The 72089-nt window shown below is 43.3% G+C and overlaps 2 protein-coding genes and 3 pseudogenes across 2 annotated transcripts; 2 read left to right on the plus strand and 3 right to left on the minus strand.

The window, feature by feature from the left end:
• Window positions 1–8363: 8363 nt before the first annotated feature.
• On the minus strand, window positions 8364–9452 carry LOC148849001 (protein EXORDIUM-like 4; annotated as a pseudogene).
• A 1803-nt stretch (window positions 9453–11255) lies between these two features.
• On the minus strand, window positions 11256–11556 carry LOC148849002 (auxin-responsive protein SAUR23 pseudogene; annotated as a pseudogene).
• A 616-nt stretch (window positions 11557–12172) lies between these two features.
• On the plus strand, window positions 12173–12988 carry LOC148849003 (auxin-responsive protein SAUR21-like). Its single transcript, XM_088951563.1, has one exon. The coding sequence runs from the start codon at window positions 12308–12310 to the stop codon at window positions 12614–12616; it is 309 nt and encodes a 102-aa protein (XP_088807689.1). The 5' UTR covers window positions 12173–12307; the 3' UTR covers window positions 12617–12988.
• A 6325-nt stretch (window positions 12989–19313) lies between these two features.
• On the plus strand, window positions 19314–20137 carry LOC148849004 (auxin-responsive protein SAUR21 pseudogene; annotated as a pseudogene).
• Window positions 20138–21859: 1722 nt separating this feature from the next.
• LOC148849005 (auxin-induced protein X15-like) lies at window positions 21860–22516 on the minus strand. The gene has a single exon (XM_088951564.1). The coding sequence runs from the start codon at window positions 22345–22347 to the stop codon at window positions 22042–22044; it is 306 nt and encodes a 101-aa protein (XP_088807690.1). The 5' UTR covers window positions 22348–22516; the 3' UTR covers window positions 21860–22041.
• Window positions 22517–72089: the final 49573 nt, after the last annotated feature.

A 72089-nucleotide genomic window follows, 5' to 3' on the forward strand; every position in this document is an offset into this window, starting at 1 on the left:
GACATCCACCTAGCTTCACGCCAGGTGTTTTGCCTAAAATGGAACGTCAGGAAAGGCGACTCCTTGAGCCATGCTAGCATTGGCCATGCCTTGATCACTGACATACTCCCCACTGGTGATCATCAGTAATGGACTCAGGTCTCCTCCTAGGCCGTATGGTGCACATTATTCGATAAGCTAGCTAAGGTAAGGCTGAACCTCCATTGTCTTCACAACATTGCTTCCTTTACTTGGATCTTTTCAACCAATGTGAATTCTTTGCATTTTTGCATACATCTTCTTGCATCATTGGCCTCTATGACATGATGGAGGTGATGATTCAATAGGTTTAGACATCGTAGGAAAAGATCGAGCAGCTGAAGCACCAGCTAGCCAAGGAGTGGGCCAGCCGAGAAGTTGTTGCAGATACAACATGTGGAAGCACGAGCGCCACAAAAAGCCCAAGGACAACAAGGCGGCCAAGAGGGAACTAAAGGGATGAGAGATCCATCATATGGATGGCTGAACCCTGCAGGAAGGTTGGGCAAAATTTTAAAAATTTTTCTCTCTCCCATTTGGGAATCGCATTCCCTATTTTAGAAAACTGCATTTTCAAGGATGAATCTCGAACCAAACCAGACCGGATCTAAAACCAAAAAGGGAAGAGAGGGATATACCAGATACGGAGTAGCAATAACTCCCAATGAAGGTGTTCATGCCCAAGGAGAAAACCATAAACTACTTCCGCTGAAGATGACACAGTGTGAGGTAAAGCAAGATCAGTAAGACTGCTCTTCATCAAGAACCGAATTCTTCAGCAAGAATTGGGTAGAGGGCTGGTGAGCATGACTTCAGATATCTTCTTCATCCAAGAAGCAATATCAAGAAAAATTCTTGATCACTCCCACAAGTGGAGATCAAACTTGGTAAGGGCTGCAAGAACAAGGAAGAAATCTACAGATTGTTGCGTCTTGTCTGGTGTGTTTTGCATGTCTGCCCTGCTCTCTTATTTATAGCCTTAAAGAAACAACCTCCTAATCTGATTAGGAGTTTCCTGATCCAAATCTTTATTTGGATCTAAACTCTTTAAGTGATAAGGATAATCCCTTATCTTATCTGCAGTTTAAGATCATTTTAATCCTAATTGAATTAGGAGTTTCCTGAACCAAATCTTTATTTGGATCTGTACTCTTTAAGTGGATAAGACTTATCCTCTTATCCTTATCTGTTAATCTGAACCCATATTTGCCCCTATTTAATTAATCTAATTAACACAGCTCAAAATTGGGCTTCAAGCCCATTAAGTTTCTATACTCCCTTAACCCCTTAACTTGCTGCCCAGTTAGCTCTCCTTGTATGGCGTGGGACCCAAACATTGATCTACACATCAGCCACATGGGTTCAGCCCAGCCTTTGTCACAAGGCTTGCCTGAATTCACTATAAGAGATAGTGAACCCCTGAGTCCATCACCATGGGCTTTTAATGGGCCCAACATTTACACTAAATGGTCCTTGTGTCCAGCCACCTTATGAAAACCCAAGGACTATGGGCAGATGCAAGATTAGCCCATCAGGTATTACCCTCAATGGTCTTACACTTAACCTCTCAATCCATAATGATCAAACACTACTCGACAAGAAAGGACCTCTCCCTCGGTTGCAAGGAATAGTGCTTCATTCTCTACTCACATGGATCCTGGGAATTAAAACCTTTTGCAAACATTTTGAAACCATAATATATATGTATATATTTATATAAATATATTTTGCAAAAACAAATTTCAACAGTTGAAATCAACTGCTAGCGGTTTGGGTTTCCATCAGAGAGAGTGCATCCTCGATGATTCACTTTTTCTGACAAAGGGGCTAATCTTGTCACTATGATCACCCACTCAGATGAATTCTTGGGTTGTCCCAACATACCTAGGTTTTGACCCCCTCTTGGGATCTCATTGATTGGCATATTAAAGACATCCCAATCCAATAGCTGGTACAGTACCATTATCGAGTCTAGGGGTCAGGTGTAACATTCTAGTTTTTTCCATCTATCTCCAAGGTCCAAGGCAATACTGGAATTTCGGTCCAGTTCAGGGCTTCAAGAAAACCCACACTGCATGAACCTCAGGTCTCACCTTGGCAGCTGAGACAAGCCACCCCAACCAACTTGGTGGTACATCAGTGTCAGCCTTGGTAGGATAAATCTCCCTAGATCTCTCTAACGGCTGTGAAGATTCTAAACTAACACGAGTCTCATAAGTATCCAGTTTAAGGGTATGAAATAGAAACAAACCACAATGACATGAATCAATTATGTACTTTATTAATTTACCATAAATGTTGAAAGGTACTTCAATCTGATTGGAGCTAAGGGCATAACTGTATAATAGGAACAAGTGAGGTGGTTAGTGAAAGAATGGTAGGATCCATCTAATGGACGCCATAAATGTTGCGGAATGGGTGGGCGAATTTCAAAAATTTCCTACCTTCTCCCAACTGGGTATCATATTCCCTAAATTTAGAATACAATATTCAAGGATCCTACTTGAACCATAATCAAACCAGATCTGTACCAAAAGATAAATGGGAGGAATATACCTGATCCGGAGAAGCAGTATCTCCCAAGGTTGGTGTTCACGCCCAAAGAATACTCCAAGATCCATTCCTGCTGAAGATGACACAGCTGTGGATGGAACAGAACTAGCAGGGTGCGTCCTACACACTGGATCCTTCACAAGAATCCTCTGGAAACACTAAACACTGAATCCTTTTAGTCTTTGTTGCAAGACTAATGTCAAGAACAGATTTCTTGACTTTCTTTTTCTGCAAAGATCTAATCTTGCAAAAACAGATGGCGGCGGCAGGAGGAGAACTCTAAAGCGAAAAGGCTGAACTGCCTTTTTTCTTTTCTGGAGTATGAATGAGATCCTATCTCAATTCGCAGGAGATATCCTATCTTCCTTCAAGGAGGTTCGAAATCTGATATTTTTCCTTCTTGGTTAGGGTTTCTCCTCCTTTCTTCTTGATTAAGAATCCTCCTAATTAGGAGTTATCTCAATCCAAATCAGTATTTGGATAGGGGATAATCTTAATCCTATCTGCAGATAAAGTTAGCTTACTCCTGATCTTATCAGGAGGTTACCAGATTCAAATCTAATTTGAATTTGGTCTCCAAGAGTGGATAAGGCTAAAGGCCCAATCCTTTTACTAACATTAATCTCAGATTCGCCCCAAGGATGGGTGATCATATCATCCCACCTCGAAATGGGCTTCTGGCCCATTAAGTGTTCAGTGTCTAATTACTTTCCAATCTGCTGCCCAGTTGGGCTTCTTTGTATGGCGTGGGACCCAAGCATTGATCTACACACCAGCCACATGGGTTCGGCCCAGCCTTTAATACAAGGCCCAGCCGAATTCACTGAAAAACTCAATGAACCCCTTGAGTCCATCATATGGACCCTATGGGCCCAACACTTACATTAAGTGGTCCCTGGGCCAAGCCATCTTATAAAAACCCAGGGACTGTGGGCAGGTGCAAGAATAGCCCATCAGGTATTATCCTCAATGGTCTTACACTTAACCTCTCAGCCCTTAATGATCAAGCACTACCCGACAAGAGAGGACCTCTCCCTCGGCTGCAAGGAACAGTGCCGCACTCTCCTCTCACATGGATCCCGGGAATTAAAATCATTTGCAAACAATTCGAAACCGTACATATATATATATAAATATATTAATTTTGCAAAACAAAATTCCAACGATTGAAATCAACTGCCGGCAGTTTGGTTTCCATCAGAGAGAGTGCATTCCCGATCATTACCCTTTGTCCGACAAAGTGGCTGATTCTGTCACTATGATCACCCACTCAGATGAATTCTCAAACTGCCCCAACATACCCAGGTTTTGATCCCCGCTAAGGATCTCACTGATTGGCATATCAAAGGCAGCCTGATCCAACACCTAGTGAAATGTCATAATCGAGTCTAGGGGTTAGGTGTAGCTTTTCAGTTTTGCCCATCTATCTCCAAGGTCCAGGGCAATACTGGAAATCTGGTCCGGTTCAAGGATTCAAGTAATCCAATACTGCATGTGCCTCGGGTCTTACCCTGATGGCTGAGACAGGCCATCCCAACACTTGGTGGCACACCAGCATCAGCCTTGGCAGGATAAATCTCTCCAGACTTATCCAACGGCTGTGAACTTTTAAAACTAACACGAGTCTCTATAAATGTCCAGTTTTAGGGATTTACACAGAATTAAACCAAACAACATGAATCAAACATGCACTTTATTTATTTCCACTAAATAACAAAAGTACATCAAATCAGATTGAAGCTAAGGGCATACAAAAAACTGTCTAACAGTTAGGGCCTCACTAGATGAGGCAGAGCAGAGGTTATAGAAGGTGCCTGTCCTAGCGGTTGAGGAGTAGAATGCCTCGGAGGTACACATGGATGAGTGGCCGAGTTCGGCGCTGCCTCATATCTAGAGGGAATCAAGGATACCAAAGCCCAAGTACTGGCATTCTTTCTCAACTTTACGTTAACTGGTTGGGTCCTTATCTTCTGAGCTAGTAGGCGGCTGAGGTGGCAGGTACAGCCGAGGGCTGGGATGGCCAAGTAAGACGGAAGGCCTAGCTCGAGGAGTTCGTGGGTCAAAGGAGAGTTTGAGAGATTACTACCTTTGACCGAGTTGCAGACTTTTCATTTAGATTCTTTTATTTAATTATTTTTGTTATTTATTCATTTTTCTACACTTTTCACTTTCAGCATTGTTAGAATCTTATTTAAATGGGTTCTACTTTAATTAATTAAAGTTTTGTGTTTCTGTAATTACCCATCATGTTATTTTGTCTGGATTAAAGTACATAGTGATTTTTCACTCGCTTCCCTATGGATACAACCCCTTTCTCCCCACTAACTGCGTTTGTAGTTAGTTTGAGAATCAGAAAGATTACAAATATTAAAGCTGGTGTTCCGAAGTGGTTAATGACACGCTTCCAGATACACCAAATTTTTGGCATCATTGCTATGGAAGCAACAAAGAAAAATTTTTATTTGCTTTGTTTGGATCTATTTCATTATTTTTTTTCTTTGATTATTTGATCTGTAATCTCATTTTAATTCTTGTTTCTCTTTGATTTTGTAGGACGTAATAGCGAAAGGTGGGGTACCGGAGCATTGCCGGACTACGAAAGAAAAAGAGAAAAGAAGAGAAATTGGATTGCGTTTAAGGTGTAGTCATCCCATTTTATTTTTGTTTATTTTTGTTCTTATTTTTGAATTCTTTTTTTTTTGGTAAAATAGTGATTTTCGAATTTTTAGTTAATTTTTTTATAGATCTAATTTATTTTATTATTTGTTTTAGTATTATTTTTCTTTCATTTTGTTCTTAGATGCATTTTTTATTTTAATTTCTTGAGTGAATTTTTGTTTTATTTGGTTCATTTTTTTTTAATTCACTTCTTCTATTTTATTTTATTTTACTTTTTGCAGCATAATCTTCTTTTTTCATTTTCGGTTTAATCCTTTGAGTAGCAATTTTTTTTTAGAATTTATTTTTGTAGTTGTAAATATTTTTTAGCATAATTAACTCTTTTATTTTCTTTTTGTTATAATTATTTGTTGCTTTATTTAATTACCCTTTAATTAGTTATTTAATTGAATAATTACTTGTTAATAGAATATTATTCAATTTTTTAATTTGAGATTAAATTTCAAAATTTGAATTTAAATTTGAATTTTAATTCGAATTTGAATTTGAATTTAAATTTCAAATTTCAAATTTCAAAAAAAATAAAAGTATATATATATATATACAAATTATAAAAATAGAAAAATAAAAAAATAATTAATATTTTTGCATTTGCATTCCAACATCTAGGGTTTTATATGTTTTAGAGCATGCATCATATAGGATTATTTAATTTTTGAAATTATGTTGTGAGTTGTGAATGTGTTAGGTTTTCTTTTTTATTATTATTTTAATTGCTTCCTTTGGTTAGTTTATTTTATTATTTTATGTTAAATTGCTGAATTGCATATTAGAAATAATTATTCGCCCCTTTAATTAACTAAATAAATAGCCCAGTTCGAAATGGGCTTTAGGCCCATTAAACTTATGTGCTCACTTAACATTCCTAACTGCTGCCCAGTTGGGCTTCCTTGTATGGCGTGGGACCCAAGCATTGATCTACACATCAGCCACATGGGTTCGGCCCAGCCTTTGTTACAAGGCCTGGTCGAATACACTATTAAAGACAGTGCACCCCCTGAAACCCATCAAATGGGCTCTATGGGCCCAACACTTACCCTAAGTGGTCCCTGGGCCAAACCACCTTGTAACACCCAGGGACTGTGGGCAGATGCAAGATTAGCCCATCAGGTATTATCCTCAATGGTCTTACACTTAACCTTTCAGCCCATAATGATCTTACACTGCCCGACAAGAGAGGACCTCTCCCTCGGCTGCAAGGAACAGTGTTGCACTCTCCACTTATATGGATCCCAGGAATTAAAACCTTTTTGCAAACATTTTAGAAACCATAATGTATATACTTTTATATCTCATATAAAATATACTTTGCAAAACAAATTTCAACGGTTGAAATCGGCCGCCGGTAGTCTTGGTTTCCAACAGTGAGAGCGCATCCCCGATCATTACCTTTGTCCGACAAAGGGGCTGATTCTGTCACTATGATCACCCACTCAGATGAATTCTCGGATTGTCCCAACATACCCAGGTTTTGACCCCGCTAAGGATCTCACTGATTGGTACAACAAAGACACCCCGATCCGACACCTAGTGCAGTATCATAATCGAGTCTAGGGTTCGGGTGTAACTTTTCAGTTTTGTCCATCAATCTCCAAGGTCCAGGGCAATACTAGAAATCTGGTCCAGTACAAAGATTCAATTAATCCCACACTGTATGTGCCTAGGGTCTCACCCCGGTAGCTGAGACAAGCCACCCCAACCGACTTGGTGGCACCACAGTGTCAGCCTTGTCATGATAGGTCTCCCCTGACCGACCCACTGGCTGTGAACATTCTAAACTAACACAAGTCTCAATAAGTGTCCAATTTAAGGGTATTACACAGAAACATACCAAGGGAACATGAATCAAATATGCACTTTCATTCATTTACAATAAACTCATAAAGTACATCAATTTTGATTGAAGCTAAGGGCATACAAAACTGTCTAACACCGTAGGCTCATAAGCTCAAAGGGCTATAGCTTTGGATCCAAAAGAATGATTCTTCGCTTAAAGCTAATGGAGGATGGGCCAGCATTAAATCTAAATTCTCCAATTTTGTAGCTTCTGGTGAATAAAAAAGACATTGTAATTGAAGTTGAGGAGGGAATTGAGATTGAAACCAATGTCCCTATTTTTCCAAAGAATATTGTTGAAATTTCAACATTGTAAATTTACATTGTATAGCACCAAGGAGAATTTCTCCCAATGGAAATTGGAAATACCATTCAATAGCAAATCGTCTTTATTTTTCCATCTATTATTAGTTCTAAATCTGTATTTTTTTTAATTATTGGCTTTTTCACCTATGGCTGGATTTGGAACTTCTTAATTATTTGGTAGATTATTTGCTTATGTTTTACTGCATTTTACTATTAAATCAGAACAATCGATGAAACAAATCTATATTAACTTTATCTATAATATCTATAAAACTGTAAACAAGTGTCTTGACTTTGGGAATTTTCATTAGACAAAAAAATATCCCATATGTAAACTTTGAATAGGAAAAACATAAATGGCAAATATGTCTTTCTACATGTTTATTTTACAAAAGAGACAAAAGTACCTTCTATTATCTTTAGTAATTGGAAAAGTACCTAATGTTGAAAATGTCCTTTACATTCTCATTTAATGCTTATTTGGAGAAAGATCAATACCAGATGCGATTATAAAGTATAAATGATTGGTCGAGTACAAATCTACATTCACAACAGTTCTGATGGAGGCCCATCTTATCAGGGAGGTCCATCTCATCATATGGGCGACAATTTATGGAAAGAATTCAAGATAAGCCAAAGAACTCAAAGAATTCAAAATAATTTAGGAATTCAAAATACATTAAAAATTCAAGAGTCCAAGATAATTCAAAAATTCAAGATTATTCCAAGATAATTCAAGAATTCAAGAATTCAAGATCTATCAAGAATTCAAGAATTCAAGATAATCAAGAATCCTAGAGATCAAGATAATCTAAGACTTCCAAGACTCATGGATTAGATCCAAGAAGATCCAACGGTGAAGATCAAGCTCAAGAGTGTTTGATCCTATCAAAATAAAGATCAAGATCAAGAAGAATCCGACCCTAGCAAGATTAGTTGTTTTGATATCAATCTTAGTTTTTCTTTCCTAATTACTTTACAATTTCCAGATGTATTATAAAACTTCATAATCAATTCATACTTCGTATTTTTAAAATCTAAATTTACACCGAGGATTATTACATCGATGGGTTCATGAGAGTGTAAAATTTACAATGAGGATTATTACATCGATGGGTTCATGAGAGTGTAAAATGGGAATCGGATGTTTGTCCGGCTTAACACTCTTTTCTTTTGGTAAATCATTGATGTAAAAGTCCACTGCAATCGAGAGATTGCAGTCCTTGCCTGTCGGCGAAGAAACAGAGCACCACGAGCGGTGGTGAAGACGCGTCTGGTAAAAAACTTTGCTCTGTCCATGGTGTGATTCAATCCCTCAAACCAAACTGAGGTAGAATTGGTGACGAGAATAGCCAGGGCTGCAGCAAAGTTGATGAACATGGCGTCAGCGCCCACATCCTTGTTCGGTGGCTGCATTGGCAGAGGCATTGGATCATTAGCTCGGACTTATAGAACGGCCAAGCACATGCTTAAGGGCATTCTAGCATCGGATTCCCGATCAGCGTGTACAGCTGATCGTCCGGCCCCGTGCCCACCACCCCATGGTCTCAGCATTTGCCACTACATAGATTCTGCACTGAAACATCCTTCGCTGCGAAGATGGCAGTCACCAAATGTGTGGATCCGCCGGTTGCTTCCTTGATAAGACCTGGTATGAAATCTTGGGTTAAGATTTTGCCGATGGAATATGACTTGTCGGTTATTTTCCTGACAACGCGCATAAGGCTTGTTTTGGGGCCTCCGGGGACTGCAATTTGATAGCTCTCCACCATCTTCCACCATGCCAACACATGTGGCTCCACGTCTGTTGTCTTTGTTTAGTGAGCGGATGAATTTGCGGATGGCTGATTCCTGGACGAGGCCGACGGTACCGCCGTTGAGGAAATTTTCAGGTCGCCGTTGAGGACAGGACCGCCGTGGTATTCAAGGACTGGTTTGTGGTTCGCCGCGTCGTGTGAGGAAGCTGGTATAGGAAGGAGAAACAGAACAACAGCCAAAGTTGAAAGGAAGACAAACATGTCGGAAGACGCTATTTTCAAACCACTGCTGTCGCCGCCTCTCTATCCTCATCGATTGTCAACCTTGCCTTCCTGGCTCTAGCTAGTAGTTATGGTTGCGCCATAAAGGGCTAGTCACATCTGAAGAAGAGAAGGAGAAGAGAGAGAAAGAGCGAGCGGTGTAATACATCATAATCTCGATGTATTTATTACATCGACTATCGGTGTATTTAACAGCAAAATGTAATTTTACATTGATTATCAATTATCGATGTATTTTAAATCGATGTAAAATTACATGTTTAACTAATACCTGCAAAATTGAATCGGGTAGCAAACGCAGTCTTAAGAGATTTTAAATCACAAAAAATGGTCTAATCGTAACATATTCATAGGCCAAATATGGGTTGGGTTCAAGCTGGGCTTTGTCTTTGTATTAACAGGCCCAAACATGAAACCAGCTCAATCATTGGGCGTGGTCTTGACCCTGAACAAACCCGAAGCCCACCCAGAAATTTGGTACAAAGGTTTTTTTCTTTTTTTATTCAATAAAAAAACTGTTTCATTTATATTAAAAGACCTTAAAACCCATAATGAATGAAAGATCTTATATGAATTAAAAAAAAAAACAGAAATAAAGAAAAAACATATCATATAAATATATATATATTATTTATTATATATTTTTTATATAATATATTATCCAGTTGTACTCAACCTCGAGGTTAGGCACTTTTAAGAAAGCCCTAATCCAGCCCAAAAAACAGTTGGACCTCTCGTGTTTTTTGACAGTTGCTTAAACCTCTCCTACACGATGATTTCACTCCTTTATAATACTGAGCCCCGTTGGTTCGCGGGAATAAGGGTTTGGAATCGGAATCAAAATGAGCTATTCCGAATCCAATAGCTTGATTGGGTGGAACCAGAATCCCATTCCTATTATTGCTGGAATAGCATTCCCCGTTTGAGGGAATGGCCATTTCCTGCCCCTGGGGAATGAAATTCTATTCCTATTGATTCCAATTCTATTTTCCATTTTGATATAAATCAAACAGACTATGAGAATAGACCATTCCGATTCTAATTCTGATTTTAATTGTGAATCAAACAGACTATAAATATTTATAGTTAATACCTTTAATTTCTGGGTTGTAGCAAATGTCAACAATCCATTGTATGTGTAGGACCATTGATGGCCTTCCATTCATCCATAGTAGGCTCTTTGATAGCTGGCAAGACTATTACAACCATTTAGAAAGTAAGGTAGGTTGGGTTTAACTTGTAACTTTGAAAAATAGAACTTTACAGAATTTCAAGGTTATTATGGCAGAAATGCATAACTGCACAATCGTGTTCAAAATTCAAAATTCCTTGATGACATTAGGTTTTGTTTTTCCATGCAAGTAGGTTTTGAATTTTGTTCAAGTGTACCTTAGTTGAATCTGGCCTTGCATGTGTAGCGATAGTTGTTTTGTTGCTAGTCGCGAATGCCGCTAGCGGCATCTTTTTTTTTTTGTTTTTACCAACTGCCATAAAAACTGCTGTTAGAGCTTCTAGCGATACCTCTTTAATTATTATTTTACCTTGGTAAAACTTTTAATACCAGTTTTGAAGACTTTTAGCGACAGTTTTTCTATAGTATGTGTAATATATTTTACTTTTACAACAATTTCATACTTAATTGTCAAGGGTTAATTCAAGGGGATGTTAAAAATTTGGTACTGAAGATATTTCTTTTTCCTCTTCCATGAATCTCTTCCACAAGAAAGCTATTTACGAAAAAATGGCTATTCCTTTGCTATACAAAATTTTGAACTGGCCGGGGCCAAACAATTTCTTGGTCAGACAAATCTTTGTTGCTAATACTCATAAGCCATTCAACCGAGATGTGAGATTAATGAAGGCATCCTCTTTGCATGGTATGGTGAGAGCACCCATTGGATGATTGAAGCCAAATTCTTCTTCAGCCCGACTTAACAAACGAAGGATGGTTCAAATAAGATATTGGAACAACAAACCGCTTCTTCTGGGTCTCTCCAACATAAACAGCCAAATGGCCTTCTGGGACATCTGTGGCTGCTGCTGATGAAGTTGATTGATTTGTGGTATGAAAAGAGCGTCGAAGTATTATTTTCGCATGAACCAATCTAGGCAAGCTGCTTCCCATGGTTTCTATGCACACATATTGCAAGAATAAGAAAACAAATAACAAGGATTGATACAGAAGCAAGAGAATTCTGAGAACATTGGAGATTATGATTTGTGATTTGTCAATAACTGATGAGAGATTGTGACAATAAGCGTGATTGAAGACTTAAAACAGAGTTACATGGGCCACGATGAGGAGGGACATGGCTCATGGCGTTACATGGTCCCAGTCAATTATCAGAAATTGTGGACTGGTTGTCCCTTTTTTCGGTTTAGAGGTGCAATTTGGTTATCATGAAGACTATTACATGTGTCATCTCACTGTATTTGACTCATAAGCAAGAGGCAACACGCATGGAATGGATATATAGGCGATATACAATCAATCAGTTGTTCACTCTTCATGTCTACTCAAGTGGGTTCAGTGGGGCATGAAACCATGTAATATTGGTACCTTAAGGCCACAGTGTATTCACTCTCAACAAATTTTGGGAAATGGGTTAAAAGGCAAAATCATGTGATTTCACATGTAGGATGTCCCTTACAAGACCTAATATGAATAAATGTGGGCTCTCCTGCTAGCCACTCTTTTGCGAATGCTCTTCTCTCTCTCTCTCTATATATATATATGCACATGCTGAGGGAAAGTGCATCTTTCATTTTCTACTTCCAATAGATCTATCAGTGTTGACGCTCTCTGTGTTTTCTAATACCAACTGCCGAGATCAATATCTTGTGAATCTTTTTTTCGCCAAGTAATCTTGAAAACCATGGGCTTCCGCTTGCCTAGTTTGCTTCACACAAAGGAGATTCTTCGCCGCTCTCTTTCAGGAGGGAGGAACCAATCGCTTTGGTCAACAACAGCCAATGTTCCCAAGGGTCATTTGGCGGTTTATGTAGGAGAAGCAGAAAAGAAGAGGTTTGTTATTCCAGTATCCTATTTGAATCATCCTTCATTCCAAGAATTGTTAGGTCAGGTCGAGGAAGAGTTTGGGTTTGATCATCCAATGGGTGGCCTAATGATTCCTTGCAAAGAAGACACTTTCATTCACCTTTTGAATGGATTGTTAGAGGAGTAACACAAGATCTTCAGAAAAGCCAGTGGTAGAGAAATGAATCAATGCATAGAATTTTCTTCGGTTGTCAATCTATGCCACAAGCTCTGTAGGCTCATAAGCTCAAAGGGCTGCAGCTTTGGATCCAAAAGAATGATTCTTCACTCAAAGCTAATGGAAGATGGGCCAGCATTAAATCCAAACTCTCCAATTTCGTAGCTTCTGGTGAAATGAAAAGACATTGTAATTGAAGTTGAGGAGGGGATTGAGATTGAAACCAATGTCCCTATTTTTCCAAAGTATATTGTTGACATTTCAACATTGTAAATTTACATTCTGTATAGCACCAGGGAGAATTTCTCCCAACGGAAATTGAAAATACCATTCAATAGCAAATCTTCTTTTTCCATCTGTTATTAGATCTAAATCTATATTTTTATTTTAATTATTGGGTTCATAGATAATTGATAATATTGGCTCATAATGGCTATGGGACCAAATGTAGTTTGTACAAAACACCATCACATGGGTTTGCTGCCCTTCAAATTGAGTTGGTGAATAGTTAAGAGGACAAAGTAAAGCTGTTGTATTAATCCGTGATGAGAAATGTCGTTAAACAGGCCCAAAGAGCATATGAACCAACACATTTTGTGAATCATGAAGTTGTTCAAGTGTCATGTGAAGTAGTTTGTCTCTCTTTAATTATATTACTAGCGGTGACGCATGCAATGCACGGGATAATATTTAAAAATGTATTGTTCAACGGAAAAATAGTGAAAAAAAAATAATATTATTTTCTTTCTGTATCCATTGAGCATCGAATTTATTCGTTTTTATACAACTTATATATTAGGAGAAGTACATATATTAACTGCTTAGCATGAGAACCAAGTGATGGTGGCTTAGTGAGCTAGTTATAGTGGAGACTTGGGATCAAACCCTATTGCCACCAAGGTTGTGGTTATGGGTTTGGGGGAATGGCTACTCCCCATTTGTGTAGCCTTATAAAGTCAAAAAGAAAATGTACTTAGCATGAGATCAACTATCAAGTTTAAAAGAAAAAAAGATAACAATTTCAAAATTTAACTAATGAAGATAACTAAAGACACACATTAACTGCTTTCTTACTAAATTTAATTTTGAACCAAAAAATCCATGAAACAAATTTACATTAAATCTATATATATAGTATCTATAAAAGTGAAAATAGGTGTCTTAGCTTTTGGATTTTTCATTAGACATAAAATATCCCATTTGTAAACTTTGAATTGGAAAATCATAAATGACAAATATATCTTTTTACATCTTCATTTAATGTTTATTTGTCAAAAGCCACAAAAGTATTGTAAAAGTTAGGTGTGTAAAAGGATTGAATTCGATTCATTCAAATCCGATTAAAAAATTCAATATCCGAATTCGATTCGATATCCAATCGATATCAAAATTAATATTCAAATTTGAATCTGATTAAATATTCGAATATTTGATTCGATTCAAATTCGACTAATTAATTATTTTAGGTAATTAATAAATATATAAAATAAATATTTTATTTATATAAAGTATATAAATTATTTATATAATTTAATTATTATATATAAATTATATAAAACATTTAAAAATTTTATATATTATATAAGAATTAAATAATCAGTCGAATTTGAATATTTATCCAATTGAATCAGGCCATATCCGAATTCAAATCTGATTAACTATTTGGTATGAATAGGACATCCGAATTCGACAAATTAGATATTCGAATTATCCGAATTCGATTCAATTATGTAGAATCTTGAATTTGAAATCAGATTTTCGAACACCGTTGGCACTTGTAACCCATGGTAAAAAATGTTATTTTACATTCTCTTTTAGTGCTTATTTGGAGAACGACCAATAATTACCTCTTTTACATGATGCAAGTTTAGTTATCAAACGGCTTTTTGCAAACCTGAAGAGGTATGGAGATAAGGTTCTTGCAAAGTTGAGAGAACCGTCCAATCATCTTCTTTTGGTAATTGAAAAAAAAAAAATTGTTATATTGAAATCAAATTCTAATAATCTTTCTCTGGTAACTGAAATAAATTATGTGTATTGATTTTAGTAATTACCATTAGGCCAAACCGTCCAAAAAGGATTGTGCTAAGAGTTACAACAGTTGGCGCTCAAAAGAGAGCAATCCACTTCAATCGACTTCATCTGTAATGTTTCAATAGTTGGGAGAGTTGTCAAAGTTTAATTTATTATGAAAGAATTTAAAAGTTACAGCATTTGGCACTCAAAAGAGAGCAATCCACTTCAATCGACTTCATCTGTAATGTTTCAATAGTTGAGAGAGTTGTTAAAGTTTAATTTATTATGGAAGAATAGTTGGAAAAGGCTTCATTCAAACTTGAGCAGATTTACAATCAAATTTAGCAACGAAGTTCAGACTTACCTAATTCAATGTTTGCTGTTTTGAATGTATTCATTCTTGACCATTTGACTGAAACAGTTTTGGAAGATCTGTCTGTGATTGAAAATACTACTTGTGTAATATCAGATGTGCCTATAAATCTTGGTCAAGTACAAATAAAGCTGTAGATGCTCCTCACACCTGGCGCCTTACAGGCCTCACATGCACATCCTATCATGCATTGGAAACATTTCCCACACTTCTTAGTTATTATTCACGGGAGATATTCCCAATCCATGGTGGATGTGCCTGTGAGGTGCCCATTTATGAGAAACAGATCCCGTCACTTCACAGTTTCCTACTTATAGAATTATACATCTAAGGTAACTTCACTTCATCTTGTGAGGTCAGAGCTCTATAATTTACTCTTGGTAGATGGGTTTTAGTGAAAAGGATACATTGTGGTCACTAGACCTGCTTATGAGTCGGGCTTCGGGCCTTGACTTATACCATATCAGGCTCCGGCTTCATGCTGAGCTCCACTCTAATTTTGACAAAAATCAAACCCAACCCAGCCCATGAGCAGGTCTAGTGTTTTAGGTTTGGTATATATTTTCCCTTTTGGGTTTTGTTGGATGTTCAATTGTAATTTAGGTTTTATAAGATTTGATATATTCAAATCTCTTGTGAAGGTTCTGCAATCTTTGTTGAATTTTTAAGTTGGTTTGTTTTCTAAATTTTTGTTTATCCATAGAAAAGTTATTATCTACATGTCCAGTGTAGCATAACTGTGGATTTTGCTACTATTTTAAATGATAAAACCCCCTCCAAGTTGTTGATGTCATTTAGCACCCCTCCAAGTAGGAGGTGTGGCAGCAAACCGACAAAACGGTTGCCCATGTTATGGCTAGTAGGAATCACGTGCACCCTCCCATCCCCTAATTGGCTTCAAACTTAGTTGAGTGTCTAGCATTTATGGACTAAGACCTACTTAGCCAAGCTTGATTAAAGCCAATGACTTGATTTTAGAGATTGCAAAAAATGGAATGTTAGATTAAATAATAAGCAATTTTTTGTCAAGTGTAGTATTAAAGATTCTTGATATAAACTTAACAAACTTTAATTGGGAGGATGAGTTAAGGTCAAAATATACATAGTTGAGGTTCAATTGGATGGAGCCCCCATTTCTCTTGAGATCTATCCCTTTAAATTTTTATCTTCTCTTAAATCCTGCAATGTTTGTTGACTAAAACTCAAAATTTTGCATTAAGCTTAGCCTACTAACACTTTAGGATCTATTTGGAAGGAGAACAAATACAAATATGTAGAGTGCAAAATCTTGTATTTTGTATGATTATTTACGTATTTATACTATACATATTTGCATTTGCACTCTTTCCAAACTGAACGTTAGCAAAGTTTGTTTTTTTTTTCTTCTAGAGGTTTAAAAGCATTAGCTCTTATGACACTTTGAAGAACTAAATGTGAGCACCTAGTTCTAGTAGGTCTTCATGACACTTCTCTCTTTTAATTTCTAGTGCTAGTAGGTTTTTCATTTTACTTGAGAAATAATTGGTTGCATTGCAAAATGGCTTACAAATTATAGAATTATGCTTTTTTACAGAATAATAACTACAAATTGACAAGGTTTTTTTAGTTAATGTTGCAATTTGTTTGTATTATGAATTGTTTGAGTGGTGAATTCATAAAAGCACTTCATGGAATTCTAATTTCTTTTCTTGTTATATTTTTATAGGTTGAACGGAAGAAGCAACTTTAGATGCTTAGATGGAGACATATTGGATCAGATTTTCAAATGTTAATTGTAGTTTAATCTCTTCAAGCAGATTGAATTTATAATGTATTTTGAACCTATGGATGTGTGCAAATTGTACTTGAGATGTAACTTTTTTACTTTTTATAATTTAATTTTTATTATTAGAAATTTGCATGCAAGTTTTATGTAATATATGAATGGACATGTTTCTACTATATATAAGAAATGATTTAGGTTTTTGTATTTAAAGTTTTGAACAAGTATATAATATTTCTTAAAAGCATAAATCTATAGTAGCAATCATAATTGCCACAATAGATCTCAAAAAAATACCACCATAAGTTTGCAACAATGGTTGGGATATAGTTATAGCAACAGTTTTCAGTTTTATGATCTATACCGCCACCATATCCTAGATTTTGCTACAAATGCGTTCAAAATCCATAGCTAAAGGTTATAACATTTAGCTACGAATACTACAGAAACCGTAGCTCAAGTTTTTTACTTTTACTTCTCTTGTGGTATAGCTACGAACACCTTCAAAATCCATAGCTAAAAGTTATCATTTTATAGAACATCAGCCATGGACAACATAGAAACCGTAGCTATAGGTGGTTTTAGCTACAATTTTTTTCCATAGCTATAGGTGTTAATAATTGTGATCTTGGATTTTAGCTATGGACAATGACCGTAGCTAAAGGAAAGTTTTAGCTAAGGACCTTACCATCTATAGTTAAAACCTATAGCCATGCGAACATCATCTACAGTTTTCTATCCATAGTAAGACTGTAGCTATAGACCTATTGTTGGGGAAGATGGGGTCACTGTAACTTACGAGGAGAAGTTCTGAGGCGCGTCTGAAGACACTGTCTTTAGAACGTTATTTTCCCCTACTCAGTTTTACTGAATTTGCTGTTGGGTTACAGGCAAATTCGTTCCCAGGATACAACAGAGCCTTGGGCGAGAATCTACAACCAGCAAAGTTGAACAGTCTCCAAAGAAACCTTCTGTGAGGCTGTAGCAGACCGGACTGAGAGAGAGAGATAGTGAATTTTGAAATTGTGTGTTTTAGAGTCTGATTCATGCTCCTTAAATAATTTGTGAAGAGGTATAAGGAAAAGGTAGGTGCTGGTTTAGAGAAGACACCTTGAACAGTCACAATTTCAACCATTGTGACTGTTTAAAAAGTTAACTGTTAACTTTGAATTGTGCCTCTTGATCACACCCAATCGAATTGTGACCGTTGATCTCATCAATGGTGATCAACGATCATCAACGTACCAAAACCAGAGCCGCCCATCGCAAGCCACGCAGATGCAAGCAAAATGCACCTCTAAAGCGTCTCATTGCGCCACACACGCGCGCATTGCGCAGTATTGAATCCCCATACTCTCCTCTACTAATTCTAAGGAGTGTAAACCAACTCCTATTGAAATATTGAAAACAAAACTTATGATTTTCCAATGTGGGACAAGTTCAAAACTAGGTTTTTGTAAGTGAAAAACTGATTTTTTCAAACAAGTGTACAGGTGCAATTTCTCATGTAATTGACCAATCATACCCATTAGATTTAATCTCTTATGAGATTAAAATCCAACACCTATAGCTACGGTTTTATAGTATAATTAGATTTTGATGGGCCAATAAACAGCCAAATGGCCTTTTGGGACATCTGTGGCTGCTGCTGATGAAGTTTATTGATTTGTGGTATGAAAAGAACTCGAAGAATAAGAGGTTTAGTGGTATAAAAAAAAAAAAACATATCAAAGAACAAGGATTGATAGAGAAGGAAGAGAATTCTGTGAAATTGTGAGTGAAGACTTAAAACAGAGAGGGACATGGCTCATGGCGTTATGGTTTCACATGGCTTTGCTGTCCCAGTCAATTATCAGAAATTGTAGACTGGTTGTCGTCCTGTGGCATTCTTTCTTAGGGCCCAGACGAGCTATTTGTTGATCAAACTTCAAAGGCAAGGTTTTCTGTGTACGACTATTAGATCTTTCTATTATCACTCGGGATTTCTTACTCACTTTTCCTATCCACTCTACCTGCCGTGAATTAGAGCCACACATCTATTATGAATTGAGGATGTGTGGTTGCAATTCACAACAGATAGAGAATGAGTAGGAAAAATTAGTAGGAAATCTGGCATATGGTCCCCTTTTACAGTTTTGAGGTGCAACTCATGTGAAGGGATTGGAGTGAATGAAACACAAACAAGTTTTTGGCCTCCGCCTTTCTATTGTGTAAAAAACAGTGGGTGTTTTGCTCCCAACTTATAATGATAGATCCGCAATAAACCAGGAAAGAACCATTTTCATTGGGTTGTCACGGATTTTAAATGGAAAGAATTGGTGATATACAATTAGTTGTCCACTCTTCATGTCTGCTCAAGTGGGTTCAATTGGGCATGTACTAAAGGCAGTGTCCCACAGAAGGCCTAATATGAAAAAATGTGGGCTCTCCTGCTAACCACTCTTTTGAGAATGGCCTTCAGACCACACCATTTCCTTGGTCGTCTACCCCTCTCTCTCTATATATATATTCGTGTACACATGCTAAGGGAAAGTGCAACTTTCTTTTCCAACTTCCAATAGATCTATTAGTGTTGATGCTCTCTGTGTTTTCTAATACCAACTTCCGAGATCAATATCTTCTGAATCCTTCTTTTGCCAAGTAACCTTGAAAACCATGGGTTTCCGCTTGCCTAGTTTGCTTCACACAAAGGAGATTCTTCGCCGCTCTCTTTCAGGAGGGAGGAACCAATCGCTTTGGTCAACAACAGCCAATGTTCCCAAGGGTCATTTGGCAGTCTATGTAGGAGAAGCAGAAAAGAGGAGGTTTGTTATTCCAGTATCCTACTTGAGTCATCCTTCATTCCAAGAATTGTTAGGTCAGGCCGAGGAAGAGTTTGGGTTTGATCATCCGATGGGTGGCCTAACGATTCCTTGCAAAGAAGACACTTTCATCCACCTTTTGAATGTATTGTTAGAGGAGTAACACAAGATCATCTTCAGAAAGGCCAGCCGTTGAAAAAGGAATCAATGCATAGAACCTTCTTTGGTTGTCATTCTATATGCCACAAGCCCACGAGCGAGCCCATAGGCTCAAAGGGCTGCTGCAGCTTTGGATCCAAAAGAAAGATTTTTCACACTTCGATCAAAGTTAATGGAGGATGGGCCAGCATTAAATTCAAACTCTCCAATTTTGTAGCTTCTGGTGAAACGAAAGACATTCAATTTGAAGTTGTGGATGGGGGAAACCAATCTCCCTATTTTTCCAAAGTATATTGTTGACATTCAACATTGGAAATTTACAGGGAGAATTTCTCCCAATGGAAATTGAAAATACTATTTCAATTATTGTCTTTTGCTCACCTTTGTCTGGATTTGCAGCTTCTTGTCTTGTAGCTTATAGAACATTAATATTGTTGGACCACAATGAATATGGGCCCATATCAGGTAAAGGCCCATAACCATGGAACCCGACCGGTTAGTTAGTCTGTACACAAACACCACCACATGGGTCTGCTGCCCTTCACAGCACGGCACGGTCAAGAAGATAAAGTAAAGCTGTTGCATTAATACTTGATGAGAAATGTCAGTAAACAGATCCTAAGAGCACATGAACCAACACATTTTGTGATTCATGTAGTTGTGGGTCTCTCCATTCATCCAATTGTCAAGTTCAAGTGACCTCACCACATTTGTCAATCAGTCCAATGTATTAAACAGTTGCATAAACCAATTTAGTATAAATAATTTAAACCTTTAAGTAGAAAATTATATATTGCGTATGTATACATGCAGTCTATGAGAAGATTTTACTGAGGCTGCATTTGACTGTAGAGCAAATCTGAAAATTTTATGATCAGTTTAGTTTTTCATCTCTTGTTCTGTAATTATTATTTACACTTTTACATTATATAAAATTTGTATCTTTTGTTATTAGCAATGTAAATTTTGTCTCATTTCTTTCAAAAACCGTTGCACCAACTTCTTCCTACCTTAATTTTTTCTCATATAAAGTGAGGACCATATTATCTTACTTCTTACTCCACTCCAAAACAAATAACCCTTTATCTTCTTCATTCTCAGGTAGGACACATACCACCATACATCTTACTTTACTTTACACAAACAAATAAAGCAAGGTCAAATCTAGCCAAAATTTACATTTAACCAATTTGCACACTGCAATTAGGGGTAGATATTAACTGAGCTTTTCACTAGCAATTTTGAGCTCAATTTGTGAAAATTATTTCATTTCAGTTCAATTTAATCCATCTTTTAAATTAAGCTCAAACCCAATATACAGATTCATTTGTTAATTGAACCAAGTACGAATTCAATGAAGCATGGCTTATGAAGGTTGAGAGTTTAACCGAACTTACATATATATATATATATATATATATATATATATATATATATATATAAGATCAGGCTGAGCCAATATTTGGCAGCTAAGCTTTTGAGTCAAGCTGAATTCAAACTCATATTTTTAATTCGAATCGAGCTCAAGTCTGAGCTCAAACCTCGCATTCTTCTATCAAATTGAAATCTAATAGGCATTCAGCTTGGCTGGAGTCTACGGCTGTGTGGGGCGCCCCCTTCGTGGGGCACTGATGTGAATTCGTGAGAGTGGAACTCACCCTAATCAAACTATAATAAAAATTTAATAGAAATTAATGATGCTTATCATTCACAACCCCTGTAGAGGATTAACCTGGAATCAACATTTAATAGCATTTAATAGCAATTAAGCAATTAATAGCTTAATTTGGCTGGAGTTACATAACTAGTTAACTACTGAGACTCTCTTCACAACCCCTGTATATCGATGGTAGGTAATATCATTATTTCGCTTCAGAGGATGTTTTCTCCATTTTCCTCTTTTTTTTTATATACATTTTACTTTGTACATCTACTCTTGATGTGATTATTATGAGTGATATAAATCACATTAGTTGGAATTGTGAAGTGGGATCCCGCAAAATCAAATTTAAAAATGTAAAATTGGAATTAATTAAACCAATGAAAAGAAGTAAAGAAGTAAGAGAAATTAGAATTAGATTATTCCTGTAGAATTCAAATCATTGATGAGAAGAAAATTTTGTATTGAAAATTGTTCATATATATAGAGGAAGAAATCTCCTTCTTTTTCTTCCTCAACTCTCTTTTACAAGAAGAAAAATATATATATATATATTTACATGTAATTGGCCATTTCTTGGCCGGACTTCAGTTTTAGCTGTCTTCCTTGATCCTTAAATAGTTCTCAAGAACCATTCAAACAGGATGTGAGACGAATGAAGGCTTCTTCTTGGCAAGGGATTGTCAGAGCACCCATTGGATGATCAAATCCGAACTCTTCTTCAGCGCGAGTAAGCAAGGATTGGAATGAAGGGTGGTTCAAAAAGGATATGGGAACCACGAACCGTTTCTTCTGGGTCGTCTCTCCAATATAAACAGCCAGGTGGCCTTTGGGGACGTCTGTTGCTGCAGAAGTTGATTGAATTGCAGTAAGAAAAGAACGTCGAAGAATCATCTTGGCATGAACAAATCCAGGCAAGCGTATAGCCATGGCTTATATGCACAATTATATTGCAAGAATAAGAAATCAAACAACAAAAGGATTGAGAGAAGGAGAATTCTGAGAATATTGGAGATTGTGATTTGTGTAAATGTGGAATGATGAGATCGATAGATGTTGAGTGTGGCCTCTACATATATATATGGACAATAACTTTGTGAATAAAAGATGATGATAAGTGTGAAGATTGAAAACAGAGTAATTACATTGGGATGGGACACAAGGAGGGACAAGGCTCATGACGTTATGGTTTCACATGGCTTTGCCGCCCCAGTCAATTATCAGCAACCGTGGGCTGGTCGTGCTGTCTTATCTTTGTAGGCCAAACTTCTTTCTATGTACAACTATGAGCTCTTTCTACAATTTATATGGATATATGATCCCTTTTTCTAGTTTTGATCATTTTCCATGATAAATATGAGAGATGTTCCCAATGCACGTTCAGATGTACATGTGGGGCGCCTGCTGTAATATCATCATGAAGACTATATGTCTGTCTATATATTGTATCAGTATCAGTATCAATTCATTGTATTTGAGACTCATAAGCAGGAGCAGCGCATGTGAAGAGATGGGAGTGAATGGAACACAAACAAGCTTTTTGGCCTCCGCCTTTCTATTGTGTGCCAAAAACCGCGGGTGGTTTGCTCTCAATTAATGCAAGAAACCATGAATTCCAGTGTTTTCACTCTCAACAAATCTCTGGAAACGAGTTAAAAAGGCAAAATCATGTGATTTCACATGTAGCATGTCCCTTAGAAAGGCCTAATATGAATAATGTGGGCTCTCCTACTTGCCCACACCATTTCCTTGGTCTACCTTTCTCTCTATATATAAGTATACACAAGCTAAGGGAAAGTGCATCTTTCTTTCCGAGATCAATATCTTGTGAATCCTTCTTTCAACAAGTAACCTTGAAAATCATGGGTTTCCGCTTGCCTGGTTTGTTTCACACAAAGGAGATTCTTCGCCGCTCTCTTTCAGGAGGGAGGAACCAACCGCTTTGGTCAACAGCCAATGTTCCCCAGGATCATTTGGCAGTTTAAGTAGGAGAAGCAGAAAAGAGGAGGTTTGTTATTCCAGTATCCTACCTGAATCATCCCTCATTCCAAGAATTGTTAGGTCAGGCCGAGGAAGAATTCGGGTTTGATCATCCAATGGGTGGGCTAACGATTCCTTGCAAGGAAGACACTTTCATCCATCTTTTGAATGCCTTGTTAGAAGAGTAACACAACATCTTCAGAAAGGTTAGCCATGGAAAAATGAATCAATGCATAGAAGCTCCTTCGGTTGTCATTCTATGCCACAAGCCCACGAGCCACGAGCCTGCCCATAAGATCAAAGGGCTATGCAGCTTCGGATCCAATAGAAAGATTCTTCAATCAAAACTAATGGGGGATGGGCCAGCATTAAATCCAAACTCTCCAATTTTGTAGCTTTTGGTGAAACGAAAGACGTTGCAATTGAAGTTGAGGAGGGGGATTGAGATTAAAATCAGTCTCCCTATTTTTTCAAAGTATATTGTTGACATTCCAACATTGTAAATTTACATTCTGTATATGAGCAAGGAGAATTTCTCCCCACGGAAATTGGAAATACCATTCAATAGCAAATCTTCCATTTCCATTTGTTATTAGATCTAAATCTGTATTTTCTTTTTAATTATTGCCATTGTTCACCTATGGTTGGATTTGCAGCTTCTTATCTTGTAGATTATAGCACATTGATACTGTTGCCCCACAACGACATGGGCCCAAATCTCGTAAAGTCCCATCACCATGGGATCCGGTTGTAGCCAGTCTATACACAAACACCACCACATGGGTCTCCTGCACTTCACAGTAGGGGTGGCAATTGGGTGGGTTGGGTTGGGTTGAGTTTCAATCCAACCCATCTAACCCGTCAACCCATTAGTAACCCAATTATATAAAATTAAATGGGTTGGGTTCAACCCAAACCCGCTTTAACCTAATCCAACCCGCCCAAACCCATTAATCTTATATTTATGGACTTAAAAAACAAACTCTCTCTCTCTTAACAAATAAGTTAGTTGTAGTTTGGTGGTTATTATAGTTACTCTGGAGAGGATTCTCAGGGGGAGTTCTATTCTGAATATCTAGTAGGGATGAGGGAAGAAGTCCAACTAGTAAAGTCTATTTTGTTCCAACTACGCTTTATGGGGAGCACATTGTAGAGTTGTAAAACATTTACCAAATCCCTACTAAATATGATTGTATCTAGCCTGGCCCTCACAAATACCCCTATAGTCATGGCCGATATGCTATCTGTGTCATTAAGGAGGCGCTGGTCGCCGGTCTCCAATTTGCCCTACAAACTTTCATTCTCTTGGTGTTGAGGTATTATGGCATCTCTTTAGGTCAGCTTCACCCTAATGCAGTTCGAACCATGGTAGGGCTGATTTGTTTATGTCACCACCACAATTTCCCTTTAAATCTGGATATCTTCTTTTGTTTGTGTACCATGAAGAAAGTCCCCCACATCCCTTTCTATTTTTATCTCCCCTTTCATGGCGAATACAAGGTGTTAGACAAGTTTCCCAATAAAATTAAAGACTAGAAGAGCAGGTATTTCTTCCTCTCTAAGAGCGGTGGCTGGGGCATGAGCACTGCTTGACATAGTGATTGTCGGGATTTTAGTGAAGGATTCATCGAAGAGATGCATGGTACGGTTCAGGATTTTGTCCACTAGAAGGTTAAAGTAAAAACCATTTTGGCCAAGCCCATGCTTATACAGGCCGGCTTGAGTCACATAGGTAGATCAATCTCCAAGTTTCTTGCTTTTTGTTCTATTGATTTTTAGCTCGACTAACCTTTCTTTCTCCTTTTTTAGATATGGCGAGCATGGAGTCGATTTTGGCGGCTTCCAAGAAGAAGGCTTTGAGGAAGAAGTGAAGGGCTGATCACCGCTCATCATTGGAGGGGACCACGACTAATGCCGAGGTAAGGTCACAGTCATATGCTCCTCTTGTCATCAACCTTGAGGTAGGTGGCGACCCCATGAGTACCTATCAATACTCTATGGGTCCTGTCATCTCTCAACCTCAGGTCGGCTAAAGGGAATGTGAGGCTGGTCCGTACACCTCGGATATTCCTCATTTCATTCCTCGTGTTGACGTCTCTGTGCTTGATCGTGTGACTGATCCCTACATAGCTCTTTGGATGGCGAGGGGCATGTTGCTTCCTGAGGACATGGTATCACCGCAATTTGAACCATTTGATGCCAGAGCTCGGTTGACTCACTGCATTATTCTGGTTTGTTTCCTTCCAAAGTTCCTATCTTTTTCTTTTGTGATTCACTTCTGATCATGCCTTTCTTCCTTTTGGTAAGTGAACACCATAGGGCAGGTCTTGTTGGATCAAGTCACCATGGGCTAGGAGACGGGCGAGCAGCAGGCTAGTATCGACACACTGTAGTCCTAGATGTGTGGGATCTAGCTCAGCATCAAGGAGGACTATCAGTGGTCCTGTGAGCTGAGTGAGAAGATGTAGTGTGAGCTAGATGAGGCCTGAGAGACTATCGCCGCCCAGGAGCTCCAACTGGAAGAGAGGCGGACCAAATATGTCAAGGACATTCATTGAGTTGAGGTGGCAATCGTTAGTCATTTCCGTGAATCTCTTTAGTACGTAAAAGAAAAGGTGGAGATTGCTATCCATTCGATGAAGAAGGGCTTTAAGCTCTGCCACCGCTATTTGAAGATGTTGCACCCCAACTTCAACTTTGGCACCCTCTCTGTGAATGACGTGCCTAATGAACTCGCCGTGCAAGTCGATAGGGAGCCCTTGACTCCCGAGGAGGGTGAAGAGGCAAATGGTGTAGGGTGGCGATGAGAAGTAGGACGACTTGTCTGATGATTTCTCTTCTTCTAGTGTCTTCGGGATCTTGTGTGCTTCTATAAGTTGATTTCTTAGGCCTGGGTGCCCTAAATATTTGAACTCATTGATGCTAAGTTGTTTTCTTTTTACATGTACCTCGGTCGCTGTCTGAGTGAAGCTTCTTTCTGCTTATCCGTTTCTTAGACCGGTCAAATTATCACTAAGTTAGTTAGATGCCTTAGTGCGAAAACCTTCCTTTTAGATTTCCTTTTGGCTGGGTTATCGAGAGGTTGGCCCAAATGCCTTGGATAATTTTCATAAATTTGTAGTTGTAGCTTGGAACTTATCTTTTTTCTTCTCTTGGCCGAGTTGTTGAGAGGTCGGCCTAGATGCCTTAGCAAAATTTCACAAGTTCACGGATGTGGCTTAGAACACTTTTTTTCAAAGGTAGTACCTTTTCAAGTTGTCTATGTTCCACGCACAGGGTACCACCTTCCCCTCCAGTGTTTCAAGTTCATACACATTTCCACCTACCACCTTGGAGACTTTGTAAGGGCCTTCCCAGTTCGACCCTTTCTTTTCCACACCAAACTCAGGTACCATAACTTTTCTGAGTACAAAGTCGCCAATTCTGAATTGGCATTTCTTGACTCAGGCGTTATAGTACTGAGCCACTTGGTGTTGGTATGCCAGGGTCCAAATGTAGGCCAAATCTCTTACATCTTCTACTTGGTCAAGGTTATTTCATAGATCTTTCTCATTAGCTTCGTCGTCGAATGTCTCGGACCTCGAGGTTGGCACTTCTATCTCTATCGGTATCACAGCCTTTGCTCGTACGTCAGGTTGAAAGGTGTTTCACCTGTCATCGTTTTAATGGTTGTTAGGTAGGCTCATAACAAACTGGGCAGCTCGTCCACCCACAAACCTTTAGCTCAGGAAAGTCGAGCTTTAAGGCCACGGAGGATTGCTTTGTTAGCGGCCTCACCATTAGACTGGAGATGGGCGATCGAGGTGAAGTTTTACCTTATGCGCATTTCTATGCACTAGTTGTAAAACTTAATGTCCTTAAATTGTTTTCTATTGTCTGAGATAAAGATCCTAGGTAACCCAAATTTACAAATGATGCTCTTCCAAAAGAAATTTTGCACGTTCTGAGCTATGATCGTCACTACTGGCGCGACCTCAACCCGTTTCGTGAAGTACTTGACTGCTACCACTAAAAATCTCCTTTGTTCGGTTGCTGGCTAAAAGGGTTATAATATGTTGACCCCCCACTGTGCAAATGGACACGGGTTGGTTAAGTATTTCAGGTTGGCTGCTAGTTGGTGTAAAATGTTGGCATGTCGCTAGCAGTTGTCGCACTTCTTTACCAGCTCGATTGCGTTTACCTTCATTGTAGGCCAGTAGTATCCTTGTCATAAAGCCTTTTGATCAAGGGCTCTGCCCCCCAAGTGTCCTCCACAAAGTACTTCATGAATTTCTCATAGTACCTAGTCTGCTTCAACTAAGCACGAGCAGCACAAGTAGGGTAGTGTAAAAGATCTTCTGTAAAGCTACTCGCCCACGATCATTTAGTGAGCTGCCTATCGCTCTATTCCTTGAGCTGCATTGCGCTCCTTTGGCAATATCCCTTGTCGTAGGTAGTCAACGAGCGGGTCTATCCAGCTCGGTTCTACTGTCATCACTCAGATAACCTCTTCCACTACCCTTTCTATGGATGAGCTGGGTAAGTCTTTTATGTAGACCGTCCTCATCGGCGAGTCAATTGCACTAGCTAACCAAGAGAGAGCATTGCCCTTGGTGTTTTTCGATCTCAGAATTTGTTGGAGGTATCAAGACTAGAAGCTGGGTAGGAGTTCCCTTACCTTGGCTAGGTAGGCCGACATGGCGGATTCCTGAGCCTCATACTAGGCCCCCTACTACAGCCGTTACCTGCTAGGGCTGCGTAGGTGGCCGTTGTGATGTACTCCTTACCCGGGCGAGTGACATGTCTCCAAAGTGACAGGCACACCTCCACCTACTGAGAGATGTGAGCGCAGACTGCCGAAAGGACAGAGATTGTGCCATCAGTAGGGGATATGGTGCAGTCTGATTGGTACGGCCTGTTAGATAGAAGCTTCCTGTGGAATGCTCATGCGACCCACTCGCGAGCTACTTTGTAGCGAGCTCGGAATACTTCAAGAATACACTAAGTAAAATTAGTCCTCGGGATGACTTGTCTGCTTGGGAGTTCGGGTGAGCTGGTTTTCTTAGCTTGTGAGCTGAAGTTGCCTCGGAATATCTCTTCGGGGGTAGCTCGGGGAACCCGAAGCTTACGTCATGGTGAGCTGCTTTAGGGACCCATTACTTAGCTATACCGGGCCACAATGCTGAGCTGTCGCTTACGTCAGGTCAATGTCCACGTGTTGCCGTTTCATAGATCGGGTCAAATCACCCTTCATCAATTGCCCCCCACTCCTCGGGCTAAGGGCATCACCTTAGCGCGGGGAGTTTTTGAAGCGCGATGGGCTGATTTGACCGAAATTCAAACTTGATTGACTACCCTCATTAAATGCATTCGCGGGAATCAAGAGATCTTTTATCTTCCCTGACTTTTCAGATTCTGAAAACGTGCTGAGGTGGCCTTTGATTCCGAACGTCATGCGGCTGTGACTACCTCAATCGTGGAAGATGTTCCGCCAATCGCCTTTGGTTTTCAGAAGGCGTGCAGTCTGGAAATCTGTGGACCATTGGATCTGCTTTGATCCGGGCTGTCAGTTTGAAAGGGCGAGGGCTATAAATAGGGGCCCCCCTCAGGCCCTACCTTCTTCCACGCCATCCATTGGATTCTGAAGTCGCATACTTCACCTAGCTTACTCGAGTTCCACAGTCTACTCCGTTCCATCTTACTCTGGTGAGTCCCAATCGCTGTCAGCCATGTCTGGGTACCCACGTCATGCCTATCACAAGGGCGATAGCCAGGACGATGATGCTCCCTTGAGCTCGGGGGGAGACTGGGAGCGTATCCCGAAGGCTCGGGAAGCCTCTGGCGATATGGCATCTACTTCTAGGGGAAGGGAGCCTGATACCTTTGGCCCTTCCTTAATGACAATGGAGAGACTCAGGTCTCTGATTCGCCACTTTCGTCTCCCTGGGGACCTGGTTTATAGCCTCCCTACTAGCAACTTCCCTTGGGAGCATGGTTCCAATGACATAGTAATCTTTCAGGAACAGCTCGAGGCTGGCTTGCGTCTCCCCATGCACTCCTTGATAGTGGAGGCGCTAAATCATTTTAATGTCACCATTGACCAACTTCATCTCAACACCATTCGAAACATGGTTGCGACTATATCTTTGTGTTACGAGTACTGTCTTCCATTAGATCTTGATATTTTTGCTTCTATCCTTTGTATAAAGAATGCTGCTCGTGGGGTTCCCCAGAGAGGCGCTTTTATTACCTTTCCCTCCGTCGTGGCTATAAGTTCTTATACGAGCTGCCGAATAAGATTCCCGCTTGGAAGCAGGACTACTTTGTGGTCTGTAATCCTAAGGGGTGGCCCTTTCCCACTGCTTGCAGGGGCACTATCCAGGACCCCGGGGCCGAGCTGGACCTTGAGACTCAGAAAACGATGCTATCCTGGGCATCGGTAGGCTTCCACTGCTCGGACTACTTAGCCGAGGAGATGCTCGTGCAGGCAGGCTTAAGCTCGGGTAGGTCAGTCTTTTAGGTCGCGTAGCGCCTTGTGACTTGTGTACACATGCATTTTGTTTATTGTTGGACTAATATCTTGTGGTCTTGTGGTAGCCATCATGTCTAGTGCTGATTCGCGCTGCCTTCTCTCGGGTAGCCAGAGACGCCAAGCAAAGATGATGCGCCCCAACCGAACCCCGCCTTCGGGAAGCAATGAGTTCAGGTCTACCGAGTCGGTCCTTCCCTCTCCTTCACTCGAGGTTCCAGTGCCCCCTCCTGAGGGGACTAGTGGGACTAACCCTGGGGGAAGCGAACTCCCCTAGCCAGGGGAGGTATCCTTCAACCCCCTTCAGCCCCGTCCTTACCCCTGATTCCCAGTGGGAAACTGGGAAGGGGTAAATGATTATCTGGTAGCCCACCGGAGGAGCCAGAAGGTAGTTACCAATGATGAAACCGCTCAATGGGGAAACATGGAGCCCGGGGATCTATCCGCATTCGCCTCCGCTTACTGTATGGTGGTAAGTGACCTTTTTCCCTCTTCCTCTCTTGTTTTGCCCTTTTTTGTTGTCTTCTGATCTTTCTTTCTTGCCAATAGGTCAATTCTGCCATTCATGCCATGGCTTTCTAGATGAACATCCATCACGTCGACGCTCTCGACTAGCGTGCTACCCACCAGAAGCTCCAGGTCGAGCTCGACCGGATCCGGGACGAGCTCCATCACACCCACAAGGGGAATGAGTCTCAGGAGCTACTCGTCCATGACCAAGAAGCTCAAATCGCTCGACTTACTAAAGAGAGTGCACGCTACAGAGAGGAATCATCGAGGATGGCGGGGGAGAGGGAGCTCCTCAGGTAGTAGGTGCGGAACTTGGAGTCCACTCTTCTGAACCAGACCTAAAACTTCGATCAGATGGTGGAGGCTCGGCGAGAGAAAGCGGTCTGTGATTTTAAAGACTCCCAGGAATTTCATGACCTCTAGGCGGAGTATGGTTCAGGTTCATTCCGCTTAGGGTTTAAGCTCTGCCGGTGGCTGGTTCGGAAGAAGTTCTCCGGGCTCAACTTTGACGGCATTACCATGAAGGGTCTGCCTCCTGAGACAGCGGACCAAGCGGAAGAAGAGGAGCCCGATTCTCTAGAGGATGAGGAAGCGGATTCTTGAGGTGGCATTTCTCTAGGCTTCTGTGGCTTGCGGGTGCCGTAAACCCGGTCTTTCACAAGTTTTCAGTAGGGCGGTTGTTCCCTATGATGATGGAACCTTTCCCAAGTTGTTTAGCTCGGTTATTGCACTTGTCATTTTCATTTTTTTTTTGAATGAATGTTTCTTCCTTCTTCTAAGTATGATGGACTTCCTTTATTTTTGCTAAAGCAATCTCATCACTTGAGCTGTTAAAGTTACATACTCGAAGTAAGGCTCTTTGTAGGCATTATCCCAATTTGTCACGTTTAAGGCCTATGTGTTATAGCACGGAGTGATTACAACGTATGCCTGAGCTAAGCATTGGTTGGCTATCTCTCAGTTCGACCAACGTATCGGGATGAACTATGCTTTGCGGGGTTTAAACCCGAGCTACTTACGCTTTTAATATTTCATACCTTGCCTTTGCCACTAAAGTGTCTTTTCTTCACGCCGAGGTCTTTGTTTGCTCGGTGTTTTGGCCCTTAGGCTTTGGGGAGGGACCCGTAGTCCGCTCCTAGATTTCTCCCTGGCTGAAGTGGCAACTAGGGTCTTCTTGTGCCGAGGTCATGTTAGGACCTTCCCAGTTGGACCTTCCCAGTTGGACCCGAGCTTGCCAGCACCGGGCTCAGGCACCATAACTTTACGAAGGGCCAGGTCACCAACCTGGAGGTTTTGCCTCTTGACCCTAGCGTTATAGTACCGAGCTACCCTCTGCTAGTAGGCTGCGGTCCTAATGTACGCGAGGTCCCTCACTTCGTCGAGTAGGTCGAGGTTGGTTTGTAGCTCATTAATGAACTTACAATTTATCTATAATTTTTGAGGACTTTAGCATGGATTTTTATGCCGGTTTTATTAATTTTTGCCTTAATTTAGCTTGATTGCAAGAAAGATTTCAGGGGGAGCCAAATCAACAAAAAGAAGGCAAAAGCAAGAAAAGAAAACCCAAAATTTATCAAGTTCAGCCCGGCCCAGTCATGAGAGCAAGAGAATTTCATTCGGCCCAAGAAGAGCAAGTGAAACTCTTTGGAAAATCCAAGGGAAGAAGCCTAGCAAGAAGAAAATTTCGGCCCAGCCCATTTTTAGCCCAAATAACAGCCTAGAGTGTAGCCCACTTGAGCTCAAAAGAAAGCTAATTTGTAGCCCAAATAGCAGCCCAAAGGGAGCTAGGGGCGGCAACTCCTAGATGTTTCTTGAAGAGAAGGAGGGAGCACTCTAGAAGGTTCATAAGGGGTGTAATACACCCCATTCTAGAGGCTTCAAGAAGGGGCAAGAGCCCCCTTGAAAAACTATATAAGGAGGCCTCTAGGAGGGGAGAAAGTTGTTCAATTGCTTGAGAGGAAGGCTCTCCCACTCTTAGAGGTTCGGCCACCTTGAGAGAGAGAAGAGAAGAGAAGAAGGCTAGGCGCAAGGAAGAAGAAGAAGAAGGGCTGAAGGAAGTTCAATACAAGCAAGCTAGAAGAAGAAGGTGAGTTCAAATTGAGGGTATGTGATTCAAAGATCTTTTGTAATAAATCATTTGTAGTTTCATTCTCTTTTGATTTGAATTCAGTTTCTTTGTTATATTTTCTTTATTCTTTCTCCTTGTTTCCATTCTTCCTTGATGTATTTCAGCTTGTAAAATTTCAGTTCAGCAATCTAATTCTTTTTGAATCATTCAAATGGTCATGTATTGTACTTGAAGTTTCTTGAATAAGGGTGTGATTGTAGAGTAATTCGGCCAACTAACCTTCAAAACTCAGATCTGAATTCTCAAATCTGAGATTGCAAGATCTGAATTGCTTGAAAGAGAATTCAGATCTACAATTTTCAGATTGGGCGAATTAATCTACAGCTTGGAATTCCTAGAGTGCTTGAGAGAGACTCTAGGAATTCAGATCTACTATTCAAGAACTGAATTGAGTGCAAGGTTAGAGATAACTTGCACAATTCAGTTGGTGATCAATTCAGATTTGAATTGATGCCTTAGAAGTGTTTGAAGAAATGCATGCATGGGGATTAGATTCTTGCTAGAGATAGAAGAACCGTCACTCATGCATAGGATGAACATGCGCTTGAGAGAGGCTGTTCATGACCTTGGGGTTTCACCAAACCAAGGCTCAATCATGATTCATTCGAATGATCCAAATTGATAGATTGCTGAATTCTGAGATTGACATTTACTGCTTACTCTTCTAACCTGATTTGAAGGCAATTGGACCAATGATTTAGATAGATTTTAATTTAGGATTTCTTAGCTTTCATTAGAGTTTAGATTTATTTGTTGATCAGATAAGAAGTGCTCAATTTAGTATTGGTAATTGTTTCCTAAATCCTCGTGGGAACGATACTTCACTCTCTACTTTATTACTTGAACGGCTAGTGCACTTGCTAGTGTCACAATGAGCAACACATCACTCATCTTCGTTTGTTTGATCGTTGTATGCTTCCAGGCACAACGTAGGTACTTCAATCTCTGTGGGAATCACTACTTCAATGCCATAGGTGTGCTTGAAGGGTGTTTCTCTCATGGCGGTCTTCTCCGTGGTTCGGTAGGCCCATAAGACATTAAGTAGTTCATCTGCCCACAATCCTTTAACTTGGTCAAGCCGTGCCTTTAGTCCGCGGAGGATGGCTCGATTCGTGACTTCTGCCTGACCGTTTGCTTGAGGGTGTGCGACTGAAGTAAAGTTCTGTTGGATCCCCATGTCTCAACACCAATCTTGAAATTTGATGTCCTTGAACTGTTTGCCATTGTCGGAAATCAATACCCGAGGTAGTCCGAAGTGGCATACGATGCTCTTCCAAAATAAGTTTTGGACATTTCGGGCTGTGATCATCACGAGGGGCTCGGCTTCTACCCACTTGGTAAAATAGTCCACTACCACTACTAAGAACTTTCTTCCACCCGTTGCTGGCGGGAATGGCCCGAGTAGATCGATGCCCCATTACGCAAAGGGCCACGAGCTAGTGAGATAGTTGAGGTCAGCAGCGGGTTGGTGGTGAATATTGGCATGTCTCTGACATTTGTCACATTTTCTGACTAGTTCAATGGCGTCTGCCTTCATTGTTGGTCAATAATACCCTTGCCGAAGTGCTTTCTGGGCAAAGGGCCCTGCCCCCCAAGTGTCTGCCGCATAGACCCTCATGAGTGTCGCAGAGTACGAGCTCGGCTTCGGTAGGTCGCAAGCAACGCAGGTAGGGGAGCGTATAGGATCTCCTGTATAACAGCTCATCTATCATAACGTATTTAGCTGCCTGGCGTTGCACCCTTCTGGCTACATTGCGATCTATAGGGAGGGTCCCATGTAGCAAGAAGCTCAAGAGTGGGTCAATGTCCACGTGTTGCCATTTCATAGATTGGGTCAAATCACCCTTCATCAATTGCCCCCCACTCCTCGGGCTAAGGGCATCACCTTAGCGCGGGGAGTTTTTGAAGCGCGATGGGCTGATTTGACCGAAATTCAACGTGATTGACTACCCTCATTAAATGCATTCGCGGGAATCAAGAGATCTTTTGTCTTCCCTGACTTTTCAGATTCTGAAAACGTGCTGAGGTGGCCTTTGATTCCGAACGTCATGCGGCTGCGACTACCTCAATCGTGGAAGATGTGGCAGAAATCGCCGTTGGATCTGCTTTGATTCGGGCTGTCAGTTTGAAAGGGCGGGGGGTATAAATAGGGTACCCTCTCAGGCCCTACCTTCCTCCACGCCATCCATTGGATTCTGAATTCGCATACTTCTCCTAGCTTACTCGAGTTCCTCAGTCTACTTCGTTCCGTCTTACTCTGGTGAGTCCCAATCGCTGTCAGCCATGTCTGGGTACCCATGTCATGCCTATCACAAGGGCGATAGCCAGGACGATGATGCTCCCTTGAGCTCGGAGGGAGCCTGGGAGCATATCCTGAAGGCTCAGGAAGCCTTTGGCGATATGGCATCTACTTCTAGGGGAAGGGAGCCTGATACCTTTGGCCCTTCCTTAATGACAATGGAGAGACTCAGGTCTCTGATTCGCCACTTTCGTCTCCCTGGGAACCTGGTTTATAGCCTCCCTACTAGCAACTTCCCTTGGGAGCATGGTTCCAATGACATAGTAATCTTTCAGGAACAGCTCGAGACTGGCTTGCGTCTCCCCCTGCACCCCTTGATAGTGGAGGTGCTAAATCATTTTAATGTCACCATTGACCAACTTCATCTCAACGCCATTCGAAACATGGTTGGGACTATATCTTTGTGTTATGAGTACTGTCTTCCTTTAGATCTTGATATTTTTGCTTCTATCCTTTGTATAAAGAATACTGCTCCTGGGGTTCCCCAGAGAGACGTTTTTATTACCTTTCCCCCCGTCGTGGCTATAAGTTCTTATACGAGCTGCCGAATAAGATTCCCTCCTGGAAGCATGACTACTTTGTGGTCTGTAATCCCAAGGGGTGGTCCTTTCCCACTGCTTGGAGGGGCACTATCCCGGACCCCGGGGCCGAGCTAGACCTTGAGACTCGAAAAACGATGCTCTCCTGGCCGTCGGAAGGCTTCCGCTGCTCGGACTACTTAGCCGAGGAGATGCTCGTGCAGGTAGGCTTGAGCTCGGGTAGGTCAGTCTTTTAAGTCGCGTAGCGCCTTGTGACTTGTGTACACATGCATTTTGTTTATTGTTAGACTAATATCTTGTGGTCTTGTGGCAGCCATCATGTCTAGTGCTGATTCGCGCCGCCTTCTCTCGGGTAGCCAGAGACGCCAAGCAAAGAGGACGCGCCCCAACCGAACCCCGCCTTCGGGAAGCACTGAGTTCAGGTCTACCGAGTCGACCCTTCCCTCTCCTTCACTCGAGGTTCCGGTGCACCCTCCTTAGGGGACTAGTGGGACTAACCCTGGGGGAAGCGAACTCCCCTAGCTAGGGGAGGTATCCTTCAACCCCCTTCAGCCCCGTCCTTACCCCCGATTCCCAGTGGGAAACTGGGAAGGGGTATATGATTATCTGGTAGCCCGCCGGAGGCGGCAGAAGGCAGTTACCAATGATGAAATCATTCAATGGGGAAACATGGAGCCCGGGGATCTATCCGCATTCGCCTCTGCTCAATGTATGGTGGTAAGTGACCTTTTTTCCTCTTCCTCTCTTGTTTTGCCCTTTTTTGTTGTTTTCTGATCTTTCTTTCTCGCCAATAGGTCAATTCTGCTATTCATGCCATGGCTTTCCAGATGCACATCCATCACGTCGATGCTCTCAACTAGCGTGCTACCCACCAGAAGCTCCAGGTCAAGCTCGACCGGATCCGGGGCAAGCTCCATCACACCCGCAAGGGGAATGAGTCTCAGGAGCTACACTTCCATGACCAGGAAGCTCAAATCGCCCAGCTTACTAAAGAGAGTGCACGCTACAGAGAGAAATCGTCGAGGATGGCGGGGGAGAGGGAGCTCCTCAGGTAGTAGGTGCTAGACTTGGAGTCCACTCTTCTGAACCGGACCCGAAACTTCAATCAGATGGTGGAGGCTGGGCGAGAGAAAGCGTTCTGGGATTTTAAAGACTCCTAGGAATTTCATGACCTCTAGGCGGAGTATGGTTCAAGTTCATACCGCTCAGGGTTTAAGATCTGCCGGTGGCTGGTTCAGAAGAAGTTCTCCGAGCTCAACTTTGACGGCATTACTATGAAGGGTCTGCCTCCTGAGACAGCGGACCAAGCAGAAGAAGAGGAGCCCGATTCTCCAGACGATGAGGAAGCGGATTCTGGAGGTGGCGTTTCTCTGGGCTTCTGTGGCTTGTGGGTGACGTAAACCCGGTCTTTCACAAGTTTTCAGTAGGGCAGTTGTTCCCTATGATGATGGAACCTTTCCCGAGCTATTTAGCTCGGTTATTGCACTTGTCATTTTCATTTTTTTTTTGAATGAATGTTTCTTCCTTCTTCTAAGTATGATGGACTTCCTTTATTTTTGCTAAAGCAATCTCATCACTTGAGCTGTTAAAGTTACATACTTGAAGTAGGGCTCTTTGTAGGCATTATCCCGATGATGAACTTACAATTTATCTATAATTTTTTAGGACTTTAGCATGGATTTTTATGCCGGTTTTATTAATTTTTGCCTTAATTTAGCTTAATGCTAAGAATAGGTTCAGGGATAATCAATCCAAAAAAAGGAAGGAAAAAGGCAAGAAAAGAAGGTTCAAAAAGACCAATTTCAGTCCAGCCCGGTCGTGGAAGAAAGAGAGAGCACTTCGGCCCAAAAAGAGCAAGTGAATTCCTTGAGAAAACCCAAGAAAATAAAGCCTAGCTATGAGGAGAATTCGGCCCAGCAAGGAAGGCCCATTTTTAGCCCAAATAACAGCCTAGAGTGTAGCCCACATGAGCTCAAAAGCAAGCTAAGTTGTAGCCCAAATAGCAGCCCAAAGGGAGCTAGGGGTGGCAACTTCTAGGAGTTTCTTGAAGAGAAGGAGGGAGCACTCTAGATGGTTCATGAGGGGTGTAATACACCCCATTCTAGAGGCTTCAAGAAGGGGCAAGAGCCCCCTTGAAAAACTATATAAGGAGGCCTCTAGGAGGGGAGAAAGTTGTTCAATTGCTTGAGAGGAAGGCTCTCCCACTCTTAGAGGTTCGGCCACCTTGAGAGAAGAAAAGAGAAGATGGCTAGGCGCAAGGAAGAAGAAGAAGAAGGGCTGAAGGAAGTTCAAGACAAACAAGCTCGAAGAAGAAGGTGAGTTCGAATTGAGAGTTTGTGATTCAAATATCTTCTGTAATAAATCATTTGTAGTTTCATTCTCTTTTGATTTGAATTCAGTTTCTTAGTTATATGTTCTTTCTTCTTTCTCCTTGTTTCCATTCTTCCTTGATGTATTTCAGCTTGTAAAATTTCAGTTCAGCAATCTAATTCTTTTTGATTCATTCAAATGGTCATGCATTGTATTTGAAGTTTCTTGAATAAGGGTGTGATTGTAGATTAATTCGGCCAACTAACCTTCAAAACTCAGATCTGAATTCTCAGATCTGAGATTGCAAGATCTAAATTGCTTGAAAGAGAATTCAGATCTGCAATTTTCAGATTGGGCGAATTAATCTACAGCTTGGAATTCCTAGAGTGCTTGAGAGAGACTCTAGGAATTCAGATCTACTATTCAAGAACTGAATTGAGTGCAAGGTTAGAGATAACTTGCACAATTCAGTTGGTGATCAATTCAGATTTGAATTGATGCCTTAGAAGTGTTTGAAGAAATGCATGCATGGGGATTAGATTCTTGCTAGAGATAGAAGAACCGTCACTCATGCATAGGATGAACATGCACTTGAGAGAGGCTGTTCATGACCTTGGGGTTTCACCAAACCAAGGGTCAATCATGATTCATTCGAATGATCCAAATTGATAGATTGCTGAATTCTGAGATTGACATTTACTGCTTACTCTTCTAACCTGAATTGAAGGCAATTGGACCAATGATTTAGATAGATTTTAATTTAGGATTTCTTAGCTTTCATTAGAGTTTTGATTTATTTGTTGATCAGATAAGAATTGCTCAATTTAGTATTGGTAATTGTTTCCTAAATCCTCGTGGGAACGATACTTCACTCACTACTTTATTACTTGAACGGCTAGTGCACTTGCTAGTGTCACAATGAGCCACACATCACCCGATTTGTCACGTTTAAGGCCTATGTGTTATATCACGGAGTGATTATAACTTATGCCTGAGCTAAGCATTGGTTGGCTATCTCTCAGTTCGACCAACGTATCGGGATGAACTATGCTTTGCGGGGTTTAAACCCGAGCTACTTACGCTTTTAATATTTCATACCTTGCCTTTGCCACTAAAGTGTCTTTTCTTCACGCCGAGGTCTTTGTTAGCTCGGTGTTTTGGCCCTTAGGCTTTGGGGAGGGACCCGTAGTCCGCTCCTAGATTTCTCCCAGGCCGAAGTGGCAACTAGGGTCTTCTTGTACTGAGGTCTTGTTAGCTCGGTATTCTGGCCCTTATGCTTTGGAAGGGACGCGTGGTCTGCTTGATTTTTATAGGTAATATTGCCTCGGATTGACAATATTCCATGCTCGAGGTACTTGTTTCCCTTCGAGGGTCTCGAGCTCATATGTTCCTTCCCCAAGCACTTGTTTCTCTCGGTAAGGACCTTCCTAGTTGGACCCGAGCTTGCCAGCACTGAGCTCAGGCACCATAACTTTACGAAGGGCCAGGTCGCCAACCTGGAGGTTTTGCCTCTTGACCCTAGTGCTATAGTACCGAGCTACCCTCTGCTAGTAGGCTGTGGTCCTAATGTACGCAAGGTCCCTCGCTTCGTCGAGTAGTTCGAGGTTGGTTCGCAGCTCATCTTCGTTTGTTTGATCGTTCTATGCTTCTGAAAGAATGGTAGGATCCATCTAATGGACGCCATAAAGGTTACGGAATGGGTGGGCGAATTTCAAAAATTTCCTACCTTCTCCCAACTGGGAATCATATTCCCTAAATTTAGAATACAATATTCAAGTATCCTACTTGAACCATAATCAAACCAGATCTGTACCAAAAGACTAATGGGAGGAATATACCTGATCCGGAGAAGCACTATCTCCCAAAGTTGGTGTTCACGCCCAAAGAATGCTCCAAGATCCGTTCCTGCTGAAGATGACACAGCTGTGGATGGAACAGAACCAGCAGAGTGCGTCCTACACACTGGATCCTTCACAAGAATCCTCTGGAAGTACTAAACACTGAATCTTTTTCAGTCTTTCTTGCAAGACTGATGTCAAGAACAGATTTCTTGACTTTCTTTTTCTGCAAAGATCTAATCTTGCAAAAACAGATGGCAGCGGCAGGAGGAGAACTCCAAAAGCGAAAAACTGAACTGCTTCTTCTTTCTTTTTCTAGAGTATGAGATCTGATCTAAATTCGCAGGAACCTTTCTTGCGATTTCTCTTGATTCGAAATCTGTTGTATTTCTCTCCTTTTTTGGTTAGGGTTTCTCCTCCTTTCTTCTTGATTAAGAAACCTCCTAATTAGGAGTTCTCCTAATCCAAATCAATATTTGGACAGGGGATAATCTTAATCCTATCTGCAGATAAAGTTAGCTTACTCCTGATCTTATCAGAAAGTTACCAGATTCAAATCTAATTTGAATTTGGTCTCCAAGAGTGGATAAGGCTAAAGGCCCAATCCTTTTACTAACATTAATCTCAGATTCGCCCCAAGGATGGGTGATCATATTAGTCCACCTCGAAATGGGCTTCTGGCCCATTAAGTGTTCAGTGTCTAATTACTTTCCATTCTACTGCCCAGTTGGGCTTCTTTGTATGGCGTGGGACACAAGCATTGATCTACACACCAGCCACATGGGTTCGGCCCAGCATTTAATACAAGGCCCAGCCAAATTCACTGAAAAACTCAAGGAACCCCTTGAGTCCATCATATGGACCCTATGGGTCCAACACTTACATTAAGTGGTCCCTGGGCCAAGCCATCTTATAAAAACACAAGGACTGTGGGCATGTGCAAGATTAGCCCATCAGGTATTATCCTCAATTGTCTTACACTTAACCTCTCGGCCCTTAATGATCAAGCACTACCCGACAAGAGAGGACCTCTCCCTCGGCTACAAGGAACAGTGCCGCACTCTCCTCTCACATGGATCCCGGGAATTAAAACCATTTGCAAACAATTTGAAACCGTACATATAAATATATAAATATATTAATTTTGCAAAACAAAATTCCAACGATTGAAATCAACTGCCGGCAGTTTGGTTTCCATCAGAGAGAGTGCATTCCCGATCATTACCCTTTGTCCGACAAAGTGGCTGATTCTGTCACTATGATCACTCACTCAGATGAATTCTCAAACTGCCCCAACATACCCAGGTTTTGATCCCCGCTAAGGATCTCACTGATTGGCATATCAAAGGCAGCCTGATCCAACACCTAGTGAAGTGTCATAATCGAGTCTAGGGGTCAGGTGTAACTTTCCAATTTTGCCCATCTATCTCCAAGGTCCAGGGAAATACTGGAAATCTGGTCCGGTTCAAGGATTCAAGTAATCCCATACTGCATGTGCCTCGGGTCTTACCCTGGTGGCTGAGACAGGCCATCCCAACACTTGGTGGCACACCAGTATCAGCCTTGGCAGGATAAATCTCCCCAGACTTATCCAACGGCTGTGAACATTTAAAACTAACACGAGTCTCTATAAATGTCCAGTTTTAGGGTTTTACACAGAATTAAACCAAACAACATGAATCAAACATGCACTTTATTTATTTCCACTAAATAACAAAAATACATCAAATCAGATTGAAGCTAAGGGCATACAAAATCTGTCTAACAGCTCCCACTTGCACTTAGGTCCAAACTGGTACAAGCCGAAGTCCTATACTTTCCACGTGTTTCTCAAACTGGTACAAGCCGGGTCTGCAACATTATCCGCTGATGCTACCTTCTGAATCAGGACGTCACCTCTACCAACGATCTCTCGCAGTACATGGTACTTTCTCTCGATGTGCTTTCACTTCGAGTGAGCCCAAGGCTCTTTAGCCTGGGCGATCGCTCCATTGTTGTCACACAACAAGGGATGGGAGATGTGCTGGATGGAACCGCTCCAAATTCGTGTATGAACTTCTTCATCCACACGGCTTCCTTGGTAGCTTCACTTGCGGCAATGTACTCGGCCTCGGTTGTGGAGTCTGCAGTGGACCCCTGTTTGCTGCTTTTCCAGCAAACAACACACGATCCTATCATGAAAACATACCCAGATGTAGACTTTCTATCATCTGGATCCGACTGGAAATCGGCATCGGTATACCCTAGAACTTGCAGTGAACTACCATCGAATACCAGACAAAACTCTTTTGTCCTTCGAAGGTATTTGAGTATGTTCTTCACAACAGTCCAATGCTCCTGCCCTGGGTTTGCCTGGAATCTGCTTACCACACTCACCGCCTGAGCAATGTCCGGGCGAGTGCACAGCATGGCATACATGATGCTCCCTACGGCTGAGGCATAGGGAACGTCTCTCATGCTCTCAATCTCCTCAGAAGTCTTGGGAGACATCTTCTTGGAGAGAGTGACTCCGTGCCTGAAAGGAATGTTTCCTTTCTTGGAGTTTCCATGCTGTACCTCTTGACAATTTTGTCAATATAAGCAGCCTGGGATAATCCAATTATCCGCTTCGATCTATCTCTATAGAGTCGAAGACCCAGTATGTATGAAGCTTCTCCAAGATCTTTCATGGAGAACTGCTGTGATAGCCATACCTTGACCGAAGTCAACATTCCTACATCATTCCCAATGAGTAGGATATCGTCCACGTACAACACCAAAAAGGTGATCTTATCCCCATTGGACTTCCTGTAAACACAGGGCTCATCCGGATTCTGCTCAAAGTCAAACATTTTGACTGCAAAATCAAAATGGATGTTCCAACTCCTAGAATCCTGCTTAAGTCCATATATGGATCTATTAAGTTTACATACCATGTGTTCCTGACCAGCAGCAATGAAGCCTTGCGGCTGCTGCATGTAGATATCTTCACTAAGATCTCCATTCAGGAACGCGGTTTTGACATCCATTTGCCAAATCTCGTAGTCATGGTACGCTGCTACAGCTAGCAGGATCCTAATGGATTTAAGCATGGCCACGGGCGAAAAGGTTTCCTCATAGTCGATGCCTTCTTTCTGAGTATACCCTTTTGCCACCAAACGAGCTTTAAAGGTCTCAATCCTGCCATCGGGGCCCTTCTTCCTCTTGTAGATCCATTTGCAACCATATGCTTTTACCCCAGAGGGCGGATCCACTAGAGTCCAGACTCCATTGGTCTCCATTGAGTCCATTTCAGCTCTCATGGCCTCCACCCACTTCTGGGAGTCTATGTCTAACATAGCTTTCGCGTAAGTCACGGGATCCTCTTCACTAGTCAAGGTTTCCACCAGGTAACTATCCTGGTCATAACCATATCGGACTGGTGGTCTGGATGCCCGGGTGGTTCTTCTAGGTTGGTCATTACCTGGAATTTGTGGGACATCTCCCACTGCTCCTGAGCTCTCCTCGTCAAGAACTATTTCCTGACGATGGGTGTCCAGGATGTAATCGGATTCTAAGAATTGGGCGTTTCGACTACAGAACACTTTCTGCTCACTCGGGTCATAGAATAGATAACCCACCGAATCCTTTGGGTAGCCTATAAACAGGCAACGACTGGTTTTAGATTCCAACTTGTCCGCACTTGTTCTTTTAACGTGTGCAGGACAACCCCAAATCTTCAAGTGTCTTACACTTGGCTTCCTTCCGGTCCAAAGTTCATATGGAGTTTTCAGAACTGATTTGGTTGGAACCCGATTCAGCACGTAGATAGCAGTCTCTAATGCGTATCCCCAAAAGGATGTGGGTAATTGTGAGCATACGAGAAGTGACCGGACCATGTCCAACAAGGTCCTATTCCTCCTCTCTGAAACACCGTTGAGTTGAGGTGTAGCAGGAGAAGCCAGTTGTGACACTATCCCACTGTCCCTTAAGTAGTCCCTGAATTCGTCAGAGAGATACTCACCACCTCGATTTGATCGAAGGGCCTTAATTTCTCTCCCTAACTGTTTCTCGACTTCCTGTCTAAACTCTTTGAACTTTTCAAATGATTCAGACTTATGTCTCATTAGGTACACGTAACCATATCGTGAAAAATCATCTGTAAAGGTGATGAAGTACACGTGTTGATTCCGTGTCCTAACACTCAGGGGACCACATACATCAGTATGTATCAGGTCAAATGTGCCTTCAGATCTTTCAGGCTTACCATCAAATGGCCGCTTAGACATCTTACCTTGAAGGCAAGGTTCACAAGTGGGAAGATTTTCTACGGTTAGAAAATCCAAAGGACCATCCTTTACCAGCCTTGTGATTCGGTCAATACCGATATGGCTAAGTCGGTAATGCCAGAGGCGCGTGGGACTCACTGTATCACGATTCCTTTTCTTGGGATTTTTGACCGACGTAGTTTCGGTTAAGTTAGTTTCCAGAGAAGGATGTAGAACATAGAGACCGTTCTCTAGTTCCCCGCATGCGATGAATTTATTATTCCATTTAACAGTAATCATATTACTAAAATAAACAGTATATCCATCAGCACACAGTTTTGAAACAAAAATTAAATTTCTTCTCAAGTTCTGTACATAAAGACAATCTTTAAGTACAAGTATTCCTTCTTCAAAACTAATTCTACGGTTTCTATTGCCACCGCTGCAACACTTGCAGTTGTTCCCAAGAATAGTGTCACTTCACTTTCACTCAACCTTCTGCTAACTTTGAACCCCTGCAGTGAGTTACACGCATGAGTTGAAGCCCCGAAGTCAACACACCAGGACACAGAAGTAACTAACATGTTAGTTTCTATGACACAAGTTTCGATGTTACCTTTCTTAGATTCCAAGTAGGCAGGACAATTCCTCTTCCAGTGGCCGGTCTGCTTGCAGAAGTGACAGACATCAGATGCCTTGTTCTTCTTCTGCTTCTTAGGTTTGGCAGCCTTCTTCTGAGGCTTCTTTGCCTTTTTCTTTTTCTTGCCCAATTTGTTAGCTTCAGCAAGCATAACCACAGGCTCATCCTTCATGAGTAGATCCTTGGCTCTCTGCAACATATTGCTGAGTTCCTGGACGCTGACATTCAGCTTATTCATATTTAGTTCATTGTGAACGCATTGGAGGAAGAGGGCAAAGAATTGAGGATGGCATCCACTTGCATGCCAAGATCTAGCCCGGATCCAAGAGCTTCAAGTTCATCAATGTATCCCATCATCCGAAGACAATGGTCATGAACTTTCTGCCCTTTGGTCATCATCCAAGAGCTTCAAGTTCATCAATGTAGAACGGTTCTGCTCTTCATACATTGTTCTTAGACTGTCCAATATGTCCTTGGCTAGTTCGATCTGATCGAACAGCCTCTGTATTGAGTTGTCTAATGAGGCAATGACAAAGCATCGGGCTAGGGAGTTCTTATCCTCCCACTCTTGGTAGTCCCTCCTACGGGCCTCAGAAGCCCTATCACCCGGACGTTCCGGGGCAGGATTTTTCACCACCTTGTCTAACTTTTCGGAAGTTAGGACCAACATAAGATTTCTGTACCAGTCGGCATAGTTTGGGCCCTTAAGCTTGTTATCGTCTAGAAGCTTTGCAAATTGACCGTTAGCCATTTTCTGATAAAATAGCAAAATCATTAGTCCACAACCTTAGTTTGATTCATGTTACCTACATAGATATGGCTTTTAATCTATGTTCCATTCCCATTTGTTCATCTCTGAGATTTCCCTCCTTTCTCAGTGACAGAGACGACGAAATGTCTCTGGAAATGTGGAAAATCACATGGAGTTCGTGAAGCCAACTGTTTCATCTGCATAACCTCACCACCTTTCTGTGACGGATCATATCCACTCATCAAATGAGTTTCCCTTTGGCCTCTGTCAGACAAGGTTCAGAGCCGTTTTTAGGTAAACCTTTCTGTCCAGTGAGTGCTTACCCATCATATTCTGGTTATGCCAAGGTACCATGAGAGAGTTCCCATTTTCTGGTGAAGCCCCTCCCACATCGGTCTATGACGCCCCTATCATCTTGTGAAACACTCTAATAGATCCAACAGCAAATGGATAGCCCAATTTTATGGTGCGTTTCCTCATTACTGAAGGACCCATCATTGTGCTAATGACGGAAGGCCTTTAGAGAGTCCATCATATGGGTCTCCCTATCACATGCATTCATATTTGCTGGAGGGAACAAAATTACGCCCTAGTTTTAATTTAGGTCAAACCAAAGTGGCACCCACTAACTTTCATAAAGTCAGATTTCTGGTGGACCTTAATTGGCTAGGGGTTTCGTACGCATCCCTTTTCAGGGTTGTGGGGCCCACCAAGCAAAGAGGGGTCATCCAATGACCTTGAAAGACACCATGGCAATGATGTGCATTCAGCCCTGGTGTGCGCAAGAGCCACTAACGAGTCTTCATGGGCCAAGTACTTATGGCCCATGGTCGCAGCACATCAAACATCCAAACATCACATGTAACGGAGGAATTGATCCAATCAATTAACTGCTGTAAAGCCCATTGAATAGCCCATTGAAATCTAAGTCATTAACAATTAATGTCTACTAGGTGTATGGGCTGAATCTTTTTCAGTCTAAACACTGAATCTTTTTCAGTCTTTCTTGCAAGACTAATGTCAAGAACAAATTTCTTGACTTTTTGACTTTCTTTTTCTACAAAGATCTAATCTTGCAAAAACAGATGGCGGCGGCAGGAGGAGAACTCCAAAAGCGAAAAAGCTGAACTGCTTCTTCTTTCTTTTTCTAGAGTATGAGATCTGATCTCAATTCGCAGGAACCTTTCTTGCGATTTCTCTTGATTCGAAATCTGTTGTATTTCTCTCCTTTTTTGGTTAGGGTTTCTCCTCCTTTCTTCTTGATTAAGAAACCTCCTAACTAGGAGTTATCCCAATCCAAATCAGTATTTGGACAGGGGATAATCTTAATCCTATCTGCAGATAAAGTTAGCTTACTCCTGATCTTATTAGGAGGTTACCAGATTCAAATTTAATTTGAATTTGGTCTCCAAGAGTGGATAAGGCTAAAGGCCCAATCCTTTTACTAACATTAATCTCAGATTCGCCCCAAGGATGGGTGATCATATCAGCCCACCTCGAAATGGGCTTCTGGCCCAATAAGTGTTCAGTGTCTAATTACTTTCCAATCTGCTGCCCAGTTGGGCTTCTTTGTATGGCGTGGGACCCAAGCATTGATCTACACACCAGCCACATGGGTTCGGCCCAACCTTTAATACAAGGCCCAGCCAAATTCACTGAAAAACTCAATGAACCCCTTGAGTCCATCATATGGACCCTATGGGCCCAACACTTACATTAAGTGGTCCCTGGGCCAAACCATCTTATAAAAACCCAGGAATTGTGGGCATGTGCAAGATTAGCCCATCAGGTATTATCCTCAATTGTCTTACACTTAACCTCTCAGCCCTTAATGATCAAGCACTGCCTGACAAGAGAGGACCTCTCCCTCGACTGCAAGGAACAGTGCTGCACTCTCCCCTCACATGGATCCCGGGAATTAAAACCATTTGCAAACAATTTGAAACCGTACATATATATATAAATATATTAATTTTGCAAAACAAAATTCCAACGATTGAAATCAACTGCCGGCAGTTTGGTTCCCATCAGAGAGAGTGCATTCCCGATCATTACCCTTTGTCCGACAAAGTGGCTGATTCTGTCACTATGATCACTCACTCAGATGAATTCTCAAACTGCCCCAACATACCCAGGTTTTGATCCCAGCTAAGGATCTCACTGATTGGCATATCAAAGGCAGCCTGATCCAACACCTAGTGAAGTGTCATAATCGAGTCTAGGGGTCAGGTGTAACTTTCCAGTTTTGCCCATCTATCTCCAAGGTCCAGGGCAATATTGGAAATCTGGTCCGGTTCAAGGATTCAAGTAATCCCATACTGCATGTGCCTCGGGTCTTACCCTGGTGGCTGAGACAGGCCATCCTAACACTTGGTGGCACACCAGTATCAGCCTTGGCAGGATAAATCTCCCCAGACTTATCCAACGGCTGTGAACATTTAAAACTAACACGAGTCTCTATAAATGTCCAGTTTTAGGGTTTTACACAGATTTAAACCAAACAACATGAATCAAACATGCACTTTATTTATTTCCACTAAATAACAAAAGTACATCAAATCAGATTGAAGCTAAGGGCATACAAAAACTGTCTCACAGCTTCCAAGCGCAACGTAGGTACTTCGATCTCTGTGGGAATCACTGCTTCAGTGCCATAGGTGAGATTGAATGGTGTTTCTCTCGTGGCGGTCTTCTCCATGGTTCGGTAGGCCCATAAGACACTAAGTAGTTCATCTGCCCACAATCCTTTAACTTGGTCCAGCCGTGCCTTTAGTCTGCGTAGGATGGCTCTATTCGTGACTTCTGCCTGACCGTTTGCTTGAGGGTGCGCGACTGAAGTAAAGTTCTGTTGGATCCCCATGTCTCAGCACCAATCTTGAAATTTGATGTCCTTGAACTGTTTGCCATTGTCGGAAATCAATACCCGAGGTAGTCCGAAGTGGCATACGATGCTCTTCCAAAAGAAGTTTTAGACATTTCGGGCTGTGATCATCACGAGGGGCTCGACTTCTACCCACTTGGTAAAATAGTCCACCGCCACTACTAAGAATTTTCTTCCACCTATTGCTAGCGGGAATGGCCCGAGTAGATTGATGCCCCATTGCGCAAAGGGCCACGGGCTAGTGAGATACTTGAGGTCGGCAGCGGGTTGGTGGTGAATATTGGCATGTCTCTGACATTTGTCATATTTTCTGACTAGTTCAATGGCGTCTGCCTTCATTGTTGGTCAATAATACCCTTGCCGAAGCGCTTTCTGGGCAAGGGCCCTGCCCCCCAAGTGTCTGTCGCATAGACCCTCATGAGTGTCGCAAAGTACGAGCTCGGCTTCGGTAGGTCACAAGCAATGCAGGTAGGGGAGTGTATAGGATCTCCTTTATAGCCGCTCATCTATCATAACATATTTAGCTGCCTAGCGTTGCACCCTTCTGACTACATTGCGATCTGTAGGGAGGGTCCCATGTAACAAGAAGCTCATGAGTGGGCCAATCCAGCTTGGCTCTGCTCGAACGACAGGAGCCACCTCCTCTGCCCCCCCGAGAATGCTAGGTTGAGACAGGTCTTCTATGTACACGGTTCTCATGGTGATGTCGCTTGTGCTGGCTAACTTGGAGAGGGCATCGACCTTGGCGTTCTCCGACCTAGGGATCCGTCTGATGAAGTGTGACTGGAAGTTGAGCCGGGCCTCTCTGACTTTGGCTAAGTAGGCGACCATGGTCAGCTCGAAAGCTTCGTATTTGCCCATGACCTAGTTGACTACGTGCTGTGAGTCGCTGCAGATAACAATGTGCTTGGCTTTTACTTCTCTGGCTAAGGTTAGTCCGGCTATCAGTGCCTCATATTCTGCTTCATTGTTTGATGCCTCGAACTTGAAACGTAGCGCATACTCCAGTTTCATGCAGCTTGGGCTGTGCAGAACTGTTCCAGCACCACTACCCTATTGGTTCGAGGAACCATCTACATGAAAGATCCAGGGCTCCTCATCCCAGCTCGTGGTTGGCTGAGCTAGGAGAGGTTCCACAATGGCTACTCTATAGTACTTTGAGTTTATAAATTCTGATCCTGGGTTGAACCCTTATTCTCTCTAATTTTTATAGGGAGAAGTACTAATCAGCCCATATCAAAATTTTCTAGGCCCAAAATACAGGGGGAATGCATCCTGACCGTAAATTGATGATATAAGGGGAAGAGGGCTAGTTGTAGGGGGGTGCTGGAATTCAGAATTCTGCATGATGTGTATCCGTACTTCAAAGATTTTTATATTGATATATAATCCCTTTTTTAATTTTGATCAGCTGCAATTTGGTTATCATGGAGGAATTCACATCAGCACCCCACAAACATTTTCCATGATAAATATGAAAGATGTTCCCAATGCACACTGAAATGTGCATGTGGGACACTAATGTGATGTCATCATGAAGACTATATGTCTATATGTATCAGTTCATTGTATTTGAGGGTCATAAGCAGGAGCAGCCCATGTGAAGGGATGAAAGTGAATGAACACAAACAAGTGTTTTTGGTCTCTGCCTTTCTATTGTGTGTCAAAAACAGCAGGTGGTTTGCTCTCAACTTATATGAATGCAAGAAACCATGAATGCACTATTTGGAAATACAACTGATTGAAGATATACAATCAGTTGTCTACTCAAGTGGGTTCAGTGGGGGCATGAAATGATGTATTGGTAAGTTAAAGCCACAGTGTATTCACTCTCAACAAATCTCTGGAAACGAGTTAAAAGGCAAAATCATGTGGTTTCACATGTAGCATGTCCCTCAGAAAGCCCTAATATGAATAATGTGGGCTCTCCTACTTGCCCACACCATTTCCTTGGTCTACCTTTCTCTCTATATATAAGTATACACAAGCAAAGGGAAAGTGCATCTTTCTTTCCGAGATCAACATCTTGTGTTTCATATAACAACTTCCGAGATCAATATCTTGTGAATCCTTCTTTCAACAAGTAACCTTGAAAATCATGGGTTTCCGATTGCCTGGTTTGCTTCACACAAAGGAGATTCTTCGCCGCTCTCTTTCAGGAGGGAGGAACCAATCGCTTTGGTCACCAACGGCCAATGTTCCCAAGGGTCATTTGGTAGTTTATGTAGGAGAAGCAGAAAAGAGGAGGTTTGTTATTCCAGTATCCTACTTGAATCATTCCTCATTCCAAGAATTGTTAGGTCAGGCCGAGGAAGAATTCGGGTTTGATCATCCAATGGGTGGGCTAACGATTCCTTGCAAGGAAGACACTTTCATCCATCTTTTGAATGCCTTGTTAGAAGAGTAACACAACATCTTCAGAAAGGTTAGCCATGGAAAAATGAATCAATGCATAGAAGCTCCTTCGGTTGTCATTCTATGCCACAAGCCCACGAGCCACGAGCCTGCCCATAAGATCAAAGGGCTATGCAGCTTCGGATCCAATAGAAAGATTCTTCAATCAAAACTAATGGGGGATGGGCCAGCATTAAATCCAAACTCTCCAATTTTGTAGCTTTTGGTGAAACGAAAGACGTTGCAATTGAAGTTGAGGAGGGGGGTTGAGATTAAAATCAGTCTCCCTATTTTTTCAAAGTATATTGTTGACATTCCAACATTGTAAATTTACATTCTGTATATGAGCAAGGAGAATTTCTCCCCACGGAAATTGGAAATACCATTCAATAGCAAATCTTCCATTTCCATTTGTTATTAGATCTAAATCTGTATTTTCTTTTTAATTATTGCCATTGTTCACCTATGGTTGGATTTGCAGCTTCAGATTATAGCACATTGATACTGTTGCCCCACAACGACTATGGGCCCAAATCTCGTAAAGTCCCATCACCATGGGATCCGGTTGTAGCCAGTCTATACACAAACACCACCACATGGGTCTCCAGCACTTCACAGTAGGGGTGGCAATTGGGTGGGTTGGGTTGGGTTGAGTTTCAATCCAACCCATCTAACCCGTCAACCCATTAATGACCCAATTATATAAAATTAAATGGGTTGGGTTCAACCCAAACCCGCTTTAACCCAATCCAACCCGCCCAAACCCATTAATCTTATATTTATGGACTTAAAAAACAAACTCTCTCTCTCTTAACAAATAAGTTAGTTGTAGTTTGGTGGTTATTATAGTTACTATTTACATAAGTGGTGAAGGTTCAAATCACATTACATGCTTGTTATTTTTACACAAGCAGCGAATCCATTTGACTATGTTCAAATTTCGGATTTGACCTAACCACTTGGATTCAAACCGGTCAGACCAACTTAAACCACATAGGTTCAAGGGTGGTTGAATTGTTTAGATCTGGATCAGTCTAGTCGAACCGGACGGACTGGTTTAGTCATTGGTGGATTGACTTGGAGGGGACCATATAAGGTTTGTGCACGGGTTCAGGACCATACCGGCTGACTCGAACCAGGCAAATGTAACTAAATCGGGTAGGTTTGGATTCGGGTTGGGTTGTGTGGATGTTGGTCAAATGGATAGTCCAGATCGGGCGAAGCATGTAGAGGTTGAACCATCCTGCCCATATCTACCATATATTTCCAAAAAAAACTTGGAATTATTCTTTTAAAACATCTATGTAGTGGTTACGATCTGCCCAAGTAACTCTGTGGCATGTGGTGTGGTAGGCCAACCAAACGGTTGAGGCATTAATGTTTTGGAGATCTCAGGCTGGTAATGTATCATCGGGACAAGTTAGCGGGCTCACCTCGCAGATCGCCATAGGTTCTTACAGTTTGGCCTATCTTTGAGGTAGGCCGCTATAAACCGGGAGACCTGTCAGCTCAGCCTGACCGAGGTGGAGGTCGGCCTGGGCTAGGTGCTATAGGCTAACTTGCCGAGCTAGTTTGCTTACTCAACACTGAGGAGTCGCTTGTAGGCCACATGTCGTGATGTGGTTTCAAAGGACCAAATTACCCCTCATCAATTGCCCCCCACTCCCAAGCCTACATCAGCTCAGTGAAGGGAGTAGCTCTTGGTAAGGTAATTGGTCTGACTAGTTCGCTCTATTGATATGGTCAGAGATTGGGCGGGATCAAGGCGAAGCACACTCAAATTTCAAATTCGGCAAGAGTGCGCACTTAGTGGGCGTGCAAAATTTCAAATTCAAAATTGTCTGTGCATAGTACCTTTGTTCCAACTATTGACCCACTGTCAATGTATCTCTGTCGTTCGTTCTTTTGCCTAGTGAATTATAAATATGGGTCCCCACTTACATTGTTTTTGGATTTTTTGGGTGGTGTCCAATCTAAGGAGGTTGCAGTCGAAGTGCTATTCTCAGTTTGTCTATCGAAGTACTGTCAGTCGGTGGATCCCAGTCTTCTCTGTTCTTTTTCCGTCTTCCAATCCCTTAGGAAGTAGGTCACCCGACCATGGGTGGGACAAGGAGGGGAGTTCCTCTAGAGAGGATTCTCAGGGGGAGTTCTATTCTGAATATCTAGTAGGAATGAGGGAAGAAGTCCAACTAGTAAAGTCTATTTTTGTTCCAACTACGCTTTATGGGGAGCACATTGTAGAGTTGTAAAACATTTACCAAATCCCTACTAAATATGATTGTATCTAGCCTGGCCCTCACAAATACCCCTATAGTCATGGCCGATATGCTATCTGTGTCATTAAGGAGGCGCTGGTCGCCGGTCTCCAATTTGCCCTACAAACTTTCATTCTCTTGGTGTTGAGGTATTATGGCATCTCTTTAGGTCAGCTTCACCCTAATGCAGTTCGAACCATGGTAGGGCTGATTTGTTTATGTCACCACCACAATTTCCCTTTAAATCTGGATATCTTCTTTTGTTTGTGTACCATGAAGAAAGTCCCCCACATCCCTTTCTATTTTTATCTCCCCTTTCATGGCGAATACAAGGTGTTAGACAAGTTTCCCAATAAAATTAAAGACTAGAAGAGCAGGTATTTCTTCCTCTCTAAGAGCGGTGGCTGGGGCATGAGCACTGCTTGACATAGTGATTGTCGGGATTTTAGTGATGGGTTCAACGAAGATATGCATGCTACGGTTCAGGATTTTGTCCACTAGAAGGTTAAAGTAAAAACCATTTTGGCCAAGCCCATGCTTATACAGGCCGGCTTGATTCACATAGGTAGATCAATCTCCAAGTTTCTTGCTTTTTGTTCTATTGATTTTTAGCTCGACAAACCTTTCTTTCTCCTTTTTTAGATATGGCGAGCATGGAGTCGATTTTGGCGGCTTCCAAGAAGAAGGCTTTGAGAAAGAAGTGAAGGGCTGATCGCCGCTCATCATTGGAGGGGACCTCGACTAATGCCGAGGTAAGGTCACAGTCATATGCTCCTCTTGTCATCAACCTTGAGGTAGGTGGCGACCCCATGAGTACCGATCAATACTCTATGGGTCCTGTCATCTCTCAACCTCAGGTCGGCTAAAGGGAATGTGAGGCTGGTCTGTACACCTCGGATATTCCTCATTTCATTCCTCGTGTTGACATCTCTGTGCTTGATCGTGTGACTGATCCCTACATAGCTCTTTGGATGGCGAGGGGCATGTTGCTTCCTGAGAACATGGAATCACCGCAATTTGAACCATTTGATGCCAGAGCTCGGTTGACTCACTGCATAATTCTGGTTTGTTTTCTTCCAAAGTTCCTATCTTTTTCTTTTGTGATTCACTTCTGATCATGCCTTTCTTCCTTTTGGTAAGTGAACACCATAGGGCAGGTCTTGTTGGATCAAGTCACCACGGGCTAGGAGAGGGGCGAGCAGCAGGCTAGTATCGACACACTGTAGTCCTAGATGTGTGGGATCTAGCTAGCATCAAGGAAGACTGTCAGCGTTCCTGTGAGCTGAGTGAGAAGATGTAGCGTGAGCTAGAAGAGGCCTGAGAGACTATCGCCGCCCAGGAGCTCCAACTGGAATAGAGGCGGACCAAATATGTCAAGGACATTCATTGAGTTGAGGTGGCAATCGTTAGTCATTTCCGTGAATCTCTTTAGTACGTAAAAGAAAAGGTGGAGAATGCTATCCCTTCGATGAAGAAGGGCTTTAAGCTCTGCCACCGCTATTTGAAGATGTTGCACCCCAACTTCAACTTTGGCACCCTCTCTGTGAACGACGTGCCTGATGAACTCGCCGTGCAAGTCGATAGGGAGCCCTTGACTCCCGAGGAGGGTGAAGAGTCAAATGGTGTAGGGTGGCGTTGAGAAGTAGGACGACTTGTCTGATGATTTCTCTTCTTCTAGTGTCTTCGGGATCTTGTGTGCTACTATAAGTTGATTTCTTAGGCCTGGGGGCCCTAAATTTTTGAACTCATTGATGCTAAGTTGTTTTCCTTTTACATGTACTCGGTCGCTGTCTGAGTGAAGCTTCTTTCTGCTTATCCGTTTCTTAGACCGGTCAAATTATCACTAAGTTAGTTAGATGCCTTAGTGCGAAAACCTTCCTTTTAGATTTCCTTTTGGCTGGGTTATCGAGAGGTTGGCCCAAATGCCTTGGATAATTTTCATAAATTTGTAGTTGTAGCTTGGAACTTATCTTTTTTCTTCTCTTGGCCGAGTTGTTGAGAGGTCGGCCTAGATGCCTTAGCAAAATTTCACAAGTTCATGGATGTGGCTTAGAACACTTTTTTTCAAAGGTAGTACCTTTTCAAGTTGTCTATGTTCCACGCACAGGGTACCACCTTCCCCTCCAGTGTTTCAAGTTCATACACATTTCCACCTACCACCTTGAAGACTTTGTAAGGGCCTTCCCAGTTCGACCCTTTCTTTTCCACACCGAACTCAGGTACCATAACTTTTCTGAGTACAAAGTCGCCAATTCTGAATTGGCATTTCTTGACTCAGGCGTTATAGTACTGAGCCACTCGGTGTTGGTATGCCAGGGTCCAAATGTAGGCCAGATCTCTAACATCTTATACTTGGTCAAGGTTATTTCATAGATCTTTCTCGTTAGCTTCGTCGTCGAATGTCTCAGACCTCGAGGTTGGCACTTCTATCTCTATCGGTATCACAGCCTTTGCTCGTACGACAGGTTGAAAGGTGTTTCACCTGTCATCGTTTTAATGGTTGTTAGATAGGCTCTAACAAACTGGGCAGCTCGTCCACCCACAAACCTTTATCTCAGGAAAGTCGAGCTTTAAGGCCACGGAGGATTTCTTTGTTAGCGGCCTCACCATTAGACTGGAGATGGGCGATCGAGGTGAAGTTTTACCTTATGCGCATTTCTATGCACTAGTTCTAAAACTTAATGTCCTTAAATTGTTTTCTATTGTCTGATATCAGGATCCTAGGTAACCCAAATTTACAAATGATGCTCTTCCAAAAGAAATTTTGCACGTTCTGAGCTATGATCGTCACTACTGGCGCGACCTCTACCCGTTTCGCGAAGTACTTGACTGCTACCACTAAAAATCTCCTTTGTTCGGTTGCTGGCTAAAAGGGTTCTAATATGTTGACCCCCCACTGTGCAAATGGACACGGGTTGGTTAAGTATTTCAGGTTGGCTGCTAGTTGGTGTAAAATGTTGGCATGTCGCTAGCAGTTGTCGCACTTCTTTACCAACTCGATTGCATTTACCTTCATTGTAGGCCAGTAGTATCCTTGTCATAAAGCCTTTTGAGCAAGGGCTCTGCCCCCCAAGTGTCCTCCACAAAGTACTTCAAGAATTTCTCATAGTACCTAGTCTGCTTCAACTAAGCACGAGCAGCACAAGTAGGGTAGTGTAAAAGATCTTCTATAAAGCTACTCGCCCACGATCATGTACTGAGCTGCCTATCGCTCTATTCCTTGAGCTGCGTTGCGCTCCTTTGGCAATATCCCTTTCGTAGGTAGTCAACGAGCGGGTCTATCCAGCTCGGTTCTACTGTCATCACTTGGATAACCTCTTCCACTGCCCTTTCTATGGATGAGCTGGGTAAGTCTTTTATGTAGACCGTCCTCATCGGCGAGTCAATTGCACTAGCTAACCTAGAGAGAGCATTGCCCTTGGTGTTTTCCGATCTCAGAATTTGTTGGAGGTACCAAGACTAGAAGCTGGGTAGGAGTTCCCTTACCTAGGCTAGGTAGGCCGACATGGCGGATTCTTCAGCCTCATACTGGCCCCCCTACTATAGCCGTTACCTGCTAGGGCTGCGTAGGTGGCCGTTGTGATGTACTCCTTACCCGGGCGAGTGACACGTCTCCAAAGTGACAGGCACGCCTCCACCTACTGAGAGATGTGGGCGCAGACTGCCGAAAGGACAGAGATTGCGCAATCAGTAGGGGATATGGTGTAGTCTGATTGGTACGGCTTGTTAGATAGAAGCTTCCTGTGGAATGCTCATGCGACCCACTCACGAGCTACTTTGTAGCGAGCTCGGAATACTTCAAGAGTACCCTTAGTAGAAATAGTCCTCGGGATGACTTGTCTGCTTGGGAGTTTGGGTGAGCTGCTTTTCTTAGCTTGTGATTTGAAGTTGCCTCGGAATATCTCTTTGGGGGTAGCTTGGGGAACCTGGAGCTTACGTCGTGGTGAGCTGCTTTAGGGAACCATTACTTAGCTGTACCGGGCCACAATGCTGAGCTGTCGCTTACGTCAGGTCAGTGTCCACGTGTTACCGTTTCATAGATCGGGTCAAATCACCCTTCATCAATTGCCCCCACTCCTCGGGCTAAGGGCATCACCTTAGCGCGGGGAGTTTTTGAAGCGCGATGGGCTGATTTGACCAAAATTCAACCTTGATTGACTACCCTCAATAAATGCATTCGCGGGAATCAAGAGATCTTTTATCTTCGCTGACTTTTCTGATTCCGAAAACGTGCTGAGGTGGCCTTTGATTCCGAACGTCATGCGGCTGCGACTACCTCAATCGTGGAAGATGTGCCGCCAATCACCTTTGGTTTTCAGAAGGCATGCAGTCTGGAAATCTGCGGACCGTTGGATCTGCTTTGATCCGGGCTGTCAGTTTGAAAGGGCGGGGACTATAAATAGGGGCCCCCCTCAGGCTCTACCTTCTTCCACGCCATCCTTTGGATTCTGAAGTCGCATACTTCGCCTAGCTTACTTGAGTTCCTCAGTCTACTCCGTTCCGTCTTACACTGGTGAGTCCCAATCGCTGTCAGCCATATCTGGGTACCCACGTCATGCCTATCACAAGGGCGATAGCCAGGACGATGATGCTCCCTTGAGCTCGGGGGGAGCCTGGGAGTGTATCCCGAAGGCTCGGGAAGCCTCTGGCGATATGGCATCTACTTCTAGGGGAAGGGAGCCTGATACCTTTGGCCCTTCCTTAATGACAATGGAGAGACTCAGGTCTTTGATTCGCCACTTTCGTCTCCCTGGGGACCTGATTTATAGCCTCTCTACTAGCAACTTCCCTTGGGAGCATGGTTCCAATGACATAGTAATCTTTCAGGAACAGATCGAGGCTGGCTTGCGTCTCCCCCTGCACCCCTTGATAGTGGAGGTGCTAAATCATTTTCATGTCACCATTGACCAACTTCATCTCAACACCATTCGAAACATGGTTGGGACTATATCTTTGTGTTATGATTACTGTCTTCCTTTAGATCATGATATTTTTGCTTCTATCCTTTGTATAAAGAATGCTACTCCTGGGGTTCCCCAGAGAGGCACTTTTATTACCTTTCCCCTCGTCGTGGCTAGGAGAGGGGCGAGCAGCAGGCTAGTATCGACACACTGTAGTCCTAGATGTGTGGTATCTAGCTCAGCATCAAGGAGGACTCTCAACGGTCCTGTGAGCTGAGTGAGAAGATGTAGCGTGAGCTAGATGAGGCCTGAGAGACTATCGCCGCCCAGGAGCTCCAACTGGAAGAGTGGCGGACCAAATATGCCAAGGACATTCATTGAGCTGAGGTGGCAATCGTTAGTCATTTTTGTGAGTCTCTTTAGTACATAAAGGAAAAGGTGGAGAATGTTATCCCTTCGATGAAGAAGTGCTTTAAGCTCTGCCACCGCTATTTGAAGATGTTGCACCCCAACTTCAACTTTGGCACCCTCTCTGTGAACGACGTGCCTAATGAACTCACTGTGCAAGTCGATAGGGAGCCCTTGACTCCCGAGGAGGGTGAAGAGGCAAATGGTGTAGGGTGGCTGCTGGTTGGTGTAGGATGTTGGTATGTGGCTAGCAGTTATCTCACTTCTTTACCAGCTCGATTGCATTTACCTTCATTGTAGGCCAGTAGTATCCTTGTCATAAAGCCTTTTGAGCAAGGGCTCTGCCCCCCAAGTGTCCTCCACAAAGTCCTTCATGAATTTCACATAGTACCTGGTCTGCTTCAACTAAGAACGAGCAGCACAAGTAGGGTAGTGTAAAAGATCTTCTGAAAAGCTGCTCGCCCACGATCATGTAGTGAGCAGCCTATCGCTCTATTCCTTGAGCTGCGTTGCGCTCCTTTGGCAATATCCCTTGTCGTAGGTAATCAACAAGCAGGCCTATCCAGCTCGGTTCTACGGTCATCACTCAGATAACCTCTTCCACTGCCCTTGCTATGGATGAGCTGGGTAAGTCTTTTATGTAGACCATCCTCATCGGCGAGTCAATTGCACTAGCTAACCTAGAGAGAGCATTGCCCTTGGTGTTTTCCGATCTCAGAATTTGTTGAAGGTACCAAGACTAGAAGCTGAGTAGGAGTTCCCTTACCTTGGCTAGGTAGGCCGACATGGCAGATTCCTGAGCCTCATACTGGGCCCGCTACTACAGCCATTACCTGCTAGGGCTGCGTAGGTGGCCGTTGTGATGTACTCCTTACCCGGGCGAGTAACACATCTCCAAAGTGACAGGCACGCCTCCACCTACTGAGAGACGTGGGCCCAGACTGCCGAAAGGACAGAGATTGCACCATTAGTAGGGCATATGGTGCAGTCTGATTGGTACGGCCTGTTAGATAGAAGCTTCCTGTGGAATGCTCATGCGACCCACTCGCGAGCTACTTTGTAGCGAGCTTGGAATACTTCAAGAGTACCCTTACTAAAATTAGTCCTCGGGATGACTTGTCTGCTTGGGAGTTCGGGTGAGCTGGTTTTCTTAGCTTGTGAGCTGAAGTTGCCTCGGAATATCTCTTTTGGGGTAGCTCGAGGAATTCGGAGCTTACATTGTGGTGAGCTATTTTAGGGACCCTTTACTTAGCAGTACCGGGCCACAATGCTGAGCTGTCGCTTACGTCAGGTCAATGTCCACGTGTTGCCAATTCATAGATCGGGTCAAATCACCCTTCATCAATTGCCCCCCACTCCTCGGGCTAAGGGCATCACCTTAGCGCGGGGAGTTTTTGAAGTGCGATGGGCTGATTTGACCAAAATTCAAACTTGATTGACTACCCTCATTAAATGCATTCGCGGGAATCAAGAGATCTTTTATCTTCCCTGACTTTTCAGATTCCGAGAACGTGCTGAGGTGGCCTTTGATTCCGAACGTCATGCGGCTGCGACTACCTCAATCATGGAAGATGTGCCGCCAATCGCCTTTGGTTTTCAGAAGGCGTGCGGTCTGGAAATCTGCGGACCGTTGGATCTGCTTTGGTCCGGGCTGTCAGTTTGAAAGGGCGGGGGCTTTAAATAGGGCCCCCCCTCAGGCCCTACCTTCCTCCATGCCATCCATTGGATTCTGAAGTCGCATACTTCGCCTACCTTACTCGAGTTCCTCAGTCTACTTCGTTCCGTCTTACTCTGTTGAGTCCCAATCGCTGTCAGCCATGTCTGGGTACCCACGTCATGCCTATCACAAGGGCGATAGGCAGGACGATGATGCTTCCTTGAGCTCGGGGGGGGCCTGAGAGCATATCACGAAGGCTCGAGAAGCCTCTGGCGATATGGCATCTACTTCTTGGGGAAGGGATCCTGATACCTTTGGTCCTTCCTTAATGACAATGGAGAGACTCAGGTCTCTGATTCGCCACTTTCGTCTCCCTGGGGACCTGGTTTATAGCCTCCCTACTAGCAACTTCACTTGGGAGCATGGTTCCAATGACATAGTAATCTTTCAGGAACAACTCGAGGCTGGCTTGCGTCTCCCCCTGCACCCCTTGATAGTGGAGGTGCTAAATCATTTTAATGTCACCATTGACCAACTTCATCTCAACGCCATTCGAAACATGGTTGGGACTATATCTTTGTGTTACGAGTACTGTCTTCCTTTAGATTTTGATATTTTTGCTTCTATCGTTTGTATAAAGAATGCTGCTCCTGGGGTTCTCCAGAGTGGCACTTTTATTACCTTTCCCCCCGTCGTGGCTATAAGTTCTTATACAAGCTGCCGAATAAGATTCCCGCTTGGAAGCAGGACTACTTTGTGGTCTGTAATCCCAAGGGGTGGCCCTTTCCCACTGCTTGGAGGGGCACTATCTAGGACCCCGGGGTCGAGCTGGACCTTGAGACTCGAAAAACGATACTGTCCTGGACGTCGGTAGGCATCCACTGCTCGAACTACTTAGCCGAGGAGATGCTCGTATAGGCAGGCTTGAGCTCGGGTAGGTCACTCTTTTAGGTCGCATAGCGCCTTGTGACTTGTAGCCCACCGGAGGAGACGGAAGGCAGTTACCAATGATGAAATCGCTCAATGGGGAGACATGGAGCCCGGGGATCTATTCGCATTCACCTCTGCTCACTGTATGGTGGTAAGTGACCTTTTTTCCTCTTCCTCTCTTGTTTTGCCCTTTTTTGTTGTCTTCTGATCTTTCTTTCTTGCCAATAGGTCAATTCTGCCATTCATGCCATGCCTTTCCAGATGCACATCCATCACGTCGACGCTCTCGACTAGCGTTCTACCCACCAGAAGCTCCAGGTCGAGCTCGACCGAAACCGGGGCGAGCTCCATCACACCCGCAAGGGGAATGAGTCTCAAGAGCTACTCGTCCATGACCAGGACTCTCAAATCGCTCGGCTTACTAAAGAGAGTGCACGCTACAGAGAGGAATCATCGAGGATGGTGGGGGAGAGGGAGCTCCTCAGGCAGTAGGTGCGGGACTTGGAGTCCACTCTTCTGAACCAGACCCGAAACTTCGATCAGATGGTAGAGGTTGGGCGAGATAAAGCGGTCTGGAACTTTAAAGACTCCCAGGAATTTCATGACCTCTAGGCGGAGTATGGTTCAGGTTCATACCGCTCAGGGTTTAAGCTCTGCCGGTGGCTGGTTCGGAAGAAGTTCTCTAGGCCCAACTTCGACGGCATTACTATGAAGGGTCTACCTTCTAAGACAGCGGACCAAGCGGAAGAAGAGGAGCCCGATTCTCTAGAGGATGAGGAAGCGGATTCTGGAGGTGGCGTTTCTCTAGGCTTCTATGGCTTGTGGGTGCCGTAAACCCGATCTTTCACAAGTTTTCAGTAGGGCGGTTGTTCCCTATGATGATGGAACCTTTCCCGAGCTATTTAGCATGGTTATTGCACTTGTCATTTTCATTTTTTTTTGAATGAATGTTTCTTCCTTCTTCCAAGTATGATGGACTTCCTTTATTTTTCCTAAAGCAATCTCATCACTTGAGCTGTTAAAGTTACATACTTGAAGTAGGGCTCTTTGTAGGCATTATCCCGATTTGTCACATTTAAGGCCTATGTGTTATATCACTGAGTGATTACAACGTATGCCTGAGCTAAGCATTGGTTGGCTATCTCTCTGTTCGACCAACGTATCGGGATGAACTATGCTTTGCGGGGTTTAAACCCGAGCTACTTACGCTTTTAATATTTCATACCTTGCCTTTGCCACTAAAGTGTCTTTTCTTCACGCCGAGGTCTTTATTAGCTCGGTGTTTTGGCCCTTATGCTTTGGGGAGGGACCCGTAGTCCGCTCCTAGATTTCTCCCAGGCCGAAGTGGCAACTCGGGTCTTCTTGTACCGAGGTCATGTTAGCTCGGTATTCTGGCCCTTATGCTTTGGAAGGGACACGTGGTCTGCTTGATTTTTACAGGTAATATTGCCTCGGATTGACAATATTCCATGCTCGAGGTACTTGTTTTCCTTCGAGGGTCGCGAGCTCATATGTTCCTTCCCCAAGCACTCATTTCTCTCGGTAAGGACCTTCCTAGTTGGACCCGAGCTTGCCAGCACCAAGCTCAGGCACCATAACTTTACGAAGGGCCAGGTCGCCAACCTGGAGGTATTTGCCTCTTGACCCTAGCGTTATAGTACTGAGCTACCCTCTGCTAGTAGGCTACGGTCCTAATGTACGCGAGGTCCCTCATTTCGTCGAGTAGGTCGAGGTTGGTTCGTAGCTCATCTTTGTTTGTTTGATCGTTGTATGCTTCCAGGCGCAATGTACATACTTCGATCTCTGTGGGAATCACTGCTTCAGTGCCATAGGTGAGATTGAATGGTGTTTCTCTCATGGCGGTCTTCTCCATGGTTCGGTAGGCCCATAAGACACTAAGTAGTTCATCTGCCCACAATCCTTTAACTTGGTCCAGCCGTGCCTTTAGTCTGCGGAGGATGGCTCTATTCGTGACTTCTGCCTGACCGTTTGCTTGAGGGTGCGTGACTGAAGTAAAGTTCTGTTGGATCCCCATGTCTCAGCACCAATCTTGAAATTTGATGTCCTTGAACTGTTTGCATTGTCGAAAATCAATACCCGAGGTAGTCCGAAGTGGCATTCGATGCTCTTCCAAAAGAAGTTTTAGACATTTCGGGCTGTGATCATCACGAGGGGCTCAGCTTCTACCCACTTGGTAAAATAGTCCACCGCCACTACTAAGAACTTTCTTTCACCCGTTGCTGGCGGGAATGGCCCGAGTAGATCGATGCCCCATTGCGCAAAGGGCCACGGGCTAGTGAGATACTTGAGGTCGGCAGCGGGTAGGTGGTGAATATTGGCATGTCTCTAACATTTGTCACATTTTCTGACTAGTTCAATGGCGTCTGCCTTCATAACGTATTTAGCTGCCTAGCATTGCACCCTTCTGGCTACATTGCGATCTGTAGGGAGGGTCCCATGTAACAAGAAGCTCATGAGTGGGCCAATCCATCTTGGCTCTGCTCGAACAACAGGAGCGATCTCCTCTGCCCCTCCCCGAGAATGCTTGGTTGAGACAGGTCTTCTATGTATACGGTTCTCATGGTGATGTCACTAGTGCTGGCTAACATGGAGAGGGCATCGACCTCGGCGTTCTCCGACCTAGGGATCTGTCTGATGAAGTGTGACTGGAAGTTGAGCAGGGCCTCTCTGACTTTGGCTAAGTAGGCGACCATGGTCGGCTCGCAAGCTTCGTATTTGGCCATGACCTAGTTGACTACGTGCTGGGAGTCACTGCAGATAACAATGTGCTTGGCTTTTACTTCTCTGGCTAAGGTTAGTCCGGCTATTAGTGCCTCGTATTCTGCTTCATTGTTTGATGCCTCGAACTTGAAGCATAGCGCATACTCCAGTTTCATGCCGCTTGGGCTGTGCAGAACTATTCCAGCACCGCTACCCTATTGGTTCGAGGAGCCATCTACATGAAGGATCCAGGGCTCCTCATCCCAGCTCGTGGTTGGCTGAGCTAGGAGAGGTGCCACAATGGCTACTACTTCACAGGGTTCGGACTCGACCGATCCAGGAGCTTCGGGCTCACCCGAGGTGGGAGCCTCACGCTCAACTAGACTGGGAACTTCGGAACTGAATGTGCATTCAGCTATGAAATCTGCTAAGGCTTGGGCCTTAATGGCAGTTCGCAGCTTGTACCAAATGTCGTACTCACTGAGCTCGATGGCCCACTTCGTTAGCTGCCTGGAGACCTCGGGCATAAGCAATACTTGCCTCAGATGCTTGTTAGTAAGGTCGATAATAGTATGAGCTTGGAAGTATGGACGGAGCTTTTGAGCTACAATTATCAGTGCGTATGCTAGCTTTTCCATCTCCGGGTATCTCGTTTATGCTCCCTGCAATACTTTACTAACATAATAGATGGGTCGTTGGACCCGATCTACTTCCTTTATTAGTACCGAACTGACCACCTCGTCGCTCGCCGTGAGGTAGAGTTCTCAAACATCACCCTCATTGGGCCGGGTTAAGGTCAGCACACTAGTGAGGTATTCTTTGAGCTCGTCGAACGCGAGCTGGCAATCTTGGGTCCATTCCAACCCTTTGCTCTTTATTGCCTTAAACAACGACAGACAGTAGTCCGCCGATTTAGACATGAAACGACTTAGGGCGGCTATGCGGCCATTCAACCTCTGAACTTCTTTCAGCTTCGGGGTGGTTTCATGTCCACCCTTTGCTCTTTATTGCCTTAAAGAATGACAGACACCAGTTCACTGATTTAGACATGAAACAACTTAGATCCATTCCAACCCTTTGCTCTTTATTGCCTTAAAGAACGGCAGACAGCAGTCCGCCGATTTAGACATGAAACGACTTAGGGTGGCTATGCGGCCATTCATCCTCTGAACTTCTTTCAGCTTTCGGCGTGGTTTCATGTCCAAGATGGCCTTAACCTTATCCGGGTTGGCTTCAATGCCATGCCGGTTAACGATATATCCTAGGAACTTACCCGAGGTTACACCGAATGCACACTTGTTTGGATTCAATCTCATATTAAACTTACGCAAAATTTCAAAAACGGAACACAAATCTTGTATTAATTCATGTGAGAGTTGAGTTTTGATGACCATGTCATCTACATAGCATTCTACTTTTCTGCCGATTAACGGCGCAAACAATTTATTTACAAGTCTCTGAAAGGTTGCCCCTACGATTTTCAACCCGAAGGGCATAACCTTGTAATAATAAAGGCCGAACTCTGTGATGAAGGTAGTCTTTTCTTCGTCTACTGGGTCCATCTTGATCTGGTTATAGCCCGAATAGGTGTCCAAGAAACTGAGCAACTCATGCCCTGAGGTCGCGTCCACCTGACGGTCAATTCGGGGGAGTGGGAAGCAATCTTTCGAGCAAGCCCAGTTCAGGTTGGTGTAGTCGACGCACATGTGCCACTTGCCGTTGGCCTTCTTTACCAGAACGGGGTTGGCTACCCAGCTCGGGTATTGGACTTCTCTTATGAAGTCCACTGTGAGGAGCTTCTCGACTTCCTCGTCGACCGCTTTCCACCATTCCAGGGCTAGGTTGTATTTCTTCTGTCTAACGAGCCTAACTACAGGATCAGTGTTCAGCTTGTGAGTTATGAGTCTGGGGTCTATACTGGGCATTTCTACCGCAAACCATGCAAAAATATCTAAATTTTGAAGTAAAAAACTTACCAGTTCGGATCATAGGGGCTCCGAGACAGAAGCACCGATCTGGAGCATCCGAGCTGGGTTTGCTATCTTGGTCAGGACTACAACCGTTTCTTCCGTGGGCGTGGCTCGCTCTTCGCCTTGCTCTGTGGTTCACTCTAGTTCAAGGTCATCGGCTACTTTGGTTTTCCCCTTTAGGGTGTCAACCTAGCACTTGCGGGACTCAAGTTGGTCGCCCCGCACTACTCCCACCCCGAAGTCGGTTGGGAACTTCATGGCTAAATGGTAAGTGGAGACCACCGCCCGCAGGACATGGGTGATCGGTTGACCTACTATGGCATTGTAGGGTGAGGGGGTCGCTACCACCAGGAAGTTGTGCTCCAATCCAGCCACACAAGGCCACATCCCGACCTCCACCAGGACTGTTATTTTCCCAAGGGTCTGGACTTCTTCTTCGCTGAAGCTTACCAAAGGAGTGTCTGCAGGCTTCAGGTCGCTTTTCTGCAACTGGAGCTGGTCAAACACAGCTTTGAAAAGTATGTCGGCCAAGCTGCCTGTGTCGACAAATACGCGTCTGACCTCGAAGTCATTGATCCTCAGCTTTATCACGAGTGCATCGTCGTGGGGGTAATGGACCCCCCACACATCCTCTTCTGTGAAGAAAATCGGCTCTTCTGTTCTTGGCTGCTTTGGGGGGTTCTACTCCTCCCGGGTGACCTCACGAACCGATATCCGAGCTGCCGCTGACGTGCAACCCACAACGATTGAACCTCCCACTATCATGTGGATGGTCCCCCGAACTGGCCTCTCCTCCGAAGGTTGTCTCTGCGATTCTTTGGCCGGCCTGCTACTGGATTCAGGAGCGTCTCTACCGTGCTCCCCTTGCCGACCTGTCCTATTACTATTATTATTATTATTATTATTATTATTATTATTATTATTATTATTACTATTATTATTATTATTTTGTACAAAGTTCCTCAAATATCCGCGACGGATGAGGTCCTCTATCTCATCGCGGAGGTTTTTACAACTCTCGGTATTGTGACCATGGTCTTTATGAAAGCTGAATGCAGATTCTTATTTCTATCATTGGGGTTCCCCCTCAGATGGGGTGGCCACTTCATGTACGGGGCGTCCTTGATCGCCATCAGAAATTTGGCCCGCTTCGTGTTCAGTGGAGTGTAATCAGCCCGGTCCGGAGTAGGAGCTCAGAACAGCTGACCCAGCTTTGTACCCCGAGCTGTTTCCTTTTTTCTTCGGGTGTCCTCTTGACTAGGAGGTTCTTCTCTTTTTCTTTTTCCAGGTGTGCCCTCACCCTTCTGGTTGATCTCCTCTTCGGTGGCATGAACTTATCCGCGAGTTTCAGAAACTCGATTATGGTCGCGGGTTGGTTGACGACCATGTACCACTTGAACTCTTTGTGCTTCACACCCTTCTTGGCCGCTGCAAGGCGTACGACGGGATCTAGTCGCGGTATCTGCATACAAGCATCGTTGAACCGCTTGATATAACTCCTAATGGACTCTCCCTCCCTTTGTGCTATGTTGAAGATGCTTTCTTCAGTTCGCGGGCACCGCTTGCTGGTGACAAAGTGCGACATTAAGGCTTGTGCGAATTGCGCCCAACTTCTTATTGACCCAGGCGCCAAGTTTCGGTACCACGTGCGAACTGCTCCCCTGAACGTAGTGGAGAAGGCCATGCACATGCACGACTCATTGGCTCACGCCAGGTGCATCTGTGACTGAAAGGCATCTACATGGCCACTCGGGTTGAACGACCCGTCATACTTGTCAAGAGGGGGGAGCTTGAAATCCTTGGGCATCGGGACCGTCAGGAGTTCGGAAGATAGGGGGGACGGAATTGAGAGAAGGGGAGTTTGGCTTCGGCTGAGCCTACCTCTTCTTTGCCCATGAGCTCGGGTAAATCGCGGGTGACAGATCGACGAGCTTGGCATTGACGCCTCTACTTCCTGACAAGCTCGGCATTCGTGCTGCTCACTTCCGTGCTATCTAGAACAGTTTGCGCCGGGGGTAGCCCGGTCTGCTGGTGATGGCTACGGACAGAAGGGGCTTGCTTGGATCGGGGCAATGTTGACCGGCCGGGCCGGGGTCCTCCCGACCTGTTCGCCCGTGGCAAGATCGGGGTAGCTGGTCTCTCCCGTCTACTATGGGGGGAGGCTTGGTTTTTTGGGAGACTTTGGGGGGCCTCTCCTCGGCCAGAGTGTTCACTCTAGCGGTGAGACTTGGCTTGCTGCGAGACCCGGTGTTGAGGCTGGAGCTGAGGCTGTTGAAGCTGAGGTTGAGGCAGCTAGGGGAACTACTGCTGATACTGGTACTAGGACACCTAGTGCAGCACGTGCTGTTGATAGAGCTGGAGCTGTTGGAACTGTTGCATTTGGGCTTGTATGGCTCTCATGCCCTGCACTAGGTCCTCCAGTTGGTTCGGGCTGGCCGCTGGGGGCACAACCAAAGGTTCGATGAATATTGTTCTGACTATAGCAGGAAGTGGGGCGATGACAGGTGCCATTGTGAGAGGCACGCTTTAGCTGGGGATTCCATCCGCTGGGGTTGTTCACTAGAGTTATCCATTTCCGTGCTTCGTCCGACGTTGCTAGGGGAAGCCATGAATGTTGGATTGTTTCAAGGAAGAAGGAACTGAAAGAGTTTAGAGGGAAAGGCCTTTCGAAGCGATTCCCACAGACAGCGCCAAATGATGTAGCGCGATCCAGACACTCCAAGCCGACCGCTAACTGGCTCCTTGCTGGCAAAGAGTGGGACCAAAGAAGATGAAAGGAAGGATTCCTGGGGATTTACCCGGTGGGAATACTCCAATGCTTAAGTTAGTACTGTGTATGGGAAGTAAAGGGAAAAACGAAGGCTAGGAGTGGAGGTCGCGTAGTTTTCTTGTACTCAAGAGATTTTTTGGTTTTTCCAAAAGAAGTTTCTCCTCAGTCCTGAGGGCTTTTATAGGGGCGCTCCTTGGGAGATCGGACATAACCGCCACTGGGCCCCCTGCTATAGTCGTTACCTGCCAGGGCTGCGCAGGTGGCTGTGTTAGACAGTTTTGTATGCCCTTAGCTTCAATCAAAATTGATGTACTTTATGAGTTTATTGTAAATGAATAAAAGTACATATTTGATTCATGTTCCCTTGGTATGTTTCTGTGTAATACCCTTAAACTGGACACTTATTGAGACTCGTGTTAGTTTAGAATGTTCACAGCCAGTGGGTCGGTCTGGGGAGACCTATCCTGACAAGGCTGACACTGTGGTGCCACCAAGTCGGTTGGGGTGGATTGTCTCAGCTACCGGGGTGAGACCCTAGGCACATACAGTGTGGGATTAATTGAATCTTTGAACTGGACCAGATTTCCAGTATTGCCCTGGACCTTGGAGATTGATGGGCAAAACTGGAAAGTTACACCCGACCCCTAGACTCGATTATGATACTGCACTAGGTGTCGGATCGGGCTGTCTTTGATGTACCAATCAGTGAGATCCTTAGCGGAGGTCAAAACCTGGGTATGTTGGGACAATCCGAGAATTCATCTGAGTGGGTGATCATCGTGACAGGATCAGCCCCTTTGTCGGACAAAGGTAATGATCGGGGATGCACTCTCACTGTTGGAAACCAAGACTGCCGGCAGCCGATTTCAACCGTTGAAATTTGTTTTGCAAAATATATTTTATATGAGATATAAAAGTATATATATTATGGTTTCTATAATGTTTGCAAAAGAGTTTCAATTCCCGGGATCCATATAAGTGGAGAGTGCAACACTGTTCCTTGCAGCCGAGTGAGAGGTCCTCTCTTGTCGGGCAATGTATGATCCTTATGGGCTGAGAGGTTAAGTGTAAGACCATTGAGGATAATACCTGATGCGCTAATCTTGCATCTGCCCACAGTCCCTAGGTGTTACAAGGTGGCTTGGCCCAGGGACCACTTAGGGTAAGTGTTGGGCCCATAGAGCCCATTCAATGGGTTTCAGGGGGTGCACTGTCTTAACTGTGTATTCGACCAGGCCTTGTAACAAAGGCTGGGCCGAACCTATGTGGCTGATGTGTATATCAATGCTTGGGTCCCACGCCATACAAGGAAGCCCAACTGGGCAGCAGTTAGGAAGGATAAGTGAGCACATAAGCTTAATGGGCCTAAAGCCCATTTCGAACTGGGCTATTATTTTAGTTAATTAAAGGGGCGAATTCTGAGATGGATTAGCAGTTAGGATAGGGTCTTGATTCTATCCCCTCAGAGAGTCCAGATCTGAATGTGATTCAGATCTAGAAACCTCCTAATAAGATTAGGATAAATCTAATCTAGTCTGCAGATAAGATAAGGGTTTATCCTTATCACTAGAAGATTGGGCGTGAACACCTTCGTTGGGAGATATTGCTTCTCCGTCTCAGGTATCATTCTCTCCCATTCCTTTTGGTTCAGATCTGATTCAGTTTAAGGTTCAAGATTTATCCTTGAAAATGTGATTTTCTAAATAGGGAATGTGATTCCCAGTTGAAGGGAGAGAAAATTTTTTGAAATTCACCCCTTATTCCGCAATCTTTGGGCGTCCATGTGATGGATCTCTCAACCCTTCAGTGGTATCAAAGCCACAGGTTCAAATCTTGAACCATTCTGTTTCAGATCTGAACCTGCGCAATTAGGGAGAAGACGTTCTACCTAATTTGCGCAGATTTGGTTTTGGGAAATTTATTCCCAAAACAGTTGGGCAAATAATCTGAAATTAAATTTAAATAAATCTGATTATTATTTAGAATTGTTCTTTATAATTTTCTTGATTTATGGGCTGTTTGTACAAGAGGAGATCGAATTCTTGGTTTGCGCAGGGAACCTGCAATTTTGTAGTTCTTGATTTATTTTGGGTCTGTAAATTCTTTTTTTATTTCCTAGACTCAAAGTATAGGTATTCAATCTGATGTAATTATTAATAGAAATAGGATTTCTATTTATTTTTATTTTGGATCGAAGATGGCGGCGCAGAGAAGGAGATTTCGCAGATAAGAGAAATGCTATCTGCAATTTGCAGTTTGTGAAACTGCATTCTGTGATCTAACCTCTGTTTTGTAAGAAGGATTGTGCGAACAACCCTATTTGACTGATTCTTGTTTTCTTTTTATCAGTATTTAATTTCAGATTATTTTCTTGAATTAAGGATTTAATTAAAAATCAAACACTAGACCCATTCGAACCAAGATTGGTTCAAAACTGTTTGAACCAATTCTAGGGTTTAATCAAGGCTGAAAGTCAGCCCTAATTTCCCACTAATGAGCCTAAGGATTGATATTTAATTAAATGTTTAATTCGGCCCAGCCTGTAAAGGCCTAGTTTTAAATAGTTAAAACTGCAAAAGCCCATTTTAAAGGATAAAGCTATATGGGCCAAACTGGGTAACCCTAATTCAGCCCATATACCTAGATAATATTAATGGTTAATATTATAGAATTTTAACGGGCCTTATAGATAATTAATTGATTGGATCAATTTATCCTTGCATGTGATGTATGGATGTGTGATGTGCTGCGTACATGGGCCATAAGTACTTGGCCCATGCTCATTCGACAGTGGCTCTTGCGCACACCATGGCTGAATGCACTTCATTGCCATGGTGATCCTTTTGGTCATTGGATGACTTCCCTTAGTGGTGGGCCCCACACCTCATCTAGAGGTTGCGTGCGGAACCCTAGCCGATTTAAGGCCCACCGAAATCTGTCTTTATGAAAGTCAGTGGGAGCCACTTTGGTTTGACCTAAATCAAACTAGGGCGTAATTTTGTTCCCTCCAGCAAATATGAGTACATGTGATAGGGAGATTCATATGATGAACTCTCTAAAGGCCTTCCATCATTAGCATGAGGATGGGTCCTTCAGTAATGAGGAAACGCACCAGAAAATGGGCTATCCATTTGCTATTGGGCTTGTCTGAGTGTTTCATAAGATGATAGGGGCGTCATAGACCGATGTGGGAGGGGCTTCACCAGAAAATGGGAACTCTCTCACGGTACCTTGGCGTTCATGAATATGATGGGTAAGCACTCACTGGACAGAAAGGTTTACCTGAAAACGGCTCTGAACCTTGTCTGACAGAGGCCAAAGGGAAAACTCATATGATGAGTGGATGTGATCCTTCACAGAAAGGTGGTGAGGTTATGCAGCTGAAACAGTTGGCTCCATGCACCCTATGTGATTTCCCACATTTCCAGAGACAATCCGTAGTCTCCGTCACTGAGAAAGGAGGGAAATCTCAGAGATGAATAAATGGAAATGGATCGTAGATTAAAATCCATATCTATGAAATGAACATGAATCAAATTAGGTTGTGGACTGACGTTTGCTCTTTTATCAGAAAATGGCAAACGGATCTTTTGCAAAACTGCTTGATGACAACAAGTTGAAGGGCCCAAACTATGCTGATTGGTACAGGAACCTTATGTTGGTCCTAGCTTCTGAAAAGCTGGACAAAGTGGCAAAGAATCCTGCCCCGGAGCGTCCGGGTGATAGGGCTTCTGAGGCCCGAAGGAGAGACTATCAAGAATGGGAGGAGAAAAACTCCCTTGCCCGGTGTTACATCATTGCCTCCTTAGACAACCCGATACAGAGGCAGTTCGATCAGATCGAACTTGCTAAAGACATATTGGATAGTCTCAGGACAATGTATGAAGAGCAGAATCGTTCTACTCGACAAAAGGTCTTGAAACAGTTCATGACCGCACAAATGTCCAATGGTCAACAAGTTCACGACCATTGTCTTCGGATGATGGGTTACATCAACGAACTAGAGGCTCTTGGATCCGAGTTGGACCTTGCTACCCAGATAGATGCTATCCTTAA

The sequence above is a fragment of the Nelumbo lutea genome, chromosome 6 (assembly GCF_056320005.1).
Source record: "Nelumbo lutea isolate HS-2025 chromosome 6, American lotus-T2T, whole genome shotgun sequence".
NCBI classification, from domain to species: Eukaryota; Viridiplantae; Streptophyta; class Magnoliopsida; order Proteales; family Nelumbonaceae; genus Nelumbo; species Nelumbo lutea.

What these genes read in the sequence shown, in the direction of transcription:
- LOC148849003 (XM_088951563.1), top strand. Translation starts at nt 12,308, where the DNA reads ATGGGCTTCCGCTTGCCTAGTTTGCTTCACACAAAGGAGATTCTTCGC.
- LOC148849005 (XM_088951564.1), bottom strand. Translation starts at nt 22,347, where the DNA reads ATGGCTATACGCTTGCCTGGATTTGTTCATGCCAAGATGATTCTTCGA.